The sequence below is a fragment of the Cavia porcellus genome, unplaced genomic scaffold (genome assembly GCF_034190915.1).
Source record: "Cavia porcellus strain 051 isolate PalLab524CR breed Dunkin Hartley unplaced genomic scaffold, mCavPor4.1 scaffold_32, whole genome shotgun sequence".
In the NCBI taxonomy this organism is placed as follows: Eukaryota; Metazoa; Chordata; class Mammalia; order Rodentia; family Caviidae; genus Cavia; species Cavia porcellus.
The window spans coordinates 5,208,819-5,280,907 of NW_026947515.1; the positions used below are offsets into that span (position 1 = coordinate 5,208,819).

General features: G+C 40.0%; 1 protein-coding gene across 1 annotated transcript; it reads left to right on the forward strand.

Annotated features, from left to right (window-relative positions):
* Positions 1–5,052: 5,052 nt before the first annotated feature.
* Positions 5,053–37,067, forward strand: LOC134474480 (zinc finger protein 709-like; the record flags this gene model as incomplete). Its single annotated transcript, XM_063242650.1, has 2 exons — positions 5,053–5,583; positions 36,303–37,067. Coding segments are annotated over 2 exons (1,296 nt in total), but the record flags the coding sequence as incomplete, so codon positions are not given.
* Positions 37,068–72,089: the final 35,022 nt, after the last annotated feature.

The window sequence follows — 72,089 nt, forward strand, 5'->3', positions numbered from 1 at the left end:
GGGATGTCCAGAGTTTATTAATGTATGTAATGCAAGGCCTCATATCCACAATGGCTCAACTTAAACTTGGGCTTTTTTGTATTTATAGTGATCTCCTAAATTTATAGTATGTTCTCCTATTTCCATCCTCATGACAGGTAGTGACAAAGGTCTGAAAATTCAGAGATATGCAGTACTGTGCCTCAGCGGAGAAAGGCTTCCCAAACAACTGGTGAACTCCTGTGTATTATACAGATCAGTTTAAAACAATTTCTGAACATACTTAACTATTTAGGTGTCACCCCTGCTTACAGACTAGGTTCATGAGAACAGCCATAGAGTTTTGAAGTCTGAGAAAAATGAAGTAAATATGAAAGTGTTATCAAGGACAGGGTAAAAATTTGTGAAGAACAAATTCCAGAAAGGGCTACCTGTTAAATTCTCATCGAAATATGCCAAAATTTTCACATTTGCATAGACAGTTTAAATATGGAAATTCTCTACAATGGACTTATCTAAGTGGTGTAAATGAGAAGCCCTAAATAGATATTTTGCAGTGATATCGATAGTTAGGCATGAAAGGTTTTCTGCTTAGGATGGATCAGAGGAGTGTGGAAAAGATGTGGAAGTGACTGACAGGATGCAGGCAGCAAATAGCAGGACATACAACAGAGAGGGTCTTCACTGAAAGTCAGGTAGTTCTTAGAGTAAGTGTGAAGTAAAGTTGGGTTCTGATTGCTTCATTGAGGTGATCAACACCAGCTCTGGCAACAATAAGTATTCCACATCCCTGTCAACCCATAATTTTTGAGATCTAATTTGATTATCTCTAATTATGCCCCATTGTCATGAAGCTGAAATTTTCAATTTTTTTGTACCAAGGAACAAGCGCATGACCTATGCTTTCCAGGCAGGTGTTCATGACACTGAGCTAAATACGCAACTATGAAATGTTTTCTGTGTAGTATGGACGATATCCACATTGTTTCTGAGAAAGTGTTGAATATTGTTGGAATTTTTCTGTATTGTATCGCTATAATTTTTTTAAAAACTAACCAAAGGTGTGTTATGCAGTCTCTTTTTAAGTTTCACTTTATCTGTTCGGTGTCTCAATCAGGGTTTTCTATTTTAGACAGCTCTGTAACTTAGGAAAGCCCCAAATTCAAGGAAGAAATCCTTCACCAGCCCCCAAGATATATTTCTTATATTTGAATTGAAAGTGATCACTTGGTGACAGTGAGGTATAATTTATAGCTTGGGCCTGGTTTCATTTTATATACATATTTTTAAAATACAGCTGTTTTCCACTAACTCTTGAGTTATTATTTATATACCATATTTGATGTTATTTATGTTTTGTTCTATGAAACCAAATTCATGTTTCAAAATGCTGCTTAAGTATATTAAGAACAAAGTACTCATTGGCCTAAATGAGATTTGAACAGACATCATTTGTAGTCTATCAAAGTGATTACTGAGATTTTTTATTTAATTTTGAAATTGGTAAAATAGAACAGAACAAGGCAGCATAAGGTCAACTAAGATCACACAGTGAAATTGGTACACAACTTCACAACAGGTTACTGGGATAACAGTAATAGGTATCAGAGTATATTTTGTTATCTTTGTCATAGTTGTTCTTTAATCACATATATCAAAATGAGATGAAATGCAGAACATTATAGAACTTATCAAAACAGAATATTGAATTGAGCAGTACCATTAATCAGAATAGAGAGAAACAATAATAAAAACATTTTCCTTCAAGGAGATAGTAGAAGGAAGTCCCCCTTATTTGCTATGGTCTACTTCCCAGGAGATGCTCAGATTTCTGGTTCCCATTCGCTAATGTGGGGTGACAGGAGAAGAGCGGTAGGGAAGTGGGATGTTTGATTCTAGGTGGTGCATCAGTAGGTTCAGTGTTGCTTACTAGGGAGACAGGCTGGTTGTTTGGTTTCACAGCGCCCTAAGTTCCAACATAGAATGGATCTTAGGAGCTGCTGCTGGTTATCCCCCTGGAAGGGCTTCAGTTTTCCAGACTGCCACCACTGACCAGGGAGGGGAGGTGCTTGCTTGGCTTCCAAGGCAATTGATGAGACATTTATCTGCCTCTGTGCTTTGTGGTTGCTGGTGCTGCAGGCTTCTTACTGTGAGCTCTGCTTTAGAGAAAGAGCACAGGGAATCTTGCCATGACTCAGCACAAGAATCAGTGCTCCTATTTGGCTGTTATATTAGCAGTGAGTTGCAATCTAGTATCAAATTTGCTGTCTTCAAAAATGTATATAGACACAAAATTAATGACGAAGACATAGATTTAAATTTGAACAAATCAGTCTTCATTCAGCTGTTTTGTTTGGCTTTATTTGTTGAGTTTAGTTTTGTTTTATTGAGACAAGCTTTCTCTATGTATATCAGCTGGGTTTGAAGACCCTATAGAGCCTAGAATTGGCCTGACCTCACTGATGCCTTCCTGTCTCGCCTTTTGAGTGCTGGGATTATACATATGCACCACCACACTTTGCTTTTGATTCAGATTTGTAGGAGAGAATTTAAGATATCCCAAACCTGGTGTCTCAAGCTTCCTTTGAGAAATATATGTATGATCCTTTAGGAGGCGGTGATCTTTGAGGATGTGGTTGTGAACTTCAGCAATGAGGAGTGGAGTTTGCTGAGTCCATCCCAAAAGAACCTCTACAGAGATGTGATGGGTGAAATCTTTAGGAACATGGCTGCAATAGGTATGGATGAAATGTTTTTTGGCACTCATGCTGTCAGAATATTGTTTGTTGCTCATTAGTGCTGTTTTGTTAAAAAGAATATGAAAATATTTTTAAAAATAGCTCAGACCTGGACACATTATATCATAAATCTAAACAAAATCTATTAATTTGTATGTATTACTCAACTGAGTCCTGATATTTCTATGTCTTCAATTCAGGAGGACTTGGGGATATCCAGGAAGCTGAAAAAGAATGCAAAATTTACTGGAGATACTTAAGGTAATTGACACTCACAAGGAGAGGAATGTTCTTGAGTAATTAGTGAGTCAGCAGAAAAATGACCACCAAAGAAATGAGGCACCATTCAATTTAATGTCAGTAATATTCTCCAAAGATGTATAAGCTAGTGTATATATGAGGGAATTAAATCAAGAAAATGTATGACATTGCATATAGATCTGTACGAAAGGCATACACTTTGAGTTATGACATTCTGCCTTCAGCTTTTCTACCCATTTTTACATGTGAATACAACACATTCATTATCTAACAATTGCTAAGATTGCAATAGAATTTGAAATAAAATTGAGTGCTCATGTTTCCAAGCCATGCTCTAGACAATCGGCGATTCTGACTAATATTCTTAGTAGGCTGGTGGAATGTTAGTGCACTCATTTTGAATATCAGTATGCAGTTGTCTCTAGAAATTGATCCCCTCATACTTGTCCTGGATATTTTTAAAATCTCAAACTCTGCATAAAATACTGATACATGCTTACTCATATACAAAGCAGATCAAGTTATAACAGATCAGGCCTTGAAGCTTATCTATCTATCACTGGATTTGTGGAGAAGGAAAATTTTAATAGACTCTCTGTGATTTTACATTCTTGTAAACCCAGCACACTAAGAATCAGATTTTGCAGAATGGCAATTTCAAGGTCAAACTTCACAGCTTAATGATCTATGAAAATCTCTTAAAATAGATTTTTAAAAAGCTATAGATTTATGCTAATATCTGTTGCTCATTCCAAGCCCAGAATGGAAAAAATGTGTTATATAATGTCAAAAAATAAATAATATAATGTCATTTGCCATAAGAATTAGATGGGTCTTTCACCTCTCAATTCAGTGTAATAACTCAGCTATAAAACCTAAAAGGTCACTGGCTTTCTTTTAGATGAGAAACCAAAATACAAAATGTGGAAAGAAATGAAACAGAGTTGTTAGAGAAAAGTAAGACTGAACACATGGAGAAGGGAACTACAGGTTAAGGACAGAAGGGAGATTGTGATGGGGAAACATATGAGAATAATCTGCATGTGATACATATATGTACCCATGCCCAAAGTGAAGCTAAAGATTATGCATTTCAAAGTACCAACTTTTAAGATTTCCAAATGTGTACCAGTCTTTTGGGAATGGTTGTTTTCAACATATCTTACAAGGCCATTCTGTTGCTTCTTGGTCAGAATTTCTTAGCAGGCATTAAAAACAGAACTTGATATTAATGCAGCCATCAAATGGAGACCAATTTCACAGTGAATTTTTCTTTTTTTAAATTTAATATAAGGAAAGATTAAATAAGACAAAATAAGTAGAAATAATACTGCATTCAAAGTGAAAAAAAACAGTAACAAATAGCAAGATGATGATTACAAATGCTGATCATAGAAATAGTTATGAAATACAAAAGTGAAACATATCAAGTGGGGATTCAAACAATGAGACTGCAAACAGTTTTGTTCAACTCTCGAAAAAAGCTTAGTAATATGGTTATAAATCCTATATGTGATTTATTCTTTCCAGAAATGACAAGCTAGGGAAATCTTATGGACATACATCTTGGAAGCAGTGTAAAGAAGTATTCCTTTGTACTGCAGAAGGTAATGTGAATGTGAAAGAAACAGAATCACACCACGATGGTCAGATCCATGAAAAATATTGCAGTGGAGAGAAACCCTATGTATGTAAGCAATGTGGGAAAGCTTTTACCAGACCTGGACGTTGTAAGGAACATGAAAGAATTCACACTGGAGAGAAACCATATGTATGTAAGCAATGTGGGAAAGCTTTTAACACACGTGCAAATTGTAAGGTTCATGAAAGAATTCACACTGGAGAGAAACCCTATGTATGTAAGCAATGTGGGAAAGCTTTTAACATGCGTGCAAGTTATAAGGTTCATGAAAGGATTCACACTGGAGAGAAACACTATGTATGTAAGCAATGTGGGAAAGCTTTTAACACACAGGGAGATTGTAAGAATAATGAAAGAATTCACACTGGAGAGAAACCCTATGTATGTAAGGAATGTGGGAAAGCTTTTACCAGATCTGGATGTTGTAAGAAACATGAAAGAATTCACACTGGAGAGAAACCGTATGTATGTAAGCAATGTGGGAAAGCTTTTACCACACCTGGATTTTGTAAGGAACATGAAAGAATTCACACTGGAGAGAAACCATATGTATGTAAGCAATGTGGGAAAGCTTTTAACACAAGGGGATACTGTAAGCAACATGAAAGAATTCACACTGGAGATAAACCATATGTATGTAAGCAATGTGGGAAAGCTTTTAAAACACGTACAAATTGTAAGTTTCATGAAAGTATTCATACTGGAAAGAAACCCTATGTATGTAAGCAATGTGGGAAAGCTTTTACCAGACCTGGACCTTGTAAGGAACATGAAAGAATTCACACTGGAGAGAAACTATATGCATGTAAGCAATGTGGGAAAGCTTTTAACACACGTGCAGATTGTAAGGTTCATGAAAGAATTCACACTGGAGAGAAACCCTATGTATGTAAGCAATGTGGGAAAGCTTTTACCAGACCTGGACGTTGTAAGGAACATGAAAGAATTCACACTGGAGAGAAACCATATGTATGTAAACAATGTGGGAAAGCTTTTAAAACACAGGGAGATTGTAAGAAACATGAAAGTTCACATTCAATATAAAACCAGTGTATATAGGTATCATGAGAATGGTTTCAGCACATGTTGCATAATGCATGAAAATCTTCACACAGGGCAGAAAACTTACATATGTAAGGAATGTGGGAAAGGTTTCAGCAGAAATGCTCATTGTCCAATACATTATAAAATTTACATGGTTGAGAAACCCTGTGTGTATGTGAAGAATGTGGGAAAGCTTTCACCACACATGGATTTTGTAAAATACATCTATGACTTCACACTGGTGAGAAAGCCTATGTATATAACAATGTGGCAAAGCTTTTACTGCATATAGTCATTGCAAAACACATGAAAGAATTCACACTGGGAAGAACTGCTGGCTATGTAAGCAAGTGGAGACACTTTCAGCAGCCAGATTGTAAGGGAAATACATGAAAAATAGTCACACAAGAGATAAATCCTATGTGTTATGGGAATACTCTCAGCATACTTGATCATTGTTACATATCTGAAAGAGCTCACTAGGCAGAGATGATATGTGGATTACCAATGTGAGAAATATAGCAATCCATGTTTCTTGTTAAATACATAGAAAAAGCATCACTGTTCAGACAGTTTAGATCTAAGTTTACTTTAAAAATCCCAAGGAGACCTGAAGAAATAATCAATACAGAATTTAGATGTCACTATTTCTTCACAAATATTCCAGAAATGACAAATCTGTGGTGGGGCTCTCCTTAGGTGCACATGTTGTATGGTTTTCAGTTAATCACTTGTACCTCTCTAGATTTATTAATCTAGATGTTTTTGTGCTTCAACATGGCATCTTGTAATTAAACATGCTTAACTGAAATGGGCTTTTCACTTTCAAGTATGGATAGTGCCTGTGTACTTAATATTTTGTAGTTAAAACTTAAATTTTGTATTTTCTGGTGAATTGTAATGTTGTTTATTTAAAGAGAAAAAAAGTGTAGAAATAATACAGATTTTCAGAAAACAATAAGAAATCACTAGTTGATTAGTATCATATTGTCATCTTAGAAATAGTTGTTCAAGTTACAAATTTAAAGCATACAAAGTGATATTCAAATAATGACACTGTCACGGTTCACCTCAACGATCCACCAAAAAGTTTTAATATGCCTATCTGTCCTACACACTTTATTTTTCTTAAAGAGGGTAAGATTAAACATAGCGAAACAGAGCAAAACAGTTCATAAGGAAAAAAAGTTAAGGAAACACAGATATCAAAACAAGTCCACTGGAAATGTTCACTGTCTATCTTACTGTCTCTAGTTTTCTTCCAAATAGTTGTTCCCATCCTCACACACATTTAATATATACTGAATATTATAGAACTAATCAAATAATTACAGGATGATGCAAGCTTTTTCGATCTTCAAGACTGGTTTTGGGGAAGTCGATAATGACTACCATAATGTCTCTCATTGTCTTTGTAGTAGCTGTCTTTATCTTTATGTATGCTGAAATGGAACATAAGAGACTAGACTAATATCACTCTGAACAGTGAATAATAGTATCCTGAGAAGGAGAAAGGTGAGGAATTGCCTAAAAAAAGGAGGCAGAGAACATAGTTAAAAGTGTATCAGGATTTAAAAGCTACAGTAGTCTTGTTGCTTGGTTTAGTTTGGTTATATTTTGTTTTGGTCTGTCTACTCATAGACATCTCTTAATTCTTGCTTTCTGATTTGGTAAACTTTTGGATTCTTATTGTTGACTAAATTCTAGGAGTAGGACTTGAAGTAGTGTGTTGAAAAGAGTCCAAAGCTTGGTCTTTTTCCTGACCTGAGAAGCAAATCTTGCAGCTTGTCAGTCTCTGAGCATGATGTCAGTGCTGGGCTTGTCATGTCTGTACTTTGCTGTGCTAAGATTTATTCATCCTGCACATGGTGTGTGAATGGTTTTTATCATGAAAGGATGGTGAACTTTTGAATTTCTCTAAGTGATTTTTCCAAATCTCTTGAGGGTTTAGCTGTGCCACATGCTGTGAATGTGGCAAGTGACACTGAATGATTTGTTCAAGTGGAACCATTCTAGCACCACTGAGGGTGAACTCAGTGTTCATTGTGGTATTTAAAATTTTCATGTGCTGGTGAATTTAGCTGATCTGCATTTGTTGAATATTTTCGTGTATGTTCATTAAGAATATCGGCCATTAGAGCATTACCATTGTTTTAATGCAGTATGTCTGGTTTCATTATCAGGGTGACTTTGTCATCTAAAAGGAATTGGTGGTGGTTCCCTCCCCTTGAAAGACATGAAAATAATTAGTATTTATTCTTTTTCAAAATTTTATTTTGAAGATAGCAAAATACAACAGAGCAAACAGAACAAAGAAAATTGAGACAATGCAGTGAAATTGGTACAGAACTTCACAGCAGGGTCCATGATAACAGTAATAGGTACCATACTATATCTCATTATCTTCACAATTGGTTTCCATTCAATTAGTTATAGTGAAATCCAAACAAACACAGAACATTTTAAAACCTGTCAAAGATAATATTAAATAGAGCAAACAATCAGAACACAGCAAAAAATTAAAGATAACATTTGTTTTCAAACACAAGATAGAAAGAAATCCCCCATAGTTTCTATATTGCACACATTCATTTTCCCAAGAGATGCTCAGAATTCTGCCTCTCCTTGCTAACCAAGGGTGCATAAATGAGATGTATGGCTCTCAGTCCATGCACCAGTAGGCTCACTGGAGATGTTGACTGGTTCTCCTCCTGGCTTGCACCAGGGGTGCTGGCCAGGGAGGCAGGAGAATTGGTTTCTTGTTCAGCTGCCTAAGTCCCAACATGGCCAGATCCAGTATTTATGCTTAACTAAACACTTCAAACAATTCATCAGAATATTTATCATATCCTGGCATTTGTTGTTGTTATTAAGCAGTTATGATTGTTGACTCATTGCCTGTGTTTTTTAATGCTATGTCAAATGGTGTGTTTTCTTCTGAGGGTGTGGGTCAGGGACAATATAGGAGATCATGTACTGATCAAGGATCACGTCACATTTTACTTAGGGATGTAGCAATTTACTTTTGTATCTTCAAACTACCCCTACAGTATATATTTTTGTGAGTAATCTGTTAAGTTGTTTAGTTTTTTAAAGCACACTGTTGCAGGGTGCAGTTACTCCTGGAGGACACTGGGGCAAGGCTAGGTCCAGGTCTCTTATTTCAGGCTTTGTACCATTACCTGCCTGCAGTGTTCCCACCTCCTGACCTGCTGCCTAAAAATAAATGTCTTGCTCCACAGCTGTGGTGAATTCACATGAGGCAGTTGAGATCTCACCTGGGTGGAAGACATTCAGTTAAGGTAGGCTCTGAAACATGCTGATATTCTTGTACAGAGTTCCCCTTAGTGAGACATGGGGCCTCAGGACTGCAGGGAGGAGCTTGGATAGCAGGGCCACAACAGCCCTCTCTTTTTCAGCATTCAGTGTATGCTGTTTGCTGAGAAGCTGACTGGTGGATCAGGAGTCCTGGACCTGAGACTTTCTTGCCCATGGTACACTACTAGATGCCGTGGTGTCCTCCACATTGGTATGGTCCATCTTCCTCCTATTTGAATTTCCACAGAGATCTGAGGAGCCCTGGGCTTCCCCTTCCAGGCTCCAACTCTATGGTGAGTTTTAGTGTGAATTTTATGATCAGGAAATGTAATTTATATACATTTAACCTGGAAATTCCACTTCTACAGACTCATTATAAAATATGAGATTGAGAGATACCTGTGATCTCTTCTTATTCAGTTATGAGGGTTGATAGTTAGAAACCATGAATGTACCATAGCAGAGTTGCTCAGTCAATTATACATTTATAGTCACAGAAAATGCTGAAAGAAGGCCATGTCCTAGGCCTTGTCCTGGATCCTACCTGAGATGATAGAAGAGTTCATATCCTGGCCCTGTCTCCACCCAGCAATGAAGAGGCTTGAATAGCAGGTGAGGACAGAAGAGAGGAGCTCCTGGAGAGCAGAGAACTGAACCTGGGAGGAAGCCTTTTTGGTGTTTTTTCCATTTTTCCATTCCATTGCATTATTTGTAGTGTTGTTTTCAATATTCATTTTATTCAAATAAGTTAGTATTTAATTGTGGCTAGTTTCTTGAATACGTATGTGAAAATGGATGATTTAATTTCATTATATATACTGAAAGTTATGCACAATACAGACATTTCAAATATCACTGTAATTATAAAATAAGGAGGCTTGGTATTCAGCAAGCCAACACATCGCTCACGACTAACTTCTAAAAATTCTAACACATAAAGCCATGAGGATCCTGCTGTGGTGGGTGTCCCTGCCCTTCCTACCATAAAAGTCACCATGCTGACCTGTGCCTGCTACTGCCATAGGACAACAACAGATTTGCTTCAGTGTCTATTTTTCCAGCAAGGAAGTCATAAATCTTCCTGCTTTCAGGCAGCACAGGGAATGTGCAGCTTGCCCAGGAGCCTAGCACTGCCTGCCTTACACCCTTTTCCCCCACCTCATCCATGCTGGAGCCTGCAGACAAGGGAAGGCAGATCAGACAGGATGCAGCAAAACCTCTGATTCCTCAGCCCCAGGGGACTCAATTCCTGGGTCCTGGTCCCAGCCTCCACCAGGATTCAGGTGCTATCCTGAATTCATCTGGATTAGTGGACAGGGCACCCAATCTACACCTCTGGGGATCAAGACCACGAAGGCCACTGCCTTCAGTGACCCTTCTACTCTGCAAATTTTGCTCCTATCTTTGCGACTGAGGCAGTGGCATTGGAACAAAACACAATATTTTCATTATATTTCTCTTTGCTGTTATTTTTTCTGGCTTCTTTGTTTTTTAAAGCATATATTTAGAACTGCATTTTGCCAAAAAAACATTTCTTTGTCTTTTCACTTCCCAGATAACTGAAGTTTTTACAGATTTCTACTGTAGTTCAAACCCTATGTGCTTGAATGCTAAGAATCCACTATTAAGCTTGGTAGAATGAGGGAAGCAAAGCAGAAACTGAAATTGGGGACACTGCTGTGCCTTCCAGCATTTTGTACAGCAAACCCTGAATCATGCCTTTTTACCCATAACATATGGGCTTCAATACCAAGTGAATCTGCCACTGACAAATGAGTTTCCTACTTTACTTCAAACAATCTCATTTCCCCTCAACTTGGTAAGCACATGGTCTAAGGATTCTTACACCCAAACTTCAAAAATAATTTCCAGTAAACAAGAGACTGCTACCCATCCTGAAATCATGGTGGGGTTGTATGTAAAGACATAGTCTGATCCACACCCAGGCAATCATGAGCTAAGGGGGCAGAGATGGCTTGTGCAGATAGAAACACATTGAAATTGTCAATCAGCAGCAGCATCAAGCAGGGAGCAGAGCTGCCGAACCCTCACATTTGGGTGATGGAATCATTTGGTGGGTTTTGGGGGTTCAGCTCCAGAGGGATACTCTGCTCAGGGTGTCAGTCAGGGCTGCCTCTCACCTGACTGGCCACTCTGGCATCCAAATGCCCTTGCTCGGGGTTGTCCTTGGTGTTTGGAAGAACTGATTTGCAGTGTAGACTCCCAGCGCACTGGTTAGCCCATGAAAAACCTTGCTGTGCTGAGTTTTTCACCCCTAGACCTGCACCTCAAAGCCCCTGGCCAGAGTTCCCTCCAACAATCATGCATGGCTTCTCCAAACAGCTCTCCTTTCCATGCCCTATGTGAAGGCTAGGGAGGTTTCCAGTTCCTTCCTGCTTCAAATAGTACTGTGAATCAATCTCTTGAAAAGAAATCTTGAAAATTTGTGTAGCATTCTCTGTTGGAGAAACCTCTCTTCTTAGTCCTGTGAGGTCTAATGATGGCTCTGCATATAGCTGTGATGGGAGCTATGGTACAGGACTCTGTCTCCCATGTTCTCTTCATTGCTGTTCAGCTCCTGCCTTAAAATGTGCCATTGGATGGGGACACAGCACATCTCAGTGATTTGTGCCTGTGCTTATCAACTTTGGGAGGCTGAATGTTTTCTGCACCTGTTGCCCACAGGTGGTGATTTCCTTTTGAATTACAAGACTTTCTCACTTCTCTCACAAAATGAACTGGTGAGACCTCTTTTACTCCGATAATTCAAACCCTGGGAAGGTGAAGCACTTTCATCACCAATCACAGCACTAAACAATGAACCAATCACAGATGCTAGGTTTAGCTGCCTCTTTGACTTCATGAGGCTTTGGTGGGGACACCCAGATACAAACAATAACACCTTCGAAAGTAAATCATCTGAAGATGCCCATGCTCTGGACTAGAAGATAATTCCTTGCCTTAGTCCAGGGTTTATCTTATTTTATTTTATTAATTTATTTTTTAAATCTCTCACTGTGTAGTTCAGGCTGGCCTTCAATTCACTATGTAAATTAGGCTGACCTAGACCTTGGAATAATCCTCCTGCCTCAGCTTCCTAAGTGCCAGGATTACACACATGTACAATCACACCCAGCTATTGTTTGTTAAGCTGTATTTATTGATTTACTTGAGATTACTCAATTCAATTACGTTTGTTATACTTAAGTATACAAAAATGCTAATAAATGTAATAAAATTCCATCCCAATGTAAACAACTTAGCAACTTAGCAAGGCCCTGTCTGGGAATAAATTATGATAAAACGACCAAGGCACTGGATTCAATCTTCAGCACAGCAAAATTAAATAAATCTATAAATAAACAGACTTTGTATAAAATAATCTATAAATAAACAATACTGCTTAGAAATAAATCTATAAAAAACAAAATTGCTTGTCAGTAAATCTATAAGTAAATAAAGCTTTTGTGGATAGCTCAGATCAGAAGTGTTTTAAAAGCAACTTTATTTCATTATAATTGACATACAATGAACTAACAGGATTAAATACAAAATTGGATGAAACTTGACATGGGTCAGAGATGTAGCTCATTGGCAAAGTGCTCCCTGGCAATCACAGGGTATTGAATTTGGTTCCTGGTACCAAAAATAAACAAATCTGAAACTAAAAACAAACAAACCTCTAGGAATCTTGTCATACATGAGCCCCTTGAAAATCATCACCGAAGTGGTGATGTATACGTCACCTTCACATTTTCCTTATGGTTCCTTATAATTGCTTCCTTCCATCCTAAGCAATGTGTCTGCTTTTTGTCTCTGGGGAAACACTTTGTATTTTCTAGAGGTGACAGGTCTGTAACTACACAGGATGTTGGTATACTAAGATGCTAAAAATTAAAATAATGGATTAAAAGATGATTAACAAAATAGTTACTTAAAAATATAGTTATTAGTAATATTGTCATGATGTACTAAGCTCATTACCCTAGTAACCAAGCACCAACCACATAGTTATAAATTAACTGACTGTATAGTTCTGCTGTTCTGTAATGGGTCACCCCCTCCCCCCACCTTAGAGACCTGTGTGCTATGTCAACATTTATTCCTCTTGTAAGAGACAAATGATCTTGTGTCAACCATTATTCCCTTTATGAGAGACAAATATTCCCAGAACTGGCAGCCCAAGGGCTATGAATTGGCTAACCACCCACTGTGAAATGCCTCTTACCTCTGCAAAGGGGAACGAAGGCCCACCTTATTTCTGTTTCTCATCACTATGTGCTTAATGATCAATGAGCTAATCATAAATGAACTATAAAAATCAGTCAAAACTCTAACTCAGTTGCAAAGCTTTGCAAATTCTATCTGCAATGTGTCGCTGGGCCAGCTAAAATAAAAGCGATTCTTTTAAAAAAGACATCTTGTGCCATTTGTCATCTTGGGGTCTTGCCCGTTTTTCATTATGGGGCCCTGTTTTTTGAGTAGAGTACAACATTTGGGGGCACTCCGGGATTACATGGGGACCCCTACCCACATTTTTCACCAATCGATCGGCTTGAAACATCTGTAAGTATTTGGATCTTTTATTCTTTGTAATTTGAGTGCGCACCTTTGAAGTTGCAGAGAGCTTGGCTGGTTCCTTCTGCACCCGAGCGGGATGCCCTCCGGGACAGGGCTTCTAGGCCATTTGTGATTTGGGATTTTTTTTATCCATTTGGTTTTGTGCTTGGCATATTTTTACGGTGGAGCCATTTGTTCATTTGAATCTGTTACCTCAGTACAAACATTTAGATTTCTTTTTTCTCTTAAACTACGGTTGCAGGTTCCATGCGGCTTATTGGACTTAAGGGTCATAATGAAAATTTATTTCCCTTTAGGTCACCGAACCATGGACAGAAAATCCTTTGTTTGTGTCTTTAATGTTGGTCTTGTCTTTTGTGGCGCCTTGTTTAATGTTTTAGTTCTCAACTGATTATGTACAACCTTGGCATATCTTTAAAAGTATTTTTCTGGTTAAAATGTAAATATATAACAATACATATATATTTACACACACACACACACACACATATATATATATATATGGCTTTTAAAATCATATTGGCATTACCAAATAAAGCCAGGTCATACTGTTATTGAGCCAGTTTAAAAAGTTACAGTTTTTAAAGTGTAACATTTTAAGATGGTAAAAAGACATAAAATGATTTAATATATTTTAGACTACTAAGAAATTCACTTCAAGGATTTTGTTCAAATTTTTAATGTTGTCTAAAAAGCTAGTAAAAAGGTAATTGGTAATAAACAGAAACAGAAAAACAAATGTGTTCAGAATTTGACAGTATTGGATCAGTAAAACTTTACTGCAAAATGTTTCCATTAAAATGAGATTGTATTCTAAAAAGGGAAGGACAAACTAGAGCCCTTTGTCATCCCAAGTTTATATAATGATAAAAAGTCAGTGTTGACCATATATAAAATATATTTGCCTATGAAAATAAAAATTAAAAAGGACTGTGATTCTCAGTCCCATCCGGACTAGAAGCCATCAGCGTTCAGAATTCCTGTACTCCTCTTCCTCACCCCCCTTTTTCTAAGGACCCTCGGGGCCTTATTTCTCTTTTGAAATTTGTCTTCTCCATTCATCACCCCACTTGGGATGACTGCCAGCAGATTTTACAGGTTTTGTTTACAGTAAAAGAGAGAGAAAAAAACCCTTCATGTTGTGGGATAAAAAGCAGTGTGCATTCCAAATAAAAACCTGTCCTCTGATCCCAAATGCCAGAACCATGTTTTCCCTTTGTCCTGCCCCAATCGGACAACCAGAGGTAAGAAGGCTCTCGTTCAGTATTGCCAGTTGTTCTCAGAAGCCTTTAAGGGCTGCCAGAAAACCCACCAATTTGTCCAAGGTAACAGAGGTGAGACAATTAGATGATGAGTCTTCCTCGGGGTTTCTAGAGAGATTGCTAGAGGCCTATTACATTTATACACTTGTAGATCTGGAAGCACCTAAAAAAGCAAGGGCCATTAATAATACCTTTGTAACTGTCAGCATCTGATATTAAGCAAAAGTTGCAAAGAATTAAGAGACTTTTTAAAATGTCCCTCAGTTAGTTATTAGAGTTTTCTTAAAACTGACTCTTTCGTCCAGCTGGTGCAAGCCATTCAACAGATTCCAGTTCCTGTGAATAAATAGCAAATATAAAAATTTCTAGGAGCCATAGAATATTGCCTGCTTTAGATTACAGACTCATGAGACCAGGCTTTTCAGCAATTGAAATCAGCCTTAACAGAAGCTCCAGTTCTGGCTGTGTCAAAGTTGCAAAATCCTCTTTCCCTCTATGTTGATAAAAAACAAGGGATAGCAAAAGGAGTACTGGCCCAGAGTTTAGGACCATGGCAAAAGCCTATTGCCTATCTTTCCAAGAGACTTGATAATGTGGCAGGGCAATGTCTGCCTTGCCTGCAGACGATTGCCTCGGTGGCCCTCCTGGTGAAAATGGCCCAAAAGGTGACATTTGGACAAAAACTTTTAATTATCTCCTCTCATTCACTGGAGACTCTCATCAAAGCTTCACCGGATGGATAGCTGCCTGTCAGGCATTACTTCTAGATCTGACTACCATCAGTTTCAAGAGGACAGTGTCTTTAAACCCAGATACTCAGCTGCCTGGTGATGACCTCTCCTTGCCCCTCTGATCATTTCATGGGTCTTTGACCAGACTTGACAGATGAGCCACTGTCTGGAGTTCCATCATATTTCTCTGATGAAAGCAGTCACATATATCAAGGTAAGCAGGTCATGGGAGCCACTGTCACAGACTCTCAGATTCTATGGGAACAAATCTTAGAGCCAAAAACATCAGGCCAATAGGCTGAACTCATTGCCCTCACTGAGGCCCTCGAGTTTTCAGACAGATAGCAGATATGCATTTGCTACTGCCCATGTTCATGGGGCCATTTATCAGGAATGAGGTTCACTGACTTAAGGGGGCCAAAAGATAAAAATGCTGCCCAAGTTTTGGATTTGTTAGCTGCCATTTGGATGCCAAGGAATATGGCTATTAAATAATCTAACAGATGCAGCTCCCCAAAAAGCAGCCACAAAATCAGTGGGGATTGAGACAATCCCAGCATTGCTACTGATTCCACCCACTCTTCCAGAGCCGTTTTGCACTCAAAAACACTTACATTTGGCAGCTAAATTCCAAGCAAATTCTGATATCCCTGGGGGCTGGTACCAACTGCCTCATACTCAAGTCCTCCTCTGCAAGGCCTTGAGATAAAAACTCATCCAACAAGCTCATCTGTCCACTCACATGGGAGGATCAAAACTTGCTGCCCTTTTTGAGATCATTTCTTTATCCCTCAATTATCAAAGCTTGCTCAGTCTGTGAGCCTTAGAGGCCCTCAGTGCCACTTGGTAAATCTTAAGCAACCACAACAAATGAAAACCACTTGGTATCATGGGACTGTGCCTGAAAAACATTGAGAATTATATTTTACAAAAAAAAAAAAAAAAAAACCTGGACTTCAAGGGAATGAGTACTGGTAGATAGCTTTTCCTAATAAGTCTTGAGTCAGCCCTGATATCAGTTTTCCCAATTTGGCCTCCCTTTATCCATGGGGTCTGACAATGGTCCGGGTTTTATAGCCCAGATAACTGAAAAACTAACCCAAGCTTTGCAGATTGATTAAAAACTCCATTGTGCTTACCGGCCTTAAAGTTGAGGACAAATAAAAAGTATAAACCAGACTTTAAAAATGGTAGTAACTGGGCTGGGGATTTAGCTCAGCGGCATAAGTGCATGCCTTGCAAGCAGGCAGTCGTGAGTTCGATCCCTGGTACCAATAAAAAGGAAAAAGACAAAAAAAAATGGTAGTAACTAAGATGACATTCAAAACTTGCGAGAACTGGGTGAGTCTCCTTCCTTTTTCCCTCTTGCGTGCACAATGTACCCCCTATGTTACAGTTGTTTCCCCTTTAATGTTCTATGTGGGAGACCTCCTCCTCTTATTCCTAAGATTTCTGAAAAAAAATTAGCTGAGCTGGCTAATCAAGATCTTGCTAAGTTCCTCCAGGCCCTTCAACTTGCTCTCACTTCCATCCATCAGTTATTCTGAGAACAACAACCTCTGCCTACAGCCCATCCTGAAGACAAACGTCCTGCCGAGAAACCTAGGACACTACTCATCAAGAGACATCACCGTGAGTCCCTCAAACCATGGTGAGAAGACCCTTACACAGTGGTCCTCAGCACTCTGACTGCCTTCAAAGTCACAAAAAAGCCTGCCTCAATTCATCATTGTTACCTCAAGCCAGTTCTGGCCTCTGACAGCAATCAACCTACAGGTAAGTGGACTGTTGTTCCCTCCAAGGATTCTTTAAAGCTTAAGATTGCCAAATGTATCTGATAATCTTGTTCTTAAGTGTTTTTCCTTATGGAGACCCCAAGGAGATACCTTGTAACCCACTGTTTAAAACTTACAATTACTGACTATTTCACTGGTAAATTATTGGAAGCCAATGCTACTGTCTATAAGATAATTAAGATAAATTTATGTTCCCTATTAGATAACATCCCAGCAAAAATTAGACAAAAAAATTGTTGTTGGGTGTGCATGTCATGCTGCCTGATTCGTTGCTAATAGAGACTTACAGGGACCTATGTATTCAAAAAGAATTTACCGTCCACTTACTGGTATCTTTGTCCCCAAAAGCAACAGCCAGCCTCTGATTATAGGTGTTCACAATCCATAGACACAAAATATTTTGTAGACATTGGGGTTGTAAATTTGTATCTCCTTGACAGGGAAATAAATGGGGTCTTTAACTTTTTCCTCACTTTTGAGACCCAATCTTCTGTTGTCCTCCACTACACTTCCTGCTCCTGAGACCTTTTTGCCCTCTGCGATTTCTGTGACATCTCTAGCCCCTTCTTGCCTCTGGACATTGCTTATGGCAAATCAACTTTTAATTCCTGTACAGATGACACCTTTGTTGGTGGGATGCTAAGCCCCTGCTCACACTGGACAATGCACAGGGTGCTCCAGGAATCTGTGTTTACTCTGCCTCCTACTCCTTGCACACTTCCCCTAATGCTGCACTCTATAATCCTACCTCTTCAGCTTTGATTTATACTTTTTCCTATCCTGCTAATCAACACCTTGTTGCTCCCAATGGAGCCTGGTTTGCCTGTAGTTCTAATATAACTCCTTGTTCCATGCATCACCTGTTTACCCAGTGCCCTGAGCTTTACATATTAGTCCATATCTTTCCCCAAGTGTATTGGTACCCTAGAGATAATGGTAAGAGTCACTTGTTCCCTAGCTTTGACTTAAAGAGTCCAGTAAGAGCAAAAAAAAATCCTGCATTATTACCTGTATTACTAAAAATTGAGATAACAAGGCCAATAGGTTTAAGAGTGTCCAGCCTAATAGTCAAAAGACCAAAATTATAGACACTTATGTGTACTCATTGACCAAGATTTAGCAGCCCTTAGTGATTCTGTCTCCAAATTAGAGGATTCTTTAAGTTCACTGACTGAGATGGATTTACAAAACTGGCGGGGTCTAGATCTCCTGTTCCTAAAGGAAGGAGGCTTTTGTCTGACATTAGGAAAATATTGTTGTTTGTTTGCCAATCATTCTGGGGTTATCAGACAAAGTATGGCCAGCCTTAAAGGGCAGCTACAGGATCAAGAACAAGCCAGACAAACGGAACAGAATTGGCTTGAGGGATGGTTTTCTCTATCTCCCTGGTTGACAACGTTAATCATAGCAGCCTCCAGACCTCTGTTAATCTTACTTACTTGTTTAACAATTGGACCTTGCATATAAACAGATTAGTAATATTATACTAAGATGCTAAAATTTAAAATAATTGATTAAAAGATAATTAACAAAAATATTTACTTAAACATGTAGTTATTAGTAATATTGTCATTCTATACTAAGCTCAATACCTTAGTAACCAAACACCAACCACATAGTTATAAATTAACTGACCACGTGGTTCTGCTGTGCTGTAATGCGTCATCCCCCCACCTTAGTGACCTGTGTGCTATGTCAACTTTTGTTCCCCTTGTAAGAGACAAATGATGCTGTGTCAACCACTGTTCCCTTTATGAGAGACAAATGTTCCTGGAATTGGCAGACCAAGGGCTATGAATTGTCTAACCACCCACTGTGAAATGTCTCTTACCTCTGCAAAAGGGAACAAAGGCCCACCTTATTTCTGTTTCTCATCACTATGTACTTAATGATCAATGAGCTAATCATAAATGAACTATAAAAATCAGTCAAAACTCTAACTCAGTTGCACAGTTTGCAAATTCCATCTGCACTGTGTCGCTGGGCCAGCTAAAATAAAAGCACTTCTTTTAAAAAAGACGTTTTGTGCGATTTGTCATCTTGGGGTCTTGCCCCGTTTTTTCATCATGGGGGCCTATTTTATTTGAGTAGAGTACAACCAAGAGCTGAGTGCCAATTAGTGACAAGGGAACTATGTGGCAAGTGGAACTTAGAGTGTGAAGTCCTTGGGTGTCCCTGCCTCACCAGAAGGAAATGTTTAATTGGATTAGGAATTTGGTTCCATTTCAGCAATAATTGTCACCCCCATGCTTGGCAATATGATCACTTTCAGAATTCAGAAATTATATGAGTCTGAATGAGTAGCAAGCTTGTCATGGAGAACTGATGCTAGCTTTTATTTCATCCTTACTCTGTTGCAGACCATTACTATCATTTAAATGTAATGTCTTCACTTTACACGGTAACTATGCTCCTTTTGTTTTCACATACTGGGTTTCTAGGTGGAAAATTCATAGAAACGAGTGAAAATCATTAAGATGAAGTCTGTTGCCTCTAACACAGACTTCCGACTCTCTGTTCTGTTGTGTCCTGTCCTGGCCTGTTCTCAAAATATTTTCTGACATCAGTGGATTTTTTATTCCTGGAGGATTGAACATTAATCCTGAAAATATTTGCAGCCCATTATGGAAAGAGTCCACTGATCCTTGAAAGAAAGCAGGGGTAGCTATGAAATGGCAAGGATAAATAAGAAATTTAGAGAAGACCTAACACCACCACTTCTCAAAATTCAATGAAATCGAATGGGAAATTGTTCTTCCCAATTCATTCCTGGAAGCAAGCATTACCCTGATACCAAAACCAGAGAACAATCCAAATAAGAAAGAGAATTACAGACCATTCTGCCTAGTGAAAATTGAAGCAATATCCTCAATAACATACTGGCAAACAGACTGCAGAATATCATCGAGAAGATTGTACAACATGATCAAGTGGAATTATTCCCTGGGACGCAAGGGTGGTTCAACATACATAAATCCATACATATAATACACCGTATTGACAAATCCAAAAGCAAAAATCATTTGATCATTTCAATAGATGCAGAAAAAGATTTTGACAAAGTCCATCACCTATTCATAATAAAAAACCTACAAAAATCAGGAGAGATGATCTGTATCTCAATCTGATAAAAGCCTTTTATTACAAACCAACATTCAACCTCATACTAAGTGGACAAAAACTGAATTCTTTCACTCTAAAATGAGGAACAAAACAAGGATGTCTACTGCCTCCGCTCTTATTCAATATACTCCTGGAAACTAGCTGGAGCAATTAGACAAGAGAAAGAAATAAAAGGAATAAAGATAGAAATGAAAATGTTAAACTATCATTATTTGCAGAAGACATGATACTCTACTTAGAAGACCATAAAAATTCCACCAAAAGAATTCTAGATAAAGAAGAAAATTCAGTAATATAGCTTGTTAAAAAGACAACACTCAACAATCACTAGATTTCATAAACAAGAATAAAAAACTCATGGAAAGAGAAATCAAGCAAACAATAACTTTTACAATAGCATCCAACAAAATGAAATACTTAGGAATCAATCTAACAAAGGATGTAAAGGATCTCTATACTGTAAACCACAGTACTCTCAAAAAGGAGATTGAAGACGATATTCTAAAATGAAGAGCTATCCCATAGTCTTGGGTAGGGAAATTCAATATAGTGAAAATGACCATACTTCCAAAGCTATTGTACAGATTCAGTGCAATCCCAATCAAAACCCTGTAGCATATCTCAAAGAATAACACAAAATAATTCCAAAAATTCATCTGGAACCAGAAGAGACCTAGAGTAGCAAAGGTGATGCTTTGAAACAAAGGAAAGATAGGGTTCATCAAAATCCCTGACTTGAAATTATACTATAAAGGTATCGTGATTAAAAAAATAAGATGTGGTACTGACAAAAAACAAAACAAACAAAACCAGACCCAAAGATCAAAGGAACAAATTAGAAGATGGAAAAACAACCCCAGACCACTAAACCATCTTATCTTTGACAAAGGTGCCAAACAAAGTCATTGGAAGAAAAGCAGCCTCTTTAATAAATGGTGCTGGAAAACCTGGCTCTATACATTATGAATATTATCTTTCAACGTGTATTAAGCTAAGATCAGAATAGATCAAAGATCTTATATTAAAACAGAAACATTAAATCTGCTGCAAGATAGAGTAAGTAAAACTCTTGCAGACATTGATGTAAGAAAAGACTTTATGAAGAAAACTTGGATTGAACAGCAAAAATCAAAGACAATTAAGTGAGAATCTCACCCTACTGAAAAACTTTTTAACAGCAAGAGAAATCACTAACAGAGTGAAAAGACAACCCACAATGTGGGAGAAAATATTTGCCAACTCTTCCTCAAAGTATTACTATTGAGAGCACGGAAAACTAAAAAATTTCAGTCTTCCCAGATTTAAAGACCCAATCCAAAAATGTGCATCTGAGGTGAAATACACAGTTCTCAGATGAAGAAATACAAACAGCAAATAAATATGTGATAAAATGCTCTGAATCAGTCGTCATTTAACAATTGCAAATTAAATAACACTGATATGTCACCTTGCCCCAGAAAAAATGCCTACTGTCAAGAAATCAAGCAATAACGAATGCTGGAGGAGTTGTGTGGATAAAAGAACCCTTCTCCATTGTTGGTGGTAAAGCAACCACTGTGGAAATCAGTGTGGAGATTCCACACAAACTAGGTCTACAGGTCCCACTCAACTCAGCTATTCTCCTTCTGGGTATCTACCCAAAAGAATAAAAATCATCATACCACAATGATATATGTGCACCCACGTTTATAGCAGCACAGTTTGTGGTAGCCAGATCTTGGATGGAATGCAGGACCTCTAGCTTGCCAGGCAGGTGATTAAGCTAAATCCCTGGACCCTTTTTTTACTTTTTAACTTTCAAATAAAATGCGTTTGGGAGAAAAAACAAGGACTGAGGTAAAGACTTTCAGTGCAAACACCCATCAGACGAGCTGAGGTCAACATTCCAGAAGACAGCCAGCTCCAGGAGCCTCCACCATCTTTCATTGCGGATCCACAATTCCAGGGTGGGTTTTTTTTTTTTTTTCTGTAATTGTTCTTGGTGGGGAAGGCAGGCAGGAGAGCAGGAGCCAATCAGTGATGAAGAGGCTGTCTGTAAGAACTGTCCAATCAGGCGGGCCAAGGTAGGCGGTCTCTTCCGGTGTCATGGCGTCAATTGCAAAGCCAGGGCAAAAAAGGGAGCGCTAGATGTTTGCTAGACCACTATTTTTTGCTTCTATTCACTGTGGACTGCTTAGAAAGAACCTGGGAGACCTCCAAACTATGCAATGGTGATGTTATGGGATGGGAGCAGTTAAATGGGGTGGAATCCACTTGAGACCAGTTAGAAGTGGTTTGAAGGGGCTGGGGTTTAGCTCAGCTGCATAAGTGCCTGCCATAAAAGCAGGCAGTCATAAGTTCGATCCCCGGTACCAATAAAAAGGAAAAAGACCAAAAAAAAAAAAAAAAAAAAAAAAAAAAAGAAAGAAAGAAAGACAGAAAAAGAAAAGAAAAGAAAAAAAAGTGGTGAGAAGCAGCTGTGCTGTCTAGAGCCTGTGTGCTTAGCCTCAGACCCTGAGGTCCTCTAGTGCTTGCAGTGAGTCATCCTCTGTCCCTTTTACCTCTCACTGGGGCCAGGACAGTTCTGGGTCCCTAGAACGCTGTCACCACTGTGATACAACCAGGCCACAAGGCTATTTTTGAAATCGCATGCTGCCCTTGCTCCTCCAAGTCTGGGCCCAGGATGGGGCATGAGGAGAGCCTGATTCCGATGTGTTTTCAAGTTGGGTGCAGCTGTAATAAGCCAGGTCTCTGCTCTCATTCCTGTCAGCAACAGATCTGAAAGCCAGAAGTTTATAATTGTCTGTGCTGCAGGACCTCGTAGCCACAACTGCTCTTCTTAAAGTTATGCATTTATGTATTTTGCAATTACATAAATTTATACTATGTTCTCACATTTTCAACCCCATGACAGGTGTTGGCAAAGATTATGAGAATTCAGAGATGTGTAGTGATATACTTCAGTGGAGGAAGGCTTTCCAAACACCTGGTGAACTCCTGTGTATGATAAATAACAGTGCAAAGAATTTCTGAGCATTCTTTATGTGACACATGTGCTCATAATCTATGTTTGTGAGAACAGCCATAGAGGTTTGAATTTTGAGAAAAATGAAGCAGATATAAAAGTGTCATCAAGGCCAGGGTAAAGTGTGCTTGCTAAGGATAAATTCCAGAAAGGGCTGCCTGTTAAATTCTCTTTGAAAAATGCCTAAATTTAGTCATTTGCATGAACATATACACGTGATTTCCTTCTGAATGGAAAGGAATATGGGTGTCATCTCTGAATGAAGAGGTGATTTAATAGCGTGGTTGATCATATACATTGTTTAAATATGGAAATGCTCTGTAATGGACTTTACTAATTCGTGTAAAGAGATGCCCTAAATTGAAATTGTGCAGGGATATCAGTAGTTAAGGCATGAAGGGTTTTCTGCTTAGGGTGGATCAGATGAGCATGGAAAGGATGTGGAAGTGACTGGCAGGACACAGTGTGCAAATAGCAGGACATACAACAGAGAGGGTCTTCACTGAAAGTCAGGTAGTTCTTAGGGTAAGCATGAAGTTAAAGTTAAATTATGATACCTTCCTTGAGGTGAATAGCACAAGCCCTGGTAAGAATCAGTATTCCACATCCCTGTCAACCCATGAATTCTGTGTTGTTCACTTGAGATCTAGTTTTGATTATCTTGAATTATGACCCAGTATCATGAAGGTGAAATTTGAATTTTTTTGTACCAAGGATCGAACTCATGATCTCAAGCTTGCAAGTTAGGTTTTCATGCTGTTGGCTAAATACCCAGCTCTGAAACTGTTTTCTGTATGTTATAGATGATATCAACCTTGTTCCTCAGAAAATGTTGAATATGGTGGAATTTTTCTATATTGTATGGCTATAACTTTTTAAAGCAAACCAAAGGTGTCTTATGCAGGCACTTTTCAAGTTTCACATTGTCTGTGCAGTATCTCAGTGAGGGTTTCTCTATTTCAGACAGCTCTGTAACTTATGCTAGCCCCAAACTCAAGACAGTTCTCCTGCATCAGCCTCCCAAGATATATTTCTTATTTATGAATGGAAAGTGATCATTTATTGACACTGAGCTATAATTTGAAGCTTGCACCTGGTTTCATTGTTTATACGTTTTTTACCTACAGCAGTTTTCCATGAACATTTGAGTTATTATTTATGTACCATATTTGATGTTACTTATGTTTTGTTCTGTGAAACCAAATTCAAATATCAAAATGCTGCTTAAGTATATTAAGAACAAAGGACTCAGTTGCCTAATTGAGATTTGAAGAGATATCATTGGTCTTACATCAAAGTGATTGATAAGATATTTGTCTGCCTCTGTGCTTCAAGGATGCTGGTCCTGCAGGCTCTCACTATGAACTCTGCATTAGAGACAATGCACAGCGACTCTTTTTTTTTTTTTTTTTGTCTTTTTTTGAGACAGCGTCTCACTATGCAGTTCAGGCTGGCCTTGAGCTCACTTTGCAGCCCAGGCTGGTCTCAAACTCGCAAGGATCCTCCCACCTCAGCCTCTGGAGTGCTGGGATGACAGGCGTGAGACGCCAAACCCAGCACACAGGGACTCTTGCAGTGACTCAGCAAAAGAATCAGTGCTCTTATTTGGCTGTTACATTAGCTGTGAGTTGCATTATGGCATCAAATTTGCTGTCTCAAAATATGTGTATGTACAAGCAATTAATCCCCAAGATTTGGAATTAAGATTTTAAGAAATCAGTCTCCATTCAGCTGTTATGTGGGTTTTATTTGTTTAGTTTAGTTTGTTTTATTGAGACAGGTTTTCTCTACGTACATCAGCTAGATTTGAACACTTTATGGAGTGCAGAATTGCCCTAAGCTCAAAGCAGACATCCTGCATCAGCCTCTTGAGTGCTGGGATTATAGATATGTGTGGTTTTACCCTAGAAAATATTGAGGCTTATAACTTAGCTGTGTTGTAGATTGGCATAATAGATGCCACCTTGAGCTTTGCATTTAACTTGTGCCCTGTATTTCACCCAGAAAATGGAAAAATCACTCAGGGTAGAAGACCCAGGAGAAAAGCAAAATGAGCTGTACCCAAAGAAAAAAATTAACCTGCTCAACAAAAGAAGCAGAATACACTTGTCATCCAAAAATTATTATAAGATTCTAGCTAAATGATTTCCAACAGGATCTTTTTGTGATTCTATCTTTTAAAATATCTGTAACTTTCCAGTTCAGAGCCTCTTCTTTAGATCCTGAAATGGGGAATAGGTGTTTTTTATACAAGTGGTCCTGTTAGACTGGTGTCGCGAGGAAGACTCCAAGGGCCTCGCTCTCATGTAAAAACAAAAGGGGTTTTTATTTTTCCATGTACACGGGGTCCTCCAAACAGGTGGAAACCGAGAACCCCTTAGTGGAGCAGGGCTGTGCCTTTTAAGGCCTAAAACAACAAAGCAAGCAAGCGTTGTTACAGAAGCCAATCATAGCGGTTAGAGCAGAGCTGATGGTGAGCTGTCCTTAAGGGATTGGGTTTTTTAGTGGGGCAAGGGAGTGTCTCCCTAGAAGGGATGGCATTTCTTAGGAATGGGCATTTGTCTCATCACTGAGAGATCTGCCTTAGGTTAAGACTGTTTGTCTTAACCGTTTAAGAACACTGGTTCCTGTGGGGGTGGAGCTGCACATAGTTTGGAAACTGGCACCACAAGGCCTCCTGAATAGAAAAGTCTAACAGCAATTAACAACCTTAATTACCTTACTTTAGCACCACAACCGTTCTATTTGTAGAGGGCAACAATGGTTAGCATATCAATTAGGTAAGATTTTACAACTCTTTACAGAAGAGAGCATTGATTAACATATCAATCTTTTACCCAGAGAAAAAGGAAGACACACACTTACAGTTACAGGTATTACTGTGATACAATACCAAGTTACAGGTATTACTATGATATAAACGAAGCTATTTTTGTGAAAAATGTACAATCTAATACAATCTGATGTAATTAACACAATTTGTGATGGGGCTTCTGGATAGGGAACACCCAGGATGTCAGGAGCTATTACCTCAGGCCTTTGTTTTGTGGCCTCTAGGAAGTTAAAACTTAACCTAGTTGGATTTGAAGGGAGAAGGGGAGGGGAAGCAGCAGATGGAACGAACTTTCTTGGTCTCTTCAGTCCTGAGACCAGCTAATGAAATTCCACATTTCTCAATTGGTTTATTTGTCTTCCTATATTGTTGTTCACAAACTCAACTCAAGCTGCAGAAACCTTTACTAACACAAGCAAACAACAGGATTAAATGACATTGCCACTGAAATGAAAGAATAATAGTGAAAAGTAGAGGAGAAAAAAGACAAATGCCATGTGTTATAATGCCCACCTCTTTTCCCTAGTGATGAAGAGACTGAAACAGGAGAATGTCCATGTATTCAAAGACAGGCTAACCTACATAGTGAGTAGGCTGGCCAGAACTCCTAAGTGAGACTATGTCTTTAAATCAAAAAACTAAAATGAAAAACATAAACAACCAAGGTGACAGAAAGACTACTAAAAAAATCATAGAGCTGAGTGAAAGTTGACTTATGCAAAATGGGATTTATTGAATGATGCTGCAGAAGAAGGAAGGCTATGTATTGGCATCCAGGAGGCAGTGACAAAAACAGATTTAGGAATGGCACCTACTGTGCTACAGCACAACAATGATCTCCTTCCTCCAATACATTTGCAGTTCACTAGAATGAGGACTTTTAAAAGCTCATGGAAATCTTAAATAATGCAAACAAGCAGCTTGAAATCCAGGCTTTGGAACATGGCCTTTAGCAGAATTTCATATTTAAATTGAAATAAGAAAAATATAATCCTGCCCTGTTTGATGTCAAATGCATCAAGTTTTATGGCTCACAACATTGAGAAAGGAAGTCACAAACCAAAAGAGGTTCAAAAATTTTCTTAGAAAAAAAGAGGGAAGAATAGCCTTGAATTTTCAGGAGTGGTCTTCAGTGTTTTGTCCACAGACCAATTGTCAGGGGTCATTTATACATGAAAGCCACAATGTGGGTACAGTGTGGGTCTCAGACTACATTCAACCTATAAACTTATGGCTGCTTAACTAATATTATTCATCAGGAGAACAAGTCAGCCAGAAAAGGTATGTGGGAAGAGCCAAGGCATTTTGTGGGAACAATAGTCCAGTTGTTCTGGTCATTGATTATGGTAATTGATGCCCATCTGAACTTCCTGGAGGAGGTGGTGGTAACTGTAGTACATTTCAAGCTGTTGTTTCTCTCTTCAGGAGCATGTAGACCTGGTCACTTCATCTTCACCTTCAGGTCTGGCTTTCTTCAACTGTGCCTGTAGCAGTGATTGTTGTATTTAGCTTTTTGCATTGACTCTTGAAGGTTCCAGTTCCTCTATGATTGTATATCAATTTCTGTCTACATTGACATCCTTTGCTAAAATCACAATAGTATTTGAATGGATAAAGTGATGTTAATACATTTAAAATATTCATTAATACAGGCCAGGGCTTTAAGCTCAGCAGGCAGAAACGTCTGCCTGGAAAGTGCTAGGTTGTAACTTTGATCCCTGGTACCTATAAACAAAAGTAATTTAAACTGCAAGGAAAGAAAATCATTTCATTTGTGAAAATGTAAGTTTACAAAATTTATAACTAAATATGTCAAGGGCAAATTAAACATTGTTAATAGTCATATTTAGTATCTAAAGTTGTTGGTTCTGGGGATTGAGGTCAGTTATACAAGAAGCTGCCTGGAAAGCACAAGGTCATGAGTTCAATCCCTCATAAAAAAAAAAACAAAAACAAAAAAAAAAACCTCACATTTGTCAGTGATGCAGTGCTATGAGCACATTTATTGAAACTGATACTTGTTAATTAATAGGCTTAATGTTTCCTTTGTGGTCTATGAAATACCTGCAGATAACATGGCAATTACAGTAAATGATGTACTTTACCCTACAGGATTGCTATTTTCTGAGTTGTTTTTATTTTTTGTTTTCCCACATACTTGAAAGTTGAAAATGTTGGCTGTTGCTAGCTAGAAAAACTGTGATAATCATTTTTTTCAATTTAGTGATATATTTCCCTATATCCATTAAGAACATTTTATTTGCTACAATTACCCCAAGTCAAATTGATAAACAATTCTTAAAGTTACAGGCAGCTGAGTTAGTTAGAAATACAGGCAACCATACCATGATATAGTGGAATGAAATTCCTGAACTTCTATGTCTGATATGAGTTTGTGTTCGCTAAAGTGCAAGAATGAATTTTAGGAACAACAGAGTTGAAGAGCAGAATATATTTATTGAGAGATAGAAAGTGAAAGTATTTTGCTCTAAATAGGATATTTTGGAATTGGGAGGTGGAACCAGGGGACTTTTACCTTGAAGTCACTTTCCTCTCCCCTATTCAACCTACCTGTGGCCAGAAAAGAATCTCAATCAGCTACTTGCATATCAGCAATGCCACCTTTAATTAAGCACCACCCAAGTCAAAAACTATATGTATGCCGCCCACATATTTCCAGAAGAAAAAGCCAGACGCCCAGTGGTCATGGGGTTCTCCCCATATTCTTAGAATAAAGGCCATTTTGACTTTGTATTCTCTTTTTTACTACACCAAAAATTCTATCTGAAAGCTTCTATCTGAGAAAAACAGGAGGGATTCTGAGCTTGTAGCAAAAGACTCTGTCTTTTCTAGAGACCTTATGGAATAAAATCATGTGTTGAGATAGGTTTAAAGTGGGTTAGATTACTGAGATTACTGAGGAGTTAAATTAGCACAATAGAGAAGCAGAATATCAGAAATATAAAAGTGGCCTTTTATTTAAAGAATGTGGAGAGGAGCTCACAGCCACCAAGGGTTTGGCTCCCCCCCCCAATGACTATGGGTTTATGGCGTATATGTGACTTTTGACTGGATGTGGTGCTTGGAGGGGACATTGATGTCATGCTAGGAGCTGATGGGAATTTTCTTTAGGCCCCTGGGAAAGCAAGAGGAAGTTGTATTCAAGGGTAAAAGAGGAAGTGGCCATATGAGTAAGCATCCCTGATTTCACATTCTTCTACCTTGATCTACAACCATGAGGCCCTGTAATTGTTTGAAGGGCAAAGCTCTTTCAAGTACATCCTTCGATTTGAATGAAGAAATCAAAACAAAGAATTTTTGCTATCTGTCTTTCTCCATAGCAGTTGGTAAACCATTCATAAGAAATATTTTGAGTCAATTCCTTAATGCATTGTCAATACCATAACCAAAATTACAGATCAGTTCAGTTTCAGAAAAAGAAGCAGCACTTAAAAGCATGGTTAAAGCCGTCAATGCAAGTATTCATGGCATGGTGAGATCAACTATGTGTGATACAAACAATTACTGATTTCTCTGACTTCAAGAAAGAGAAACGTTTATACTGATATTGTTATCCTGAAATGAATCTCCTGGTCTACTATGTCTGATATTAGGTTTTTGTCCTGTAAAGTCAAAGAATGAATTTTAGGAACAACAGAGATTAAGAGAAGATTATACTTATTCAGAGAAAAAAAGCTGCCTGAGAGAGACAAGGTATCCTGAGCAGGTTGCCAAACACTGTCCATTGTAGGGACCTTTATAGAGTAAAATCATGTGGTGAAGTGAGTTTAAGGTGGGGAAAACTAGGAACTCACAATGCAGATGGGCATAAGATGGGACAGAGTTATGGTAGCCAATAAGATTAAAAGTTCAGGTAAAGTTGATTTAATTGGGAACAAAGTTGGAATGGAGTGACATAGAAAGCAGGCATTCTTAGGCAGCTGTGTGGCTTCCCTTAGGGGTTTGGGAGGGTGAGTCCTGAGTTCCTCAGGATGATAGGAACTATTTACAATGTCAATCTTTTGGATAAGGATACATTTCTTTAAATGGTGACTCCTGACTTCCTCAGAGTGCTAGGGAACTATTTAGACTATCAATCCTTAGGATATGGATGAATTTGCTTATCATTTGTCTTGAGCCTTGGCCCATAGCATGAGGTGTCAGTCTACGCCATAGTTGCAAGGTATCTGGTCTCCTGCATGGGCTCCTTGGGGGACCCAGCCATGTCTCATGCCAATAGTATTTAAATGACTCAGGACCTTGTTAACAGCACTGTTTAGAAAATTGAGTACAGATGTCTTGTGCTCTGGGTGAATGTTCTGGGGATGACAGTGTTCAATGTATATACCATTGTTGCCACCTGATTGACATGTTTTGGAATTTAATTTTAGTTGATGTGTTCTTTTTTCCTTGAAATCAAATGGATTTGAAAATTAAAAGCCTGACGAAAGCTCTTCAGTACAAACAGTCCTCTGTCGAGCTGAGATCACCACTGTAGAAGAATGGTAGCTCCAGAAGTCTCTGCAATACAGTCTATTATTTGGGATCCTTTCTTGCAGAAAGGGGCCCTTTCTCTGTTTATTCTTGACTCAGAAGGAGGGCAGTAGAGCAGGAGGCAATCAGTGATGAAGGGGCAGGCTATATGAACTGTCCAATCAGGTGGGCCACTGCTGGCTGTGACTTCTGTCTGTTCTGGTGTCTCAGCATGATTTACCTGTTCTGAGTACAATAGTGGTAGCAAAATGCTTGCTGGATCTCATTTAGTACTTTTGATGTCCTGTGGCCTGCTTGGCAAAGAACCTGAGAGATCCTGTAGCCATGGAATGGTGAGGTTGTGGATAGGCGCCCAGAAAAAGCGTGGATTGGGCAAAATCAGTTACAAGTGTTTAGGAGTAGTTCCAGTGTCTGGAGCCTCAGGTATTCAGTTAGCTTCAGCTCCTGAGGTCCTCCAGCTTTGGCCATGGGTCGTTCACTATTCCTTTTGCCTCTTGCTGTTGGCAAGGGTAATTTGGGGTCCCCAGAACCCTGGCTTCACTATGACAGCAGCAGACTCAAGTATCATCTTTGAAATTCACTGCTAGCCTGTAAGTCCACCATCTTAGTCATTGGGCGGAGCTTGGGAAGACCCTGACTATGATGCTTTTGTAGCTTGTAGAGCAGTAATGATCTAGGTCTACGCTCTCTTTCCGCAGAGTAACAGATCTGGAATGTCCAGAGTTTATTAATGTATGTAATGCAGGCCCTCATAGCCACAATGGCTCAACTTAAACTTGGGCTTTTTTGTATTTATAGTGATCTCCTAAATTTATAGTATGTTCTCGTATTTCCATCTTCATGACAGGTAGTGACAAAGGTCTGAGATTTCAGAGATATGTAGTACTGTGCCTCAGCGGAGAAAGGCTTCCCAAACAACTGGTGAACTCCTGTGTATTATACAGATCAGTGCAAAATAATTTCTGAACATACTTAATTATTTAGGTGGCACCCTTGCTCACAGACTAGGTTTGTGAGAACAGCCTTAGAGTTTTGAAGTCTGAGAAAAATGAAGTAAATATGAAAGTGTTATCAAGGACGGGGTAAAATTTTGTGAAGGACAAATTCCAGAAAGGGCTACTTGTTAAATTCTCATCGAAAAATGCCAAAATTTACACATTTGCATGGTCATATACACGTGATACCCTTCTGAATGGAAAGGAATAGGGGTGTCACCTCTGAATTAAGAGCTGATTTAGTAGCTTGGTTAATAGACAGTTTAAATATGGAAATTCTCTACAATGGACTTATCTAAGTGGTGTAAATGAGAAGCCCTAAATAGAAATTTTGCAGTGATATCGATAGTCAGGCATGAAGGGTTTTATGCTTAGGATGGATCAGAGGAGTGTGGAAAAGATGTGGAAGTGGCTGACAGAATGCAGGCAGCAAAGAGCAGGACATACAACAGAGAGCGTCTTCACTGAAAGTCAGGTAGTTCTTAGAGTAAATGTGAAGTAAAATTGGGTTCTGATTGCTTCATTGAGGTGATCAACACCAGCTCTGGCAACAATCAGTATTCCACATCCCTGTCAACCCATAATTTTTGTGTTCCATACTTGAGATCTAATTTGATTATCTCTAATTATGTCGCATTGTCATGAAGCTGAAATTTTCAATTCTTTTGTACCAAGGATCAAACGCATGACCTATGCTTTCCAGGCAGGTGTTCATGACACTGAGCTAAATACGCAACTATGAAAATATTTTCTGTGTAGTATGGATGATATCCACATTGTTTCTGAGAAAGTGTTGAATATTGTTGGAATTTTTCTGTATTGTGTGGCTATAATTTTTTTAAAACTAACCAAAGGTGTGTTATGCAGTCTCTTTTTAAGTTTCACTTTGTCTGTGCGGTGCCTCAATCAGGATTTTCTATTTTAGACAGCTCTGTAAGTTAGGAAAGCCCCAAATTCAAGGAAGAAATCCTTCACCAGCCTCCCAAGATATATTTATTATATTTGAATTGAAAGTGATCACTTGGTGACAGTGATGTTTAATTTACAGCTTGGGCCTGGTTTCATTTTATATACATATTTTTAAAATACAGCTGTTTTCCACTAACACTTGAGTTATTATTTATATACCATATTTGATGTTATTTATGTTTTGTTCTATGAAACCAAATTCATGTTTCAAAATTTTGCTTAAGTATATTAAGAACAAAGTACTCATTGGCCTAAATGAGATTTGAAGAGACATCATCTGTAGTCTATCAAAGTGATTACTGAGATTTTTTATTTAATTTTGAAATTGGTAACATAGAACAGAACAAGGCAGCTTAAGGTCAACTAAGATCACACAGTGAAATTGTTACACAACTTCACAACAGGTTACTGGGATAACAGTAATATGTATCACAGTATATTTTGTTATCTTTATCATAGTTGTTCTTTAATCACATATATCAAAATGAGATGAAATGCAGAACATTATAGAACTTATCAAAACAGAATATTGAATTGAGCAGTACCATTAATCAGAATAGAGTGAAACAATAATAAAAACGTTTTCCTTCAAGGAGATAGTAGAAGGAAGTCCCCCTTATTTGCTATGGTCTACTTCCCAGGAGATGCTCAGATTTCTGGTTCCCATTTGCTAATGTGGGGTGACAGGAGAAAAGGGGTAGGGAAGTGGGATGTTTGATTCTAGGTGGTGCATCAGTAGGTTCAGTGTTGCTTACTAGGGAGACAGGCTGGTTGTTTGGTTTCACAGCGCCCTAAGTTCCAACATAGAACTGATCTTAGGAGCTGCTGCTGGTTATCCCCCTGGAAGGGCTGCAGTTTTCCAGACTGCCACCACTGACTACGGAGGGGAGGTGCTTGCTTGGCTTCCAAGGCAATTGATGAGACATTTATCTGCCTCTGTGCTTTGTGGTTGCTGGTGCTGCAGGCTTCTTACTGTGAGCTCTGCTTTAGAGAAAGAGCACAGGGAATCTTGCCATGACTCAGCACAAGAATCAGTGCTCCTATTTGGCTGTTATATTAGCAGTGAGTTGCAATCTAGTATCAAATTTGCTGTCTTCAAAAATGTATATAGACACAAAATTAACGACCAAGACATAGATTTAAATTTGAACAAATCAGTCTTCATTCAGCTGTTTTGTTTGGCTTTATTTGTTGAGTTTAGTTTTGTTTTATTGAGACAAGCTTTCTGTATGTATATCAGCTGGGTTTGAACACCCTATAGAGCCTAGAATTGGCCTGACCTCACTCATGCCTTCCTGTCTCGCCATTTGAGTGCTGAGATTATAGATATGCACCACCACACTTTGCTTTTGATTCAGATTTGTAGGAGAGAATTTAAGATATCGCAAACCTGGGGTTTCAAGCTTCCTTTGAGAAATTTATGTATGATCCGTTAGGAGGCGGTGATCTTTGAGGATGTGGTTGTGAACTTCAGCAATGAGGAGTGGAGTTTGCTGAGTCCATCTCAAAAGAACCTCTACAGAGATGTGATGGGTGAAATCTTTAGGAACATGGCTGCAATAGGTAAGGATGAAATCTTTTTTGGCACTCATGCTGTCAGAATATTGTTTGTTGCTCATTAGTGCTGTTTTGTTAAAAAGAATATGAAAATATTTTTAAAAATAGCTCAGACCTGGACACATTATATCATAAATCTAAACAAAATCTATTAATTTTTATGTATTACTAAACTGAGTCCTGGTATTTCTATGTCTACAATTCAGGAGTACTTGGCGATATCCAGGAAGCTGAAAAAGAATGCAAAATTTACTGGAGATACTTAAGGTAATTCACACTCACAAGGAGAGGAATGTTCTTGAGTAATTAGTGAGTCAGCAGAAAAATGACCACCAAAGAAATGAGGCACCATTCAATTTAATGTCAGTAATATTCTCCAAAGATGTATAAGCTAGTATATATATGAGGGAATTAAATCATGAAAATGTATGACATTGCATATAGATCTGTACGAAAGGCATGCACTTTGAGTTATGACATTCTGCCTTCAGTTTTTCTACCCATATATACATGTGAATACAACACTTTCATTATCTAACAATTGTTAAGATTGCAATAGAATGTGAAATAAAACTGAGTGCTCATGTTTCCAAGCCATGCTCTAGACAATCGGCGATTCTGACTAATATTCTTAGTAGGCTGGTGGAATGTTAGTGCACTCATTTTGAACATCAGTATGCAGTTGTCTCTAGAAATTGATCCGCTCATACTTGTCCTGGATATTTTTAAAATCTCAAAATCTGCATAAAATACTGATACATGCTTAGTCATATACAAAGCAGATCAAGTTATGACAGATCAGGCCTTGAAGCTTATCTATCTATCACTGGATTTGTGGAGAAGGAAAATTTTAATAGACTCTCTGTGATTTTACATTCTTGTAAACCCAGCACACTAGGGTTTGCAAATCTGTTTGCAGAATGGCAATTTCAAGTTCAAACTTCACAGCTTAATGATCTATGAAAATCTCTTAAAATAGATTTTTAAAAAGCTATAGATTTATGCTAATATCTGTTGCTCATTCCCAGCCCAGAATGGAAAAAATGTGTTATATAATGTCAAAAAATAAATAATATAATGTCATTTGCCATAAGAATTAGATGGGTCTTTCACCCATCAATTCAGTGAAATAACTCAGCTATAAAACCTAAAAGGTCACTGGCTTTCTTTTAGAGGAGAAACCAAAATACAAAATGTGGAAAGAAATGAAACAGAGTTGTTAGAGAAAAGTAAGACTGACCAGATGGAAAAGGGAACTACAAGTTAAGGACAGAAGGAAGATTGTGATCGGGAAACATATGAGAATAATCTGCATGTGATACATATATGTACCCATTCCCAAAGTGAAGGTAAAGATTATGCATTTCAAACTACCAACTTTAAAGATTTCCAAATGTGTACCAGTCTTTTGGGAATGGTTGTTTTCAACATATCTTACAAGGCCATTCTGTTGCTTCTTGGTCAGAATTTCTTAGCATGCATTAAAAACAGAACTTGATATTAATGCAGTCATTAAACAGAGACCAATTTCGCAGTGAATTTTTCTTTTTTTAAATTTAATATAAGGAAAGATTAAATAAGACAAAATAAGTAGAAATAATACTGCATTCAAAGTGAAAAAAAAAACAGTAACAAATAGCAAGATGATGATTACGAATGGTGATCATAGAAATAGTCATGAAATACAAAAGTGAAACATATCAAGTGGGGATTCAAACAATGAGACTGCAAACAGTTTTGTTCAATTCTCAAAAAAAGCTTAGTAATATGGTTATAAATCCTATGTGTGATTTTTTCTTTCCAGAAATGACAAGCTAGGGAAATCTTATGACATACATCTTGGAATCAGTGTAAAGAAGTATTTCTTTGTAATGCAGAAGGTAATGTGAATGTGAAAGAAACAGAAACACACCACGATGTTCAGATCCATGAAAAATATTGCAGTGGAGACAAACCCTATGTATGTAAGCAATGTGGGAAAGCTTTTACCAGACCTGGACGTTGTAAGGCACATGAAAGAATTCACACTGGAGAGAAACCATATGTATGTAAGCAATGTGGGAAAGCTTTTACCAGACCTGAATGTTGTAAGCAACATGAAAGAATTCACACTGGAGAGAAATCCTACTTATGTAAGCAATGTGGGAAAGCTTTTAACACACGTGCAAATTGTAAGGTTCATGAAAATATTCACACTGGATATAAACCCTATGTATGTAAGCAATGTGGGAAAGCTTTTACCAGACCTGGACGTTGTAAGGAACATGAAAGAATTCACACTGGAGAGAAACCATATGTATGTAAGCAATGTGGGAAAGCTTTTAACACACAGACAAACTGTAAAATACATGAAAGAATTCACACTGGAGAAAAACCCTATGTATGTAAGGAATGTGGGAAAGCTTTTACCAGACCTGGATTTTGTAAGGAACATGAAAGAATTCACACTGGAGAGAAACCATATGTATGTAAGCAATGTGGGAAAGCTTTTAACACATGGGGATACTGTAAGCAACATGAAAGAATTCACACTGGAGAGAAACCCTACGTATGTAAGCAATGTGGGAAAGCTTTTAACACACATGCAAATTGTAAGGTTCATGAAAGAATTCACACTGGAGAGAAACCCTATGTATGTAAGCAATGTGGGAAAGCTTTTACCAGACCTGATCATTGTAAGGAACATGAAAGAATTCACACTGGAGAGAAAACCTATGTATGTAAGCAATGTGGGAAAGCTTTTACCAGACCTGATCGTTGTAAGGAACATGAAAGAATTCACACTGGAGAGAAACTATATGCATGTAAGCAATGTGGGAAAGCTTTTACCAGACCTGATCGTTATAAGGAACATGAAAGAATTCACACTGGAGAGAAACTATATGCATGTAAGCAATGTGGGAAAGCTTTTACCAGACCTGGATGTTGTAAGGAACATGAAAGAATTCACACTGGAGAGAAACCATATGTATGTAAGCAATGTGGGAAAGCTTTTAACACACGTGCAAATTGTAAGGTTCATGAAAGAATTCACACTGGAGAGAAACCATATGTGTGTAATCAATGTGGGAAAGCTTTTAAAACACAGGGAGATTGTAAGAAACATGAAAGTTCACATTCAATATAAAACCAGTGTATATAGGCATCATGAGAATGGTTTCAGTACAGGTATATATTGCATAATGCATGAAAATCTTCACACTGGGCAGAAAACTTACATATGTTAGGAATGTGGGAAAGGTTTCTGCAGAAATGCTCATTGTCCAATACATTATAAAATTTGCATGGTTGAGAAACCCTGTGTGTATGTGAAGAATGTGGGAAAGCTTTCACCACACATGGATTTTGTAAAATACATCTATGACTTCACACTGGTGAGAAAGCCTATGTGTATAACAATGTGACAAAGCTTTTACTGCTTGTAGTCATTGCAAAACACATGAAAAAATTCACACTGGGAAGAACCACTGGCTATGTAAGCAAGTGGAGACACTTTCAGCAGCCAGATTGTAAGTGAAATACATGAAAAAAACTCACACAAGAGATAAACCCTTTGTGTTATGGGAATACTCTCAGCATACTTGACAATTGTTACATATCTGAAAGAGCTCACTAGGCAGAGATGATATGTGGATTACCAATGTGAGAAATATAGCAATCCATGTTTCTTGTTAAATACATAGAAAAAGCATGACTGTTCAGACAGTTTAGATCTAAGTTTACTTTAAAAATCCCAAGGAGACCTGAAGAAATAATCGATACAGAAGTTAGATATCAATATTTCTTCACAAATATTCCAAAAATGACAAATATGTGGTGGGGCTCTCCTTAGGTGCACATGTTGTATGGTTTTCAGTTAATCACTTGTACCTCTCTAGATTTATTAATCTAGATGTTTTTGTGCTTCAACATGGCATCTTGTAATTAAACATGCTAAACTGAAATGGGCTTTTCACTTTCAAGTATGGATAGTGCCTCCATACTTAATATTTTGTCTTTTGAAGTTAAATTTTGTATTTTCTGAATTGTAATGTTGTTTATTTAATGAGAAAAAAAAGTGTAGAAATAATACAGAATATCAGAAAAATAAACCATAAGAAATCACTAGATGATTAGTATTATATTGTCATCTTAGAAGTAGTTGTTCAAGTTACAAATTTAAAGCATACAAAGTGATATTCAAATAATGACACTGTCACGGTTCACCTCAATGATCCACCAAAAAGTTATTAATATGCCTATCTGTCCTACACACTTTTTTTCTTAAAGAGGGTAAGATTAAACATAGCAAAACAGAGCAAAACAGTTCATAAGGAAACAAGTTAAGGAAACACAGATTTCAAAGCAAGTCCACTGGAAATGTACACTGTCTATTTTACTGTCTCTAGTTTTTTTCCAAATAGTTGTTGCCATCCTCACACACATTGAATATATACTGAATATTATAGAACTAATGAAATAATTACAGGATGATGCAAGCTTTTTTGATCTTCAAGACTGATTTGGGGGAAGTCAATAATGACTACCATAATGTCTCATGGTCTTTGTAGTAGCTGTCTTTATCTTTATGTATGCTGAAATGGAACATAAGAGACTAGACTAATATCACTCTGAACAGTGAATAATAGTATCCTGAGAAGGAGAAAGGTGAGGAATTGCCTAAAAAAAGAAGGCAGAGGACATAGTTAAAAGTGTATCAGGATTTAAAAGCTACAGTAGTCTTGTTGCTCTGTATAGTTTGGTTATATTTTGTTCTGGTCTGTCTACTCATATTAGATTTGAGGGCACAGAGAGATAACCCAAAAATAGCAGGTTATACCATGGTAATTATCCTTAATTTCCTATTAACTAAAACTGAATCCCTATATTACTTACATTGTCTTCTATGACTGATCTTCTTTGAAGCTGGATTGTTTCAATGTTATTTGGCCTTGACTGATTTTATTCACATTTGGTATGCTTGCTGGTATCAAGTTCAAGAGCAGAGGCAACTACTCTGAAGATGACAAGGTGTAAAAGACATCCATTGGTGGGCTGGGGATTTAGCTCAGTGGCTTAAGGCACCTGCCTGGCAAGTGTGAGGTCATGAGTTTGATCTCCAGAGCCAAAAAAATAAATAAATAAAAGATATCCATTCCAGGTTTGATTATTTGTTTAATTAAAGAGAAGAAAGGAAATAAAAAACAAAGCAGTAAAAGGGTACAAGTAATACAGAATTTCAATAAAAAATACAGTAAGAAATCACTAGTTAATAGGTTACATATTGTCATTGCTAGGGTTATTTCCAAAAGATGAAAAATATTAACAAAAGATGAGAAATATAAAATAAAAAGTGGCCTTTATTCTGAGAACACAGAGAGAGATGACAGGCACCCCCACCGCTGGCGTCCAGTGATCTCTCCGGCGGACACGTGGCATGGGGGCCTGTAAATAGGCTTGGTTTGGGGTGGAACCTAAGGCGGGCATTAGGGATACACAGGTAGTCCATTGGTCTTAGGTTTGGCGCCCTATGTAAATTTCCATGGGTGGGAAGATGGCATCACAGGTAACTTCCTAGGGGCAGGGGAGATGGGGCTTCCTGCTTCCGGTTGTGGCTTTCCTGGCTACAGTGTCCTATCTGGGCCAAAACCCTTTCAGTCATCTTAGAAACAGTTGTCCAAATTATAAAATTAAAGCATATAAAGTGGACATTCATACAGTGAGATTGCAGAAGGTTCTGTTCAGTGATCCAACAAAAGCTGAGTAATATGATTTTCCATCCTACACACTCAAGCATGCAGTTATATCCCTTAGACCACCTTCCTTTCCTCTCTTTTTTACAATAACTGTTACACGTTTTGAGTTTTTTTACTCCCACAGTTCTTATTACATTTTTTTGAAGAGAATAAATCCTAACATGACTAAATAAAACAGAGACAGTTAGAAAAGAAGGATGGGCATAGTTCATGATGCAAAAATAGAATATCAGATGATCAAAAATGGTTACCATGGTGCCTCTTGCTATTTTTAAAAAGAGTTGCTATATCATCAGGTATAATAGAATTGATCAAAACCGTACAGGACAAGACCAAAAAAACCTACACTGGAAAACTTGCAAGACTTCAAAAGAAGATAATAGTCAAACTATAATGGGCCATCATAATAAATCTTATGGCCTTCAAAGTGGTTGTCTATACGCTCAAACTTGATATTATCAAACAAAATAGAATATAGTAAAATCAGACAGAACAAGATGTGGAGAGCAATACTGGGGTTCAAATCAGGTTAATAGGAAAACTAATAGTTACTATAATATATCCCGCTATTTTTAAATTTAGTTTTCCCTTAATTGAAAAAAATAAAAAAAGTTTAATTTAAAAAAAGTGTGGAGATTCAGATAAAAGAGGATATTGTAATAGAACAACACTGGTCAGAATGGAACAATTTAAGCATAATTGTGTTTCACTCCCAGATAATCTAACATAATAGTAGTCACCATAGTGCCTCATTCCTTGAATTATTTGAGTATAACTTCGTATACAATAGCATCAAACATATCAAGACAGTGTGAAACCATTCAACAGAATGAAAGAATTACAGGGTATTTAGAACCAGTTAACAGAAAATGAACAATGGTTTCTATATTATCTCCTTGCCTATAAAATTTTTCTTTATACTATAACATATAGTAAAATATAGCAAGATACAACATGTTAAAACCAGTGGAAACAGTTTGTTAGAGAGGGACCATTCTTGCACCACTGAGATTGAGTCCAGTGTTGATTATGTTGGTTAATTTTGAATATGTTGGTGAGATAACATTGCAAACATTTAGCTGAACACTTTTGTTTATGTTTGGTAGGAATATTAGCCAACAGAGTGTTTTCATTTATATTATTTTTAACACATTATTGTCTGGCTTCATTCTCAGGATAACTTTAACTTTGTCACTTAAAAGAAGTTGGTGGTGGGTTTTTCTTCAAATTCATCAAAGAACTGAAAAAAAATCAGTATTTATTCTTTATTATATACTGTATAAAATTCACCATTGCGCTTTTTGTATCCCAGCTTTGTTGTTGTTATTAAGAAGCTGTGATTTTTACCCATTGCCTGTGCTCCTTATTGCTCTGTTCATCAGACTGTTTCCTTCTGATGCATGTGGCTGGGGACATCAATGGACACCACATATCCATTAAGGGTCACATCTCATTTTACTTATGAATGCTTCCGTTTATATTGTATCTTCAAACTATCTCTATAATATATAATTTTGTGAGTAACTCCTTTCAGTTACTCAGTTTTTAATGCACACTCTTGCAGGGTTTGTTTAATGCTGGAGGAAACTGGGGCTGGTGAGGGCCTGGTCTCTTATTTAAGGCTTCATACCCTGACCTGCCTGCAGTGTCCCCATCTCCTGACCTGCTCCCTGTAAACACCTGTCATGCTCCATAACTATGGTGAGTCCACATGTGGCAGTTCAGATCTGCACCTGGGTGGAAAACATTCAGTTAAGTTGGGCTCTGTAACAGACTGACCTCATACAGAGCTCCCCTGAGTGAGAGATGGGGCCTCAGGCATGTAGAGAAGAGCTCTGGAACCATTCCAGCTCTCTCCTGTGCAGCTTACAGTGTGTGATGCTTTCCTGAGAACTTACTGATGGATGAGGAGGCCTGCACCAGGCCGTTTTAAGCCATGGTGTCCTACACCTCAGCCTGGACCATCTCTCTGACTTTAGATCTCCACATAGATCTGAGCAGACTCAGTCTTCCTCTACCAGGCTCTAACTCTATGCTGAGGTTTCAGGTGAAAAATCTGAGACCCTCAAATTAATCTTATATATATTTAACCTGAAAATTCCACTTCTAAGAGTCATTATAAAAATGAGATTGATAGACACTGCATTGTCTTCTTAATCAGTTAAGATGTAAACTGTTAGAAACCATGAATGTTCCACAGCACAGCTGCTGTGTTAATTATAAATTACAGCCACTGAAAATGCTGAAAGAGGGCCATGTCCTAGGCCATGTCCCTGATCTTTCCTGAGATTGAAGAGAGCTTGTGTCCTGGCTCTCCACCCAGCAGTGAAGAGACACAGGCCTGCACAGCAGGTGAGGACAGGAGAGAGGAGCTGGTCAATGGCAGACCTCTCATCCTGGGAGGGATGCCTTTTTGGTTGTTCTATTTTATTTTCCATTCCATTATTTATAGTGTTCCACTCAATATTACTTCTCTTCTGTTCAATTCACTTAAGAATAAATAGTTGGTATTTTCTTGAATAGGTGAGTGGATTTGGATGACTTAATATTCTTTTATATGTAATGTAGGATACGCATATAGAAGAACATTCAAGCTTCACTTTATAATTATATAAAATAAGGAGTCTTTTTATTCAGAAAGGCAACACATCATTCATGACTAACTTTTAAACCCCCAACACATGAAGCCATGCAAATCCCGCTGTGGTGGGTGTCCTGCGCTCCCTACCTGAGAAGTCACTGTGCTCATCTGTGTCTGGTAGAGGACACCCAGAATCTTCTTCAGAGTCTCTTTTTCCAGCAGGGAGGACGTGAATCTTCCTGTGCTGAGGTCAAGCATGGAGTGTGCAGCATGCAGAGGAGCCAGCACCTCCTGAATTACACACACTTCCACCACTGCATCCATGCTGCAGCCCTGCAGGGCCAATAAGGCAGGGCCATGAGGCTGCACCAAATACTCTGCCACCTCAGCCCCAGGGGCCTCAACTCATGGGTCCTGGCCTCAGCCTCCACCAGGCTCCAGGCTCTGCAATGGATTAGACATTCATAGTGGGCCAGACACACCATCAGTGCCTTGGGGCAAAGTCCATTTTCCACAGTGAGCCTTCCATTCTGCAAATTTTGATCCTTTCCTTTCTAAATGAGGCTGAGGCATTGGAGACAAAACCCCACACATTGGCATTATTTTTGTTTTTCTTCCTTTCCTCCTCCTCCTCTTCCTCCTCCTCCTCCTCCTCCAACTGCTCCTACTATTTCTTCTTCCTCTTCTTCTTCTTCTTCTTCTTCTTCTTCTTCTTCTTCTTCTTCTTCTTCTTCTTCTTCTTCCTCTTCCTCTTCGTCTTTATCTTTGTCTTCTTCTTGGTTTCTTTGATTCTTCAAATACTTATTTAGAGGTGTGTTTTGCCAAAAAACTTTCCTTGTCTTTTCACACCCCAGTTAACTGAAGTTTTTACAGATTTCTGCTGCAGTTCACATCCTATGTGTTTAGACACTCAGAATCCATTCTGCAGCTTAGTAGAATGAGTGAAGCAAAGCAGAAACTGAACTTGGAGATGTTACTGTGCCTTCCAACACTCCGACTCATATCTTTTTCCCTCAAGAATATGGGCTTCAGTATCAGCTGAGTCTGTCACAGACAAAATGAGTTTCCTGCATGTATATCACACAATCTCAATTCCTCTCAAGCACATTGTATCAGGTTTCTTATGGCCAAACTTGAAGAATTATTTCCAGTACATGAGAGGCTGCCACTGGTCCTGAAATCATGATATAACTTTTTAAACACATAGTCTGATCTACACATAGTCTGGGGACAGAAGCTAAGAGAGGCAGAGATGGCTGTCACAGATACAAACACCTCAAAATTGTCAATCAACAGCAGTAACAAGGGGGAACCAAGTTGCTGAGCTTTCATAATTGGGTGATGGAATCATGTGGTGGATTGTGCCCTGGGTATACTGAGGAACTTCAGTAAATCTAGGTTACTGCCTCGATCCCCCTTCCTTCAGTGCAATACAAACAGAAAGTCATGCACATGCATCATTTATTTGCAATTTTTCTATTGCAGTTACAAATCCTTTATTCCTGAGAGTCTACATCTCTGCCATAGCAGACCCACCAAGGGGCATTACCATCATGTCTTGTAAAGGATCAGTTTATTTATACAAAACGCAGAGTGGTGTTCTCAGACTTGATTTTCCAGACTTGTGCATTTTCAGTCATTTCTTGAAGGGAAGCTAAACGATTTAGTGTGAGTACACTTCAAGTGTGCTGCTGTACTTCAGTGTTACATCCTTGCTGCCAGACCTGATGAAGGCAATAAATAGGATCTGCGGGAGGTTTAGATCCAGAGGGACACACTTTGCACAGCTGTGTCAGGCAGGGCTGCCCCTCACCTGGCCACCCAGGCATCCAAATTCCCTTTCCCAGTGGTGTCCCTGGCTTTGGGAGGCACTGGTCTGCTGTGGAGATGCCCAGCGCACAGGCTTGCCATGGGAAAACATTGTCATGCCAAGAGTTTGTCATCCTTAACCCTGAAGCTCTGTGGCCCTGGGGCCAGGGCAAGGATCCCCCCAGCTGCAGTGAACAGCATCCTCCAGACAGCTCTTCTGTGCACATTCTACATGGAGGCTAGCAAGGGTCCCAGTTCATTCCTGCTTCAAAGAGTAATGTGAGTCAAACTCTTGAATATTTGTGCAACATTCTGTGTGGGAGAAAACTCTATTCTTAGTCCTAGGAGTTCTAGGGAAGGTTGTTTAGAGCTTGGATGGGAGCTATGAGATTGGGCTGTGCTCCGCCCCCCATGTCCTTCCCGTTGTTCTTCAGCATCTGCCTGAAAATGTGTCAGTGGATGGGGAAACAGCACATTTCAGGGATGTGTGCCTGCATGTATCAGGTTTAGGAGGCTCAGTGTTTTGTGTGCTTGTTGGCCCTGGTGATTCCGTTTGAGTTAGAAGAATTTATCATTTCCCTCACAAAATGGATTCATGAGACCTCTTTCATACTTGTAATAAAAACCATCTATCTGACTACTGGTTGTAAAGAAAGGTTTCCTGTTGTGATTTTTGCATTACTGTCGTTTTTCAAATGCAATGAATCAGCCGTTTGTAGCTCCCTTTATATCACTGAAATCATGGAAAACATTTTCTGACATGAAAAGATGAGTACATACACAATGGTCTCTACATTTTCCCTATAGACTTTGTCTATCTCTGGTTTTCTCTTCTGTCAAACAGCAATAGCATCCAGTCTCCTCCAGGAATGTTTGGACAAACAAAATCTAATGCACTGATATGAAAAACCCAGGTTAGTAAATCACAGTGTGAGAAAGGTCAGCAGTGGGTGGGGACTAGCAGGAGAGACCATGGGTATGGGTGGGTCCAATACTGAGCAGAAAGCTGGAACTAGACAGATGTACAGATTTAGATTGTGCCAATTGACAATGTGCTTACCTGTGACTCAACTGAACATGTGGAAACTAATGAAATCTTAACTTAAAATTAAATTATCTTAGAATTTAATGTTTCAAAGAACTATAGTTTTAAGATTAGAAATGAAAACTGAGAAAAATAGAAGAGGCAAAGTGAACGGGAAATGAAGGGCTGGTACTTTGCAAGACTTGAGCCCTATGTGGAGCTGAGGACACCTTCCATGGAGCCAGTGACAGATATGCCTTGGAATTCCACCAGACTGGGTATCTGACCTTGATTTTCAGATTGATCCCAGAGCTGGTTAGGTCATTGGAGGTGAGGCTGGCACAAGATCTATAAGGGGACCTTGAGCTCAGTCCGGTACCAGCCCTGCCTTAGAAAAATCCCCAACTGTCTTTGCTCCTTGAAAGCCCCATAGCCTCCCAGGGCCTGGGAGGGGACAGGGACAGCTCGGTGCACTAATGCACCCCAGGAAAACTTCCTATTTTGCCTCACTCCACTCACTTCTGCATACCTCTGTGTTGCAGGAGGCCCCATGTCTGACAGTCCTTCTCCCTCTAAAGTGTCCCATGTCCTCCTCAGAAACCAACAGACCCAGGCCGATTCCTTCTCACTGTAGTTCTCATTTTCAGTGAGCTAGGCTTGGCCCAACTCAATCAGACTTCATTGGGCTGGTTGTCCCACCTTCCTCAGCAGCACCTGCCAGGAGCCAAGAAGGGAAACTCTGATCCTGAGGAGGACAGTTGTAAGCAGCACTACAGGTCTGGCCTCCCTCCCAAAGTGCCCTCCCAGTGTATCCTGTGCACTAACCATAATCAGCCCTCACTTGATGACAGAGTTCCCTGGATAGTGCTGTGACCACCTGTCCTCCACTCTTCAGGAAGCCTGAAATGCAACTCCCTTTATCCCCCTTGTGGCATATTGCCTCTGTGAGAAAGAGAGTGCAGTCTGCAGTGTTACTTTAATCATGGGGGCTCAACAGGGTGCTGCTCTATAACTATCTGAAAAGTGAGTGGACAGTGGGAGTGCTCCCTGCCTGCCTTTCCTCCACCTTCAGTTGATATATGGATGCATCACCCCATTCTGTGTGCCTTCACGGGTCTCTCCTTCCCCTATTTTATGTCCATGTGTACAGAGGCCAAGAATTAGGGACATTCACAGTAAGGTGGGTGGTACCTGGTCAGTTCTCCAGGGTGACTGTGTGGCCTTCACAATATGGAAGCACAAGAGACCAGCTTTTGCATCTGCTCTGGTCATTGCATCATGGTCAATGCCTGATACATTGATGATTTAAGGCACCCACCAGCTCCCTCCATGACGTCTGTGTGGAACTGGGTCATCTGGCATCACCCAGAGATTCTTGCTCTGGATACCACGGTAGCACATGGAATGACTGCCCACTGTCCTTCAGAGTGAAGACAACTGCTCCACTCAAGTGATGGATCCTTGGCAAAAGGCAAAGCTTTCCCATGGCAAAGGAAAAACCACAATGAATCCAAGGTCCCCGGTATGAGCAGACATAGTTTTATACCCACTCCTCCTTCCTACTTCCCTTGTCAACTTAGACAAGACACCATGCCTCTCAGTTCCTTTCCAGTGTGTCCCCTGGAACTATGGCATCTGCTTCCTAGGGACATCATCAGAGGTGAGAGATGACACTTTTAAACCTTGTGGTCTGGTGTCATGTGTACACAGTATACAGAATTAGAGTTCACTTCCATGAAGGGGTGGAAGAGAGGTGAACACAGTGCACACAGGCCTGGTTCCTGCTGTATGGTGGTGGAGATTACACTCACCTCCTGGACATGTTTCCCTGGTGGCATCATGAGGGGCAGAAGTTCATTAGATCAGCCATCATTATGTTCCCTAAGCATCTCAATTTCTTCTATGTACTGGTGTTGTGGCCTCAAGTCAGGACTTCACACAGGCTAAGAAAGCACTATGGATGCAAATGCACCCTCAAAATCTACCAGCACTGTGGCTACATTTGTGAGTCACCACACCCATGGCAAGGGTGCTCAACTGCTGACAGCTAACCTTCTGATGGCCACCTCCTGAGTAGCTCATTCCTTGAGCGTGGTTTGTTCTGGTTTGTGTTAGCCAGGCTGAAATTGAGCCCAGGTCCTCAGGCATGGTAGGCAAGTGCTCTGTCTTGAGCTCTCTCCCCAATTCCTTACTTGTTCTTAATAACACAACATGGCAGATGTAATTTGGATGTGACTATCAAGGTTCACTCATAAAATGACTGTGACCAACCTCCTGCTCTCTCCCTTCTCTGTTCTTCCTTCCTTCCTCTCTGTTTCATTCTGTCTTCCTCTCTAAATCTCTGACTATCTCTGCATTTTCCCTGAGGAGAGGCTGACTCTTTGCAGAGAAAAAGGTTAACAGACAGAGGAGACATCAGTCCTCCAACCTAACTGAATTCCTGCCTGTCAGCAAGAGAGAGAGAGCCTGAGAACAGATTGTGCTACAGCAGTGTTTCCACTGAGCCTGCATCCTGGTAAGGAGAAAATATGGTGGATCCTGCAGCAGCACCTCCTGAATTCCTGACCCATAGAACCTGAGAGAACTGAAGTTTACATGTTGTACCTAAATTTGCAGCCATGCAATCATCAGTGGTCACTGGTGTGCTACAGCAGATGTGAGGTTCTTCCCCCACCCCTGTCCCTCGCCCACTCCTCCCCTCCCTTATTCTCACCAGGCCTTCTGTTCTCCCTTCTCATCTCTTTCTTGACTAAAAAAATTGACTTTGAATCTCTCAATGGTTGGTCCTCTATTCTGCCACACAGACTCAACTCTGTACAGCATTAGGGCCTGCATGTCTCTGGTTTAGGCATCAGTTCCATCTCAGTGAGGCTGTTCAGATGCCCCCAGGTAGTGACCTTTACGTCTGTTTTCCCTTGCTTTATTGGGATATAGCTCTGGGTCTTCTCTTCCACTACATTCTGCAGTGATTTGTCACTCTCCTCCAACCTTCCAGCTTCTGGGTGGCTAGTGACATATTGTCCTGTTCTGTGTTGGTGCCAGCCTAGTTCAGCCCAGGAATAAGGTGAGAATTTGAGGCATGTAGATTGAATGAATCATATCACTTTTCCTTTGAGCTACCCAGTGGGTGCCCATGGCATCACTGTGTGTGTGTGTGTGTGTGTGTGTGTGTGTGTGTGTGTGCATATGTGTGTATATCCCTTGGGACGCTGCTTGAAATCAGTCCTATATGTTTAGGCTCAGGTCCCAGGAGCTTGGGGGCTGCTTTTCTAATGCCTATGGGAGTCGGATGGGTCCTGTGCTAAGAGGTTTTTCTCTTTTGGACTTCTCCCCCACCCTCTTTACTCTGCCCATGTCCTGTGCCTTGGGCCTGGCATTGTCCCTCTCTGGGCACTGGTTGTGAAATGTCCATTGGGAATGAAATAACACACATAGTCCTTTACTGTGGAGATTCTAGCATGCTTCGGGGTGAGGCACTAGAGTGTCACGTGGGGTTCTCTTCACCTGGGCACTGTCCCCATCTACACATGCCTGTAATTTAATACCATCCCTCATAAGGCCATCATCTTTGGGTTACCTCACGTTGTCATTGTCACATGCAGTCCTTTGGGCAGGGCAAGGCCTGGACTTAGAACTCACCACTCACTGTCACTGATGCCTTGCCCCAAGCCTGTGACACATTATAGGCCTACTTGGTTCAAAGACCATGGGAAAACTTTCTACCATCCATCGAATTCAGGACCTACACCTTAGCTCATACTGGGGCACCCACGTGCTCAGCTATTTCTTTGTGGGAAACCTAGTGGCTGCTGAATCAGTGATCTAAACTCTCCTGCTGCCCAGCCCCGAATGGCAGCACAGTGCAGCCAGGACTTGGGTGAATAACTTCAGCCTGGAGCATTTATAGCATGGAGCAACCAATCAGCTGGCCTCTGTGAAGGCTTCAGGGGTTTACACCATGACACAGCAGATCTGTGATTGAAGACCGCACCCCAGCCCCTGAGGAGTCATGGAGAGTTCTTGGGTCCCCACCATCTACCCCAGCCTGGCCAGGAGCCTGGTGGATTCGAGTTCTGGGTGGTTTTTACTACCTGGAGCTTGATGCCTCTGCTGTTTTCCAGTGCTCATTTCCCCAGCTTGTTTGTCTCGCTGACCATCATGTTTCTTTTCTTATGAACACAGCCCATTCTTAATTGGGCTGTGTTCATGTGTTTTGTTCTTTGAACTACTGGGTAAGAACTAAAACTTATAGGTGGTGACTTGCTGAGACTGACTTTCTGTAAATTTACTCTGTCCAGAGAAAAGGATGTGGGCAGCCATATTCATGACATTGCATGGAGATAAACCACAGGGGAATTCAATGGACATGCTGCCTGTGACACTGCACTTTCTATACTGGGTTATAGACTTTCCTTGGAATACACAGTGCCTCACAGTTTAATAGTTGTATTACAACTACAATACTTTACTTTTGTGATTGTTTTCATGTTAAGCACTCATAAATTAAAATTAATAATTTATCATTGGAAATATCTGAAGAATAAACATGGGTGTGACACTCCCATGGTGTTGCTCTGTAACAAAAGAAAGTGTGTTAGTCTCATTCATATGAAATGGATAGGAAATGACCTACACGTAATTAAACATGGAGCAGTTTTGATGTGTATATAGCTATAAAGCCAGGAACATAATTAAAAAAACAAAGAATCATAAGAATTACAAAAAATTCCTGAATTATTTTTGTATGCCCTGCCAAGAATACATGCATGACAAATTAATGCAATCTGTCTGGATTTTCCCTTCTCAGACAAGGTGAGATTAAACAGTTACTTACAGCAGCGTAAGGCAGAGTAGAAACACAACTGCAGTGATATGGAAAAGGTAGGAAAGGTAAATTACAAGGACATAGGATGAGTGGTGGCCAGGATATAGTAGGAAGCAAAATAAAAGAATATATATTTGCATAGTGAGTTGATGAAAATGTTCTGGAAGAGGACACTGGTGAAGGTTTCACAATATGGAGAATGCACTAAATTGTACCAAACTCATCAACTGAAACAAGAATAAACCCTTAAATTTCATTTACAATAATTCTATCACTCACATCCCAGAATAGAATAATAATAAATAGGATGATATGTAAATCTGGAAGAGAGGGGAATGGCAGGTGTGGGTCAAGAGCTGCCTGAAGGTAGAGGTAAAGAGATGACTCCTGCTGTTGAGCCACCAGGAGATCCAGCTCTGCAGCTGGTGAAAAAAGGAAAACATGTGCCTGCTCTTGCTGTGAGGCCACAGCTGGTGAGGGAGCTGTAGGTGGAGCTGGCATGAGCACTGCGGGTGCAAATTCAGCATGCACTGGAATTGCCTCTGCAGTTGCAGGGGAAGGAAACATCACTGACTTTCCAGGGACTTCTCAGGGCCAAACCTTCCCCCTGCCTGTCAGAGGCAGCTGTGTGCATGAATACAGCCCCATGAAAGCCTCCCAGACTGCATCCCCACACTGACTGCTGAGGGGATCATGTTCTTGTGTCTCCCATCATCTGGGCACATTGCTCAGTTCCCTAGCACATTCCTCCTCTCAGAGCCACAACCCACATTCCAGGGCTCCTTACCCTGTGACTTAAGCACCAGGGACTTAGGAGGCTCAAGCTGGTCCATGAGAAGCTTGGCCTGGGACGCCACCTTGGAGTTCAGCTCCAGTGAGGATTCAAGGACAGGAGATGCAGACCTGGAGCAAACAGGGAGGTAGCAAAGCAAGAGGTCTGGCCTCTCTTCTAACACTACCTATACAGGTTACTTTAGGGAGAGACACATGGCCCTCTAGCCCAGCAAGTTCAGTGTCTACTCCCACCCTCTCCCAACTACAGTGTGGCAGGGCGGGCCTTGAGATCCCTGAGAGGCTGACAGAATGCTCCATCGGAGGCAGTCCTTGCTTATAGGTATGACACCACTCCCTTCTTTAGGGAAACATGACAGTTTCTCCCTGCCCTTCCCCACTGCAGGTCAGCTCAACAAAGGCAAAGACTGATATCTGCCATGTCTTTGCCCTCAAGGGCTCAGGTTGGTGCTTCATGAATATCTGAGAAGTGAGGAGTCATCAATGTCTATCCCGACTTTCTGCAGTGTCTATGTCAGGCAAAGATCTGCCCAGTTTTCTTGGTCTCTGTAGAAATCCTCCTTACTTGGTCTGTACCCACTTCTAAGGTTGGCCTTGGACACAGAAAGACTTCCTTGATGTGATCAATATCTGTTCTGCTGCCAATTCTGACGCTGTGGCCTTCAAAGAACATCAAAACTCAAAAGGGCAGTGGTTGCACCTGTTCTGCTTACAAGATCATGGACAATACTTAGAAAAGTGTCTTCACACAGGGTGTCTTCATGTGTATTTTGGCTTGATGACACCCATCCACTTTCCAGTGATACCTGTGGGCCATGGACACTTTGTCATTCCTAAGAATTCCTGCCCTGAGCATATCTTGAAACCCCTAGAATGACTCTCTAATCTCCTTTCCAAAGAACAGAACAGTTTTCCCCATGTGTGTGTGTCAGTGAGGTGGGTGGAAGGTCATCCCTGGGAATCAGGACAGCCTCTTTAGCAGGTCTTCATGGGGTCAAGGCCACAGCTAATCCCTTGCCATGGAGTCCCCATTTCATCCTCAGAGACCCTGCACTCTGGATCCATTCAGCACCCCACAGTTCAGTGTTGTAAACCGAGACTGAGGTGCTTGCACATGGCCAGGACTTGAATACACAGGGGCCAAGTCTCATGGGGATGCTCAGGTGAGAATTTAACTTCCCTGTATCTGAACTAGTCATGGACTCATTGTCTCTGAGTGGCTGGTGGTTGAGTCTAGGGTTATGTGTTCTGCACTTCCTATTGTCTCTGGGTGCCTCTGTGAACCTCTGTGTGCCAATGAGTCCTGGCCTGAGCTGCTGACAGCTGGGTATTTCCAGTTGAGCTTCCTGAAGCGTCTGAACCAAGTGAACCATCCTCTCCATATGTTCCCACGTGGTTCCCTGACACGGGGTCCTGATGCTGGGGCCACTAGCCCTGGGAAAGCAGCGTAGCATGTTCCTTGTTCACTCTTTCAAGCCAGCCATCTATGAAGGCCAACTATCACCAGACCACAGTGCATGGTGACCAGAGTGTTCAGAGTTCTGTTTGGACATACCACCAAGGAAGTGAGGTCATATGCTGGGGTCCACAGTTGAAGCTCCCCCTCTGATGCCTCCTTTGTTTTTATTGTGAGCTAATCTGTGTCCTTCTTAGAAACAGCAAGTTAAAAAACTAGCAAAATGTGTGTGTTATTAGACTTTTCCCTCCCAAAGATCCTTTCCCTTGAGGATGAGGTGCACAGTTTCTTCATTTAGAGATTTCTCAAATTTTGTTTTGACTGTCTTTTCTGGACTTACGTTAGTTTCATTTCATTATCACTAAGGAGCATGGAGATGTTCCCATAATGCCCATAATAATTTTACTTGAAGGATATGAAATGTTTCATGTTATAACACCAATGTGTCCAGGAAACGAGGATTCATAGCAAGTTTCACTCACGTTTACTTCAACCACACCCTGTAGTGCTCCATACTCTGACCTACTTTGAGGAGGGAAAGCAGGTGGTGAGGGCAAGGGGAGGCTTTGCAAGGCCGTGGACATCATAACCCTGTGCTGATGAGGACCCATGGGCATCCCTCCTGGGGAATTTGTCTCCACATACTGCAGCTTATTGGTAGTGGAGCCAACACACTCTCATGGGGCTGAACCAGCAAGCTGCAACTTGTTCATGCATCTGTTACCCATCTACTGATTCCATTTGTTCTGTTTCCAGGTTGGCCCTGGAAAGCCAGCTGCCACAACCATTCTTATAAACAGTCTTGAGTGGACATAGACTTTTATTTCAAAGAAAAAGTACTTAGATGTGAAAATGCCAGATGCTATGTCTTGTGTATGATTAGCTTACAAACTATTAAGATACACTTGAAAGCATTTTTTAAAATCACAGTTAGGTGGTTGTTTTCTTTTTGGTACTGAGGATTGAACTTATGACCTCAGGTTTGCCAAGTGGGCACTTATACTACTGAACTAAATCTCCAACCCTGTTTTCTTATTTTGTTTTGCTTTGTTTTGTTGTGTTTTTATGCTATAATATGTTATGTTATGTTATGTTATGTTATGTTATGTTATGTTATGTTACACTACGTTTAGTGTTGGTGAGGATTTTGAGTCTCCTTCACTGATTTTCAGTGCTTTCTGATTTCATTTTGTATAATTCACCTGATAAACTATGACATACCACATAATCCTGGGTAATTTAATTTGGGAAAATATGTAAAAAGTAAGTGAGAGGTAGGTTTGGTAGTAACCATCTCTAGTGCGAGAAGTTACAAGGCTGAGGCAGCAAGATTGCTGTGAGTTGAGGTCAGCCTGGGCTACAATGTGAGTTTAATGAAAGCCTAAACTTCATAGCAAAATCCTGTCTCAAAAATAAATACATATATCAAAATAAAAGATACATTTAAAAGGTTTAAAAATACACAAACCATTTATAAACCAACAAATTAAAGCTTGGTGAATTTTTCTTACATATGTACTTTAGTCAGCACACTGAGCATTAAGTTTACCATGAGGTAGATATTGATCTACTGCCAAGAAGTGGAACTGTTTCAATTTTTTTGACCTTTTAACTGAAATGAATGTAGATATGTTACTGAATATACACTCTTAGGATTAGGAGAGTATAATATAAAGAGAATTTGATGGTTCTTTTTATTTTAGTACTAACTTTATATATGGAAGTAGGATTTGAGCAAAGGCTTACTGTTTTTTGGAAAGACTTTCTTGTCTTATTTTAATGTAACTCAAGTACATATTAATAAGGTCCACATAAAAGATGCTATGGATAAGTCTGTAAAAGAATAAAATACAGAAGAATAATGAGAGAATAACATTGGCTACTGTATTGTGCACAATGATTTCTTAATGATCTATATTTTCATACATTTGTAAAATTTGTTAATCTTTTTACAAATTTTAAGGCATGATCTCACTAAGATTGTGAGATTCCCAGGTGAGGCTTAAACCTTTCCTTATTCAATCTCGCTCCCTCTCCCAAAGTGCTAGGATTGCAAATGTACATTATCTTGAGTTGGTAATCAGCAGTAATTTTTTGCATTCATAGAATGAAATATTTGGCTTTGATCTTTAGACAGTTGGCAGAAAGAGTGGGTCTAGTTAAGGTATATATCAACCTCCTAAATGGCAGATTTTTCAAAGTAAGTAAGATTGAAAATCCCATTAACACTATTTGTAGATTCTCTGTTTTGTAACTGTGGTCATCATGTGCTTCAGAATATCACTGCAAATGCCTTCAGCACTGGGACTGAGATTTGATGTCCTTGAAGCAATTTCTGTTTATTTTTTTATCCTTCATGGATTTTGATGATTTTTTGAAGTCAAACCACATGAAAAGTGTGAAACCTAATGCCACTTGGGGCACACTGCCCTCCAGAAAGCCAGGGCAGTGTAAAATACTGTTTTTTCTACTGTTGGACTTCCCAAGTTATTTTGTTTTGCATTCAGTTTCTATGGATTGAATACTGAGATTTGCTGAGAATAACTCCATGGCCTTCCACATTTAAAATCCTTTTCATTTTCTTCCAGGTTCTGGATAAGTGGCTATATTGCTGAGGCTGTCCTTAAATTTGTGATGTTTCTGCCTCAGCCTTCCACACTGCTAGCATTACAAGCACACCACCAGACCTGGTTTCATCATAGTGTTATTAAAAACTCATTGGCTGAGCATGGAATGTTGAAAATGCCTGCAATGCCTGCACTCAGGAGGCTGAGGCAGCAGGATTCCTGGGAGTTCCAGACAAGTCTGCAACACACTCTGAGTTCAGCTTAGGCCATAGGAAAAACTTGACCAAAAACTGAAAAAGAAAAAGAAAGAAAACTAAAGGAAAGGGAAATGAAGGGAAGCGGGAGGGGGAGGGGGAGGGGAGGGGAGGGAAGGAAAAAGGAAGAACAAAACAAAATTCCTGGTGACTGTATGAGTTTTTCTCTACTGGGCTGGCCTTTTTAATCTGTGGTCCCGTTCTTGCAGTATAGGAGCCTTTTGACTGTTGTCACTTTATTATATACCAGAAAACTATGTTTTTTGTTGCCTCTAACTTTAATGTTTTTTCAAAGGCTATAGGATGACTCTTTCTCCTTCCCTGTGCATTTTCATTTTGTTTTTTCTATCAGTGCCAAAATGGAACTTATATTTTGACAGGAATGGCATTTAAACACCTGGTTGTTCTGGGTAGCATATACATTATAACAACATGAATTCTTCCCATCCACCATCACAATCTGTCTTTACTTCTCTTAGTGCAACTTCACTCATTGCTTCAATTTCTACAATTTTCCAAGAACAGGTGAGTTTGGTTTAAATTTTACATGAGTATTAATTCTTTTGCATGAATTATGAAATGAATTGCGCTCCTTGTATTTGAGGCTGCAGTTTGTTTGAAGCACATAGATATGAATTGATTATGACATATGGATATTGTACATTGAAACTGACGTTATTTGTCCATTTGTTCTAAAAGTTTTTCAGTGGAGTTTTAAGTTTCTTATATGAAATGTTGTGTCCTCAGGAAACAGAAACATCTCTTATTCTTCCTTTCTGACTTGGTAAACTTTTGGGTTCTTATTGTTGACTAAATTCTAGGAGTAAGACTTGAAGTTGTGTGTTGAAAAGAGTCCAAAACTTGGTCTTGTTCTTGACCTGAGAAGCAAATTTTGCAGCTTGTCAGTCTCTGAGCAGGATGTCAGTGCTGGGCTTGTCATGTCTCCGCTTTGCTGTGCTGAGATTCATTCCTCCTGCACATGGTGTGTGAATGGTTATTATCATGAATGTATGGTGAACTTTTGAATTTCTCGAAGTGATTTTTGCAAATCTCTTGAGGGGTTAGCTGTGCCTCATGCTGTGAATGTGGCAAGTGACACTGAATGATTTGTGCAAGTAGAACCATTCTAGCATCACTGAGGGTGAACCCAGTGTTCATTGTGGTATTTGAAATTTTCATATGCTGGTGAATTTAGCTGATGAGCATTTAGTTGAATATTTTTGTGTATGTTCATTAAGAGTATCAGCCATTAGAGCATTACCAATTTTTAATGCATTATGGTCTGGCTTCATTATCAGGGTGACTTTGTCATCTAAAAGGAATTGGTGGTGGTTCCCTTCCCTTGAAAGATGTGAAAAATGATTAGCATTTATTCTTTTTCAAAATTTTATTTTGAAGATAGTAAAATACAACAGAGCACACACAACAAAGAAAATCAAGACAATGCAGTGAAATTGGTACAGAACTTCACAGCATGGCCCATGATAACAGTAATAGATACCATAGAATATCTCATTATCTTCACAATTGGTCTCCATTCAATTAGTTATAGTGAAATCCAAACAAACACAGAACATTTTAACCACAGTCAAAAGATAATACTGAATAGAGCAAACAATTAATCAGAACACAGCAAAAAATTAAAGACATTTGTTTTCAAACACAAGATAGAAAGAAATCCCCCATAGTTTCTATATTGCACACAGTCATCTTCCCAAGAGATGCTCAGAATTCTGCCTCTCCTTGCTAACCAAGGGTGGGTAAGTGAGATGTATGGCTCTCAGTCATGCACTGTAGGCTCACGGGAGATGTTGACTGGTTCTCTTCCTGTCTTGCACCAGGGCAGGAGAATTGTTTTCTTGTTCAGCTGCCTAAGTCCCAACATGGCCAGATCCAGTATTTATGCTGTACTATACACTTCATACAAATCATGAGGGCATTTATCATATCCTGGAATTTGTTGTTATTTTTAAGCAGTTATGATTGTTGACTCATTGCCTGTGTTTGTTAATGCTATGTCAAATGGTGTGTTTTCTTCTAAGGGTGTGGGTCAGGGACAACATAGGAGATCATGCACTAATTAAGAATCATGTCACATTTTACTTAGGTATGTAGCAATTTACTTTTGTATCTTCAAACTACCCCTACAGCATATATTTTTGTGAGTAATCTGATAAGTTATTTAGTTTTTAAAAGCACACTGTTGCAGGGTGCAGTTACTCCTGGAGGACACTGGGGCAGGCTAGGTCTAGGTCTCTTATTTCAGGCTTTGTACATTTGCCTGCCTACAGTTTCCTCACCTTCTGACCTGCTGCCTAAAAACAAATGTCTTGCTCCACAGCTGTGGTGAATTCACATGTGGCAGTTGAGATCTCACCTGGGTGGAAGACATTCAGTCAAGGTAGGCTCTGAAACATGCTGATAGTCTTGTAAAGAGCTCCCCTTAGTGAGCTATGGGGCCTCAGGACTGCAGGGAGGAGCTTGGACAGCAGGGCCACAACAGCCCTCTCTTATCCAGCATGCAGTGTATGCTTTTTGCTGAGAAGCTGACTGATGGATCAAGAGTCCTGGACCTGAGACTTTCTTGCCCATGGTACACTACTAGATGACATGGTGTCCTCCACATCTGCATGGTCCATCTTCCTCCTACTTTGAATTTCCACAGAAATCTGAGGAGCCTTAGGCTTCCCCTACCAGGCTCCAACTCTATGGTGAGTTTTAGTGTGAATTTATGATCAGGAAATTCAATTTATATACATTTAACCTGGAAATTCCACTTCTACGGCCTCATTACAAAAAATGAGATTGATAGACACCCATGAACACTTCTTATTCAGTTATGAGTATGGATAGTTAGAATCCATGAATGTACCACATCACAGCTGCTGTGTCAATTATAGTCACAGAAAATGCTGAAAGAAGGACATGTGCTAAGCCATGTCCTGGATCCTACCTGACATGATAGAAGAGCTCAAAGCCAAGCCCTCTCTCCACCCAGGAATGAAGAGACCCAGGCCTGAATAGCAGGAGAGGACAGAAGAGAGGAGCTCCTGGAGAGCAGAGCACTGAACCTGGGGGGAAGCCTTTTTTGGTGTTTTTTCCATTTTTCCATTCCATTGCATTATTTTTAGTGTTCTATTCAATATTCCTTTTATTCAAATCAGTTAATATTTAATTGTGGCTAATTTCTTGAATAGGTAAGTGGAAATGGATGATTTAATTTCATTATATATACTGAAAGTTAAGTACAGTACAGACACTTTAAATTTCACTGTAAATATAAAATAAGGAGGCTTGGTATTCAGCAAGCCAACACATCACTCATGACTAACTTCTAAAAATCCCAACACATAAAGCCATGAGGATCCTGCTGTGGTGGGTGTCCCTGCCCTTCCTACCATAAAAGCCACCATGCTGACCTGTGACTGCTACTGCCATAGGACAACAAGAGATTTGCTTCAGTGTCTATTTTTCCAGCAAGCAAGTCCTGAATCTCCTGCTTTCAGGCAGCACAAGGACTGTGCAGCTTGCACAGGAGCCTAGCACTGCCTGCCTTACACCCTTTTCCCCCACCTCATCCATGCTGCAGCCCTGCAGGCAAGGAAAGGCAGAGCAGCCAGGATGCAGCAAAAACTCTGATTCCTCAGTCCCAGAGGTCTCAGTTCCTGGGTCCTGGTCTCAGCCACCACCAGGATTCAGGTGCTATCCTGAATTCATCTGGCTTAGTGGGCAGAGCACCCACTCTGCCCCTCTGGGGATGAAGACCACGAAGACCACTGTCTTCAGTGACCCTTCTACTCTGCAAGTTTTGCTCCTATCTTTGAGACTGAGGCAGTGGCATTGGAACAAATCACAATATTGTCATTACATTTCTTTTTGTTGTTATTTTTTTCTGGCTTCTTTGTTTATTTAAGCAGATATTTAGAACTGCATTTTGTGAAAAACATTTCCTTGTCTTTTCACTCCCAGTTAACAGAAGTTTTTACCGATTTCTACTGTAGTTCAAACCCTATGTGCTCAAGTGGATTCTGAGAATCCACTCTGCAGCTTGGTAGAATGAGGGAAGCAAAGCAGAAACTGAAGTTGGGGACACTGCGTGCCTTCCAGCATTTTGTACAGCAATCCCTGACTCATGCCTGTTTACCCATAACATATGGGCTTCAATACCAACTGAATCTGCCACTGACAAATGAGTTTCCTACATTTACTTCAAACAATCTCATTTCCCCTCAAGTTGCTAAGCACATGGACTAAGGATTCTTACACCCAAACTTCAAAAATAATTTCCAGTATACAAGAGACTGCTACCCATCCTGAAGTCATGATGGGATTTTATGTAAAGACATAGTCTGATCCACACCCAGGCAATCATGAGCTGAGAGGGGTGGAGATGGCTTGTGCAGGTAGAAACACCTTGAAGTTGTCAACCAGCAGCAGCATCAAGCAGGGAGCACAGCATTGGACCCTCACATTTGGGTGATGAAATCATCGGGTGGGTTTTGCCTTGGGTTTACTGAGGTGGCTTAGTAAATTTAGAATGCTGTAGTGCAGTGCCAAAGGGAAGTCATGTCCATGTAGCATTTATTTGGAGTTATTCTTTTGCAATTTTGAAACCTTCGTGCATGAGATTTCACACCTCTGCCATTGCAGAATCACCCACAGGCATTATTTCCATGATTTATAAAGGGTCAGTTTACTTAAACAACATATAGAATTCTGTTCTCAGCCTTGTTTTTCTCAGACTTGTGCATTTTCAAACATTTCTTCAAAAGGAATCTAAATGATTTAGTTTGAGCAAACTTCAATTGTGTTGCAGTGCTCCTGTGTGATGTCCTTGCTGACAGATGTGAAAAGGAAGTGTGGTGGACCTGCTGGGCTTTCAGCTCCAGAGGCATACTCTACTCAGGGTGTCAGTCAGAGCTGCCCCTCACCTGACTGGCCACTCTGGCATCCAAATACCCTTGCTCAGTGTTGTCCCTGGTGTTGGGAAGAACTGGTTTGCAGTGTAGACTCCCAGTGCACTGGTTAACACATGAAAAACCTTGCTGTGCTATGAGTTTTTCACGCCTAGACCTGCACCTCAATGGCCCTGCCCAGAGTTCCCTCCAACAATCATGCATGGCATTCTCCAAACAGTTCTCCTGTGCATGATCTACGTGAATGCTAGGGAGGGTCCCAGTTCCTTCCTGCTTCAAACAGTACTATGAATCAAACTCTTGAAAAGAAATTTTGAAAATTTGTGTAGCATTCTGTGTTGGAGAAACCTCTCTTCTTAGTCATGTGAGGTCTAAGGATGGCTCTGTATATAGCTGTGATGGGAGCTATGGGACAGGACTCTGCTCTGTCCCCAATGTTCTCTTCAGTGCTGCTCAGCTCCTGCCTTAAAAATGTGTCATTGGATGGCGACACAGCACTTCTCAGTGATTTGTGCCTGGGTGAATCTACTTTTGGAGGATGAATGTTTTCTGCACCTGTTGGCCACAAGTGGTGATTTCCTTTTGAATTACAAGACTTTCTCACTTCTCTCACATGGACTGGTGAGACCTCTTTTACTCTGATAATTCAAACCCCGGGAAGGTGAAACACTTTCATCACCAATCACAGCACTAAACATTGAACCAATCACAGATGCTAGGTTTAGCTGCCTCTGTGGCTTCATGAGGCTTTGGTTGAGACACCCAGATACAAACCATAACACCATCGAAAGTAAATCCTCTGAAGATGCCCATGCTTTGGACTAGAAGATAATTCCTTGCCTTAGTCCAGGGTTTATCTTATTTTATTTTATTAATTCATTTTTAAGACTCTCACTGTGTAGTTCAGGCTGGCCTTCAATTCACTATGTAAATTAGGTTGACCTAGAGCTTGCAACAATCCTCCTGCCTCAGCTTCCTAAGTGCCAGGATTACACGCATGTACCATCACACCCAGCTATTGATTATTAAGCAGTATTTATTGATTTACTTGAGACTACTCAATTTAGTTAACTTTGTTCTACTTAAGTATACAAAAATGCTAATAAATGTAATAAAATTCCAGCCCAATGTAAACAACTTAGCAACTTAGCAAGGCTCTGTCTGGGAATAAATTATGATAAAAGGACCAAGGCACTAGATTCAATCTTCAACACAGCAAAAAATAAATAAATCTATAAATAAACAAAACTTTGTATAAATAATCTATAAATAAACAAAACTGCTTAGAAATAAATCTATAAATAAAATTGCTTGTTAGTAAATCTATAAGTAAACTTTTGTGGATAGATGAGATGAGAAGTGATTTAAAAGCAATTTTATTTCATTATAATTGACATACAATGAACTTACAGGTTTAAATACAAAATTGGATGAATCTTGACATGGGCCAGGGATATAGCTCAGTGGCAAAGTGCTCCCTGGCAAGCAGAGGGTCCTGAATTTTGTTCATGGTGTCAAAAATAAACAAAACTAAAACTAAAAACAAACAAAAATCTTCTAGGAGTCTTGTCAAACATGAGCCCCTTGAAAATCGTCACCAAAGCGGTGATGTATACGTCACCTTCACATTTTCCTTATGGCTCCTTATAATTGCTTCCTTCCATTCTAAGCAATGTGTCTGCTTTTTGTCTCTGGGAAACACTTTGTATTTTCTAGAGGTGACAGGTCTGTAACCACACAGGATGCAGGAGGTTTTTGTTTTTGTTTTGGAGAGAGCTGCTAGGGTTTATTCAATCCTCATAACCATGTTAGGTTTCCCAAGTGCTGCTCCTTGTCAGTGGCTGAGCCATCACATCCCACGGTGTGGATGAACCACAGATCCTCATGTGTCCATCAGCTGAGGCCCTGTGTGGTGTTTCCAGTTTTGATCTCAAAAATAAAGTTGCTGTAGTCATTCTTGTGTTTGTATAGCTGTAGCACTGATTTACAAGGGGAAGATACTCAGTGTGAAGTTGAATATTTCAGGTCTTGCATGTTTAACTTAGAAATTGTTTAACTTTCTTTCAAGTAGTTTTTCAAAGCAGAGTAAAGATTTTTGGCTCTTCCTGTGAGTATTTTTAAACCCTGTTCTTTTTAAAACTCTTGTTCATTTATTTTTCAGTCTTTTTCAGTTCATTTTATAAAATGTACCTAAGGAAAGTTTATTTCTGTTACATAAAATTCAGCATTTTTTGACTTTGGATAGAATTTTAAAGGTGGAAAAAACCCAAAATACTATATATATATATATATATATATATATATATATATATGTATACATATATATGCACATATGTAAATCACCTATAATTTTAACATTGCCAAACTTCTGCTATGTTATGATTGACTTCATTGTCAACTTGATTGGCTTGAGAGCTGTCCAAGGGATTAGTAAAGTGTACTTCTGGGCTCATCTGTAGGGGTCATGGAGGAATAACGCTAAGTACTCCATCTGGTACCTGTCTTCTTTCTCCCTGGTGCTGTCCCTCTATTCTGCTTCCTGACCACCATGGACTGCTTAAGCAGTATACAAGAATGTAAATGTGAGATAACAAACTGTAAGAATTATACAACAAAAACAGTGGTTCTCTGCTCTGTTCCACACTGACTACCACTGTTGCTATTGTCTTGAACATGTACATTCTCTGAACTTGGGACCTCACCCCAGAAAATCTTTCTTGAGTTCCCAAAGCAGGCCAACAAGTGTTCACACAGTGCCCATGAACAGTCCATGTAACCTTCAGCCAATTGTTCTGCATCTCCAAGGTGTACATGGCCCTTTTGTGTTCTCCCCATGACTCTGCAAATGGCCATTCTAATCTTACTTTGTAAATCCTTTATGTGTGACACATACACAGGTACACACACACACACACACACACACAAATTAAAGCTGACTCTCTAGTGAACCCTGACACAAACTGCTTCTAGCTACCTGTGCAACCTCCCATGAACAACTTCATGCCTCACTCATGTGAAAAATCCAAAGCAGAACTGTAGCAGTGCTGTGCCAAGTATGGGTTAGTTAATGGAGGTGTTGGTATGAGGCCCACTGGGTTAAAATTCTGTCCACACGTTTGTGATTGGAAAAGGTATTAAATGTTGGTGTCTCGGCTCACACAGCTATGAAAATGAAAATAATTCATAACCCCTACTCTTGTAAGAATTAACATATGTCAAGCACCTCAGAGAAGCCCTGGCCTTACACCTGTGTTACATATGTTTGTTAGTGTGTTATATTAGCATGTAAACATATTTTTAAGTTATGAAGACATCATACTATTGATACCGAAAGCACTCATTTCTCTGTAATAAAAGAAGGGCAACAGTGCAAATAACAATGGCATCTGAGCACTTGCTATATGGTAAGAACCATGGGAAGAGCTCTGCAGGGTTTTCATTGGATCTTCACAGCAGTGCCAATAGATGAGTATTGTTTCATCACAGTTTGTTTTTTTTAATTGAAAAAAACCACATAATATTTCAAAGCAAAATAATACAAGAATAAGAACAGTGGAAATTGAGGCTCCCAGAAGACAGGCAGTGTACCTAAGGTGTCAGGCCCGGGAAGATTTGAGTCCAGACATCTATAAATTCCAAGCCTCAGACTCAGTCCACTCCTCTGCTTCTTCTCACAGCAAGCCTGGGGCTCAGTCTCCCAGAAGCTCAACCTGCAGCCACACCCAGCATCATAGAAACCCTAACCCCCACTGCCACGCCCACCGCCTCATTCTTGCCTCCTGGAGGGCTCTGCACCTCCTGGGTCCCAGCTTCTGGACCAGCCACTCACATCGCTTGGCCCCACCCCCTGGCCGCCAGCGAAGATTACACTCCACCTGGACCAACCTGGAAGGCCCGTGCCCAGGGATGGTCCCTAGCCACTGGCCTCTGCATCCCACTCAGTCCCACCCCGCCCCCGGCCTCGCTTCACAGGGGATGCACGGAGTGGCCATTTTGCCGCTAGCGACCCCTTCTGGAGACCTGAGCACTCTTCCTTCCTTCCTCCATCTAGGCTGTGGCTGGGCTGGGACTGGGGTCTGGGCCAGGTAGGTGTGTTATAACTTGAGCCCCGGTATAAAATCCAAGGAGGCAAGAGACCGAAAATTTAGTGGCAAAGGCTTTATTTCCAGGCCTGGCGACCAGTCTCTGGGAGCCAATTTGGAGACTGTCCCCTAGAAGCTGAAGGGAGGACTTTAAAAAGGGGCTGGAGGAAAGGGCGGGGGGAGAGAAACAAAGAAACCTGTAGAGCCATCAAACTTGTTGACCCGAGTCTGGAAACTGTATTGCTGTCCACTTAGCTCTGACAATCTAGGGAGTTTCTGGTGTTTTTTAAAAATTATTTCCATCCTGCAGACTGACATTATCTCAGAGTGGCACGTCTGCAGCAATATTTGGAGAAGAAAGTGGACAGTTAATTATCTCAGGACAGCTTGTCTTCGCTAGTGAGAGCGAAGGGGTCACAAGTTATGAGACGCTGGAACTTAAGTTTTACGAAGACCTGATATCTAACTCATTTGATACATACAGAACAAAAGGAAAGCACCGATTGGGGTTTGGGCCATAGTATTACCTGGTAATTTGTTTAAGCTAAGCAGTTCTTAAAATTGGGGCAGGCTCATTTTACAACAGATCATCACCGGGTCAGGGGGAGGTCACCAGAAACCCAAATTCTTTATGGCCTAGATAGATAGGTGAGGGGAGAGGGAGGCAATAAGGCGCCATACAGAACAGAAAATGGCGGTAATGTGTCAAGGTCAGGGTAAAGGGTTAAACTCACACACAAATCTCTCTACACGCAAGCAGGTTACTTTAAACAAATGTAAATTATTTGCCATTCTAGTTTTCCTTAGCTCTTTAGCGGAGAATAGAGGCTCCTAGCAGTGATTAACAACCCTTGTTAGCTTGTTTTAGCACAGCTTCTGTAGTTTGTAGAGAGCAACAATGGTTAACATATCAATTAGGTGAGATTCTTGCAATTCTTTACAGAGGAGAGTGTTGCTCAACAGATCAATTAGGTCCCTTAACATATCAGTTAGGGAAAAAGGATAAAACAAACACATTTAGTAAGCCCCTATACAGGTTTGCTATAATACACATATAACAAAGCTATTTTCTTAGGGTACAACATTCCCCACTGATTTTAGTCAGTGTGTCAAATCATTGACTCCTTAGCATCTGTTTATAACCTTGTATGTGTCTTTTAAAATTATAAGCTTTTAAGAACTTTGACATAGTTTATCAACTTGTTTACAACACAAGGCCCAGTAGGAGGATTAACAAAGGTCTTGTAGCTGTCATTAAAGCTGTTAACCAAAAGGAGAAAGAAAACCAACATTTAAATTTACTCTGTTTTATCATACAAGTAACAATTTTTAAGTCAGACAGAGGCCTCTTAGGGGTCTCTACAAAAGAGGAGAACACAAAATTATCAGTTATATTAGACAATCTTAAGCTTTAAAGTGTCCTTGGAAGAAATGACAGTTTATTTATCTGCAGGCTAATGGTCCTTTGAAGCTGGGACCTGTCTGCAGTGGGAACGTTGAATCTAGGCAGGCTTTCAGCTACTTTGACAGTCCATTGCAGCTCAAGTGATTTATGGTGAGGTCGCTTGTCTAGGTGCCTAGGCTCTTTAGCTCACACTGGGCAGCAGCGAAATAACCAGTGGATGGAAGTCAGAGCTGGCTGAAAAGTCTGGGGGAGACTTAATAAGATCTTGATTAGTTAAATCAGCTAATTTTTAGAAACCTTTAATGATAAGAGGAAGATCTCTTATATAAAACCTCAAAAGAGGAAATATCTGCAACATAGGGGATGCATCACGCACACAAAGGGGCAGAAGGAAAAGAGACTTACCCAGTTTTCGCCAGTTTTTAAGGCCATTAGTAATTATAGTCTTTAAAATCTAACTTATCTTTTTACCTCTCCTGAACTCTGAGGCTGGTAAGCCCAATCGAGTTTTTAATTGATCTGCAAAGCTTAGGTTAATTTGAGTTATTAGGCTATAAAAGCCAGGCCATTGTCGAACCCCATGGATAAAAAGGGAGACCAAATCAGGGAAACTGCTATCAGAGCTGACTCAGACTAAGTAGAAAACGCTTTTACTCATCTAATGAAAGTATCAACCATTATAACATTTATATCCTTGAAGTTTTAGGCTTTTTATTTTTGTAAAATCTATTTTTTAGTGTTTTTAGGCATAGTCTCACGATAACCAGTGGTTTCTATTTGTTGCAGTACTTTTAGATTTACCAATTGGCACTGAGGGCATCTGAAGCTCACAGACTGGGCTAGCTTGATATTAGCCCCTGGGAATCTCTCGGAAGTTGAGCTGCCAGATGCTGGTCTTTTTAAGTGTAAATGGGCTCTGACAAAGAAAATAGGTGGGATCAGCAGTAATGTCAAGCTTATCTCAATCCCCACTGATTTGGGGGCTTTCTGGCTATCTTTTGGAAGGTGGCATTTGTCAAATTATTTTTTCCTATAACAAGATCATCTTCTGCCCAATGGCTTATACAGCAGATAGTAGCCATTCTCTTTGGCATCTAGATGGCAGCCAACAAGTCCAAATTTGGGGAGCAATTTAATCTTTTGACTCCAGAAGACAATAAACCCCATTTTTGATAAAGACAACTTGAGGCCTCAGTGTGGGCAATGGGTTTAGCCCACTATGCTGATGTCTCTGGCTCTAAGATTTGTTCCCATAGAACCTGAGATTTTGTGTAACGGCAGCTCTCAAGACCCGCTTACCTTGATAGACGTAGCTGCTTCCATCAGAGAAGTAGGATGGAACTCTAGATAATGGCTTATCCACTAGATAAGGTCGAAGTCCCGTGAGGTGATCAATGACCTCAGTACAATTGTAGTGAGGCAACGAGGGGTCATCCTCAGGCAGCAAAGTAGCCAGAGTTTGAAGCCGCTGTTTCCAGAAATAGTGCCTGATAATGTATGGCTCAGGAATTAGACATCCGCAGTCTGATGGGGCCTTGATGAGAGTCTCCAGGGAACAGGAAGAAACAAGAGTTTGTGTCCAAAAGTCAATTTTTAAGCTTCCTTTATGAGGGGGCCACTGAGGAAATCACCACAGACAGGGTGGTCATCTGGTTGTTACAGAATCAAGTGTCTTGGAAAGGTAGACAACAGACCTCTGCCAGGGTCCCAAACTCTGGATCAGTGCTGTGGCTCCTAGAAATTTTGCACTTGTCTTTTAGTCACAGGGACTGGAATCTGTTAGATGGCTCACAACAACCAGTGCAGTCTTTCTTTGTGTAGACTGGTTTTGACAAGGTCGGGGGGGACTCGCATCAGAGCAGTTACTTTCTCGGCTGGCCCCTCTGATGTGATTGCTACTCTTTGAGAGGCCTGATCTGCCAAATTGTTTCCTCAGGTGAATAGCAGCAATCTGCCGACAGCCAGACTGTTGCCAGCAAATCTAGGATCTGTGGAGCCACCCCCCCTTTTTTTAAATCTTTGCCCTGGCCGAGGTTAAGAGACCTCGCTCTTAATAGATGGCTCCATGTACATGTATAGTAGCAAAAGCATATATACTATCTGTATAGATGTTTACCCTCTTTTTCGTGGCTAGTTTTAGTACCTCAGTCAAAGCAATGAGCTCCACCTTTTGGACAGAGATGCCAGGCTCTAACCGCTTAATCCAGAGTACCTCCTTTTGGTGGTCACTGCTGCCCCGGCCACTCATCTGCCTCTGCCGTTCTGGATGAAGCTGCTTCCATCTGTGAAATTTCTCAGGTCGTTGTCAGGCATAAGGGTGGCTGGGTTTAAAACTGAAGAAGTCTTGAAAACTATCAATTCTGGGTCTAGGAGCTGGGCCTAATAGTGTGAGATTTTAGCACTCACATTTTCAGGAGGGGTTTTGATAAGAGTCTCTAAACTGTGGGAGGTCACTACAGAAATCTTCTGTCCAAAAGTGAGGTTTTTTTTTTTTTTTTTTTTTTTTGGCCTCTTTTAAGTAGCATTGCCACAGCGGCCAGAATTTTAGGCATGGAGGCCACCCTCTTGTTACTGGATTGAGCCTTTTGGAAAGATAGGCTATAGGCCTCTTTCAAGAGCCAATGTCCTGGGTTAGGACTCCTTTGGCAATGCCCCTGAGTTCATCTACGAACAAGGTAAATGGCTTGGTAACATCAGGGAGTCCCAGGGCTGGGGCCTCTGTCAAGGCCCACTTGAGCTGCCGCAAGGTCCAGTTTACATTTATCAGTCCAGTTTAGTGAGTTTTTTCCTTAAGGGATCCCTACAGGGGGTGAGCTGTTTCAGTAAAATTTAGAATCTACAGCCTGGAGTATCCAACAGCTCCCAGAAATTCGCACACCTGTTTCTTAGTTTCTGGGAATGGGATCTGCAATATAGCCTGGACACTTTTTTAGACAAAATCCTCCTTTTTTTTTTTTTTTGTAATTTGTAGTCCAGATGAGTCACAGCCTGACAGCACAATTGTGTCCTTTTAGTCGAGACTTTATAGCCTAATTGCCCCAAAGTCCTTAACAGTTTCTCAGTTGTCTCTTGACAAGCTTACAAGCTTCTGTGGGGGTCGAGGCTATTAACAAGTCATCTATGTGCTGGAGGAGCACTATCTCAGGGTGTTTTTTTTTTAAATTTTAAAAGATCTCTTGTTAATGTCTCATCAAAAAGAGTGGGAGGGTTCTTGTAACCCAGAGGTAAATGTGTCCGGGTCAGCTGTTTTTTTACCCCCGTATCTGGGTCAGTCCATTCAAAGGCAAAAAGGAGTTGACTCACCAGAGTAAGTGGCAAAGTGAAGAAAGCATCTTTTAGGTTCAGAACAGAGTACCAGGTGTTCTCAGGGTTTGGCACTGTTGGGTATAGACTCAGAACTCATGTATTAACTCTCCGAGATCCTGTACAGAGTGATAGTTATTTGTCCCTGGCTTCAGTGACTAGAAGCAAGGGCATGTTCCAGGGAGAGACACAAGGAATGAGAATATCATTGTCTCTTAGCCTCTGCATGTGGACTTTAAATCCCTTTCCGGGCCTGCAGGCTTATCGGGCATTGTCACAAGCAGAAGGGGCATGCTTGGGGTAAGAGCTCCATCAGAAGGGGGACTTGGCTGACTGCTAGCCCTGGAGGATTGTCTTGTGCCCAGACTTCTGGAATCTCCTGATTCCATTTGCCCAACAGTTTTAACTCTAAGTCAGTTGTGAGGACTCAGGTACGCTGGACAAATTTCCCAGTAGACGGTAATTTTTTTAGTTTTAAAAGACCTTTTGTGCTATCTCTATCAACTGGCTGAGGGGCATTTTTTTTTAACTCTCAAACCTTTGTAATCTTTTTTCTAACATGTGGGGCCGACTGAGTTGCAAAGAGACCAACTGGCGATATTAGGGAAACCTCCTTACCTCTGGATGTCCAATCGGCTTGGGACAAAAGGACAACATGGTTTTGGCATTCCATATCAGAGAGCAGGCTTTATCTGGATGGCACACCCTTTTGTCCCAGGGTGCCACCTGGCAGGCCATCATTTTACTGAAATTACATACTTAACAAAAAGAAGCTTTTTCATAGGTAACAAAATTGTGCCATATAATCTCCCAGAGGTCCACAGCACATGTGAAAACTTATATCTTATCTCTATTATCATCTATAATCTCATATTAATGGAAACACTTTGCAGCAAAGGTTTAGAATCTTATAAATAAATCTATCAAAACTGATCCAATACTGTCAAACTTTGAACACATTTAATTCTTGTCAAACCTGTTGTCTTCAGTACTATAAACCAAGACAAAATTTATATCATCTTGAGCTTTTTATAACTTACAATATACCTCTAAGTTGTATCTTTTTTTTTACATTTTGGCACAGCAGACATTTTACTTGAAGACAAATCACTTTCTTTGTCCCTTCTTTTTACTATCACCAGTCAATTATCTTTTTTTTTCGCTTCTCAGACAACATTAAAACTCTCAACAAAACCATTGAAGTTACCTTCTAGTAGTCTAAAACATATTTAATTAATTTTATGTCTTTTTACCACATTAAAATGCTGGGTTTTTTTAAAGCTATAACCTTTTAACTGGCTCAATTACAGTATGACCTGGTTTTTACTTGGTAAAGTTGATATGATTCTTAAAAACCATAAATATACACTTATATGTGCACATATATTTACTTTTTAACCAGAAAGAAAAATACTCCTTTTAAAAGGCATGCTAAGGTTGCAAGCAATCAGTTGAAGACTTACATATTAAACAAGGCACCACAACATTAAAGACACAAACAAAGGGTGCTTTTTGCACAGTTTGGTGAGCTAAAGGAAATAATTTTTCTTATTATGAAGCTTGAATCTAATAAGCCATATGGATCCTGCAACAGAAATGGGCAACAAGCCCCTAAGTTAGTAACAAATCCAAACAGGCAAACAATTTTAAAGAACAAAAACACTGCACATCAATATCTAAATCCCTTTGTCCATTCTGGGCTCGTAGAAGGGGTTCCTAGGAGAGAATGTTCTGTTAGATTTAGGGTAACCAAAAGGAGAACAATTAGAACAAATGGACAAACAAACAGACATACAAGACGAGACAAGCTGCAGCAAAAATGGCCTTTGCCCAAAAATTAGTCAAATTTTGGGATCTGGAGGAATTAACAAATTAACCAACAGAGTGGTTCCTCACCCGGTGCAGAGTCACAAATGGCAAAAACCAATTGACTCTGTCCTCAGGAGGTTTCACTTCCCAAATTAAGGGCGTCCCCTTCCAAACGGAGCTGTTCCCCACCCGGGGCAGAGTCACAAATGGACAGAATTTGTCCTACAAACCAACTGACTCTGTCCTCGGGTGGTTCCCACTCCCAAATTGAGGGCGTCCCCTCAAAATTACAAATTGACCGCGGCCCAAACAAATCCTCCAGAGCACTTACGTTCAAATGTTCAGAAATGAGTCGGGGGTCTTGCTTCCATCCAGGGTGAGCCCCCAAATGTTATAACTTGAGCCCCGGTATAAAATCCAAGGAGGCAAGAGACCGAAAATTTAGTGGAAAATGCTTTATTTCCAGGCCTGGCGACCAGTCTCCGGGAGCCAATTTGGAGACTGTCCCCTAGAAGCTGAAGGGAGGACTTTAAAAAGGGGCTGGAGGAAAGGGCGGGGGGAGAGAAACAAAGAAACCTGTAGAGCCATCAAACTTGTTGACCCGAGTCTGGAAACTGTATTGCTGTCCACTTAGCTCTGACAATCTAGGGAGTTTCTGGTGTTTTTTAAAAATTATTTCCATCCTGCAGACTGACATTATCTCAGAGTGGCACGTCTGCAGCAATATTTGGAGAAGAAAGTGGACAGTTAATTATCTCAGGACAGCTTGTCTTCGCTAGTGAGAGCGAAGGGGTCACAAGTTATGAGACGCTGGAACTTAAGTTTTACGAAGACCTGATATCTAACTCATTTGATACATACAGAACAAAAGGAAAGCACCGATTGGGGTTTGGGCCATAGTATTACCCGGTAATTTGTTTAAGCTAAGCAGTTCTTAAAATTGGGGCAGGCTCATTTTACAACAGATCATCACCGGGTCAGGGGGAGGTCACCAGAAACCCAAATTTTTTTATGGCCTAGATAGATAGGTGAGGGGAGAGGGAGGCAATAAGGCGCCATACAGAACAGAAAACGGTGGTAATGTGTCAAGGTCAGGGTAAAGGGTTAAACTCACACGCAAATCTCTCTGCATGCAAGCAGGTTACTTTAAACAAATGTAAATTAATTGCCATTCTAGTTTTCCTTAGCTCTTAACGGAGAATAG